At 34.2% G+C, this 72,089-nt stretch overlaps 1 long non-coding RNA gene across 1 annotated transcript; it reads right to left on the bottom strand.

The window, feature by feature from the left end:
* Window positions 1-41,428: 41,428 nt before the first annotated feature.
* LOC123802650 (uncharacterized) lies at window positions 41,429-48,268 on the bottom strand. Its single transcript, XR_006782599.2, has 3 exons — window positions 47,921-48,268; window positions 47,160-47,258; window positions 41,429-41,620 (listed from the first exon to the last, which is right to left on the bottom strand). It is a non-coding gene; the product is annotated as an uncharacterized LOC123802650 (long non-coding RNA).
* Between the last annotated feature and the right edge of the window lie 23,821 nt (window positions 48,269-72,089).

Here is a 72,089-nt window from a genome sequence, read left to right as displayed (position 1 = left end):
GCATGAACCTGAAGGGTTTTAGGCTAAATAAAATAAGCCAGACATTGAAAGACAAATACTGTCTGGTATCACTTTAACGTAGAACCAAAAAATAAATAAAGTCAAACTCCTAGACACAGTAAGTACAACGGTGGTTGCCACAGGCTGGGGGTGAGGGAAAGAGGGCAAGGCTGGTAATAACGTACAAGCTTTTGGTTCTAAGATGATACGGTCTGCGGGGCTCATGTACAACACGACTATAGTTGATGATACTGTATCATATAGTAGAAACTTGCTGAGAACTTACGTATTCTCACCCACCCCCCAAAAAGGGCAAATATGTGAAGTGACAGGTTAATTAACTTAATGATGGGACTCCTTTCACAATGTTCACAATGTGTACATATATTAAATCATCACATTGTACATCTTACATATTATCAAAATTTTGTCAATTATACCTCAATAGAGCTAAAATAAAAAGGGTAAATTCATGCTTCTAGAATCCAATTTACTGTATTATATTTTCCTACACATGGATCCTACTTCAAGTTTGAGGTTTATGGTATTACAAATTTACAATTATAATATTAATAAGCTACATTTTTTTAAGGAAATGTACACCTTTTCATGCTTTTTGACGCACTTGATATGCTATTCTGCGTCATGTCGTAACTCCAAACATACATAAGTTATCTTACAGGGCAATTTAGTAGAAATAATTAGCTCCATAAAATATAAAATAATATATTGTAACAGATCATTAGGACATACACTTTCTTGGTAAATTTAAATACAGTATGATTTTCTACCAGTTATGGCCCACTGCCATGTTGGTATTATCACATCCATCCACCCCCAACTATATTCAGATGATGGAGAGACTGCGAAATATATTTTCTACAGTCCTTTCCAATACACTCTGGAGTAGACTCTGCTTCACAGTCTACTACTGAGAAGAAGTTAGATACCATCTGGAGGACACTTGTTGCAGACTAACCTTGGATGACCACATTTTCTCAGACTTCACGTTCCATTCCTCTTCTCCAGTTTGAGACATGTAGTTAGCTCTGGGTTCATCACTAATCTCCTCAAGTTTTCTGATTTGGGAGTAATATCATTTCTTAACTTATGTTTTTCTAGCGCTTGACAAATTTGTAAGCACTTATTTCTCTTTCTGCTGGAAATATCTGGAATTATTTGTGCTTTCCTTATTGAACTCTGATAAACAGTGTTTTATTTATAATTTTTTAAGTATGTCCCATCTACAAATGAATTATGTACAGTAAAGTACTAGAGTCAGCATAAAGCGCTTTTAGACATGTTCTCTTCTATTTATTTTTCTAAGTGCTTGTTTTTAAATAATTACTAGCAACTCACTGGTTATGCGTTTATAAAATATTATCATTTTTGCAATTTGCTTGCTTTGGCTTTGATTTATATCTTCAGCACTCCATTTGAATAATACCTGTGAGGTAAAATCATAATTCTATTGTAACATTTAAAATGCTATTGATGTATTACTCATAAAATCCCATAGCAAACTATTTCATTATCAGTTAAAAAATATCATCGAATTTTCAATGCCTTATACAGGATTGATATCCATGTCAATAGTTTTGTTTTTTTAATTCTTTCTTGAAATTCTCCCCTTAACTGATTAATTTATCCTGATATTTCTGAGTCTGCTTCCTGTGGCACACAGAAATGTATATCCACCAAAGTTTTCTGAAAAATCCAATTTTATTTAAGTTCCCATAATGTCCTTCCCAATAAACTGACGAAAAATCAACCCTCCAAAATACTTTTGAGTTTCTCCTGACATCATGCAATTTCTGAAGATATTACTGAACAACACAGATATTAGAATGGAGTCAAAGATGCCTTCTTGCCGCCCACCACCATACATCACTTTAGTGCAACAAAGTTCTTGCTGCTGCTGCTGCTGCTGTTTTTATGTCCCTTTTGGTGGCAAATAACCTTCTACTATCATGGAGGTTATACAGTAGTGATTTTTTGTGTGTGTGGCATGTGGGTGGTTTTTGGAAAAGATATCTTGGCTCACCTTTAATGACACCACCTTAATCCTTTACTCTACACCTTGCTCTGGTGGTTTAGTCCTGGGGCCTCCATATCCCAATGGGCACCCTTTGACTTGGAGCTTTGCATTTGTGAGATTATTTTTGAAAATAAGTCAATAAAATTTGATATTTGATTGAATGCAGGCAAGGGGAGGAAAAGGAAGATTAAAGAATGTATTTCTGTTTTAGAAACATGGAATTTGATGCCATTTACTGAAGGAGTTCTGGTGGATGATAATCAGAGATGTGTGTATGAGGGGAAAAGGCAGGTGAGGAAGCCTCATATACTGATTCCCACTTTTTGAAAATTCTGTACTTATGGTAATTATGATATCAAATTGGAAAACTGACACAAAGATTTGAAAGATAATAGCCCTGGGCTATTTAAGTTCCATTACGTCTGCCTTTGATGAAATACAGCACTATTCCAGATAGCATACAGGAAAATGAAGTTATATTTTCTTCTCCAATATGCTTATAATCATTTTATATTTACCTCAAGGGCAGACTCATATAACCAGATGTGGGAATTAGGGCATAAATTTTTGCTTATAAAGAGAAAATAATCCCAATCCACTTTTCCCCTACCAGTCTCCTATTATAGAAGCTAAAAATGCCAGCTATTTGTCAACTCAGCCTCCCTCACAGCCAAGTATAGACATTTGACTGAATTCGGGTAAACAAGAATCAGGGGGCTTCTAAAACAAAATTTAACTTTCAGTCTTTAATAAATGGCACAAAGAAGATAACAGGAAACTGGAGAGCTTTCCCCCTATTTCTACCATCCATGACCTTGACTTTAACATCAGAAGATGAACCACTCACTTTATGTACATGGGGATAAGAACAAGAAAATGAAAAATCAACAGGCTAAGCTGAGCAGAGCAAAAGTTATCATATCATCGTCATCATCCCCATCATTATCTTTGAGCTAAATTCTCTATTATTTCATTGAGTATTGGATTCTATAAATCTGACCTCAAGAACCATAATGCATTTAACCAATGTTGGCTTGGTTTCCTCATTTAATATAGCTGAAGGAATTCCTAATATAAACAGAATCTGTCAACGGAAAATATTTTGTGATGAACTTAATTTCATATTACCATTGTATATATTTTAATTGAATAAAATTCTATAGCAAGATTCTCAATTTTCGATTATACACAGAACTGCCAAAATGTAATTTTATAGTAATAATATTTTGTAATCCTTTGACGTTGCTCATAATTTGATATGACATTAAAGTGACAGTTTTCTAATATGTGTTGACAGTAATTATTATCAGATTTGTGATCCATTTACATAATTGCTTCTTGTACAACCTAAGTAAATAAATAATGAATTCCTTGCTCTATAAAATATATCCAAGAATATACAATATAATAGATAAAACTTAAAAATACCTCAAAACTTACTACTCAAATTTTAGTATGTATAACATACTATATGTAGTATTATACATTATATGTATATGTATTGGTTTCTTACTAAAAATATATATTTCTGGGGGTGCCTGGTGGAGTATGACACTATTGATCTCAGGTTTGTGAGTTCAAGCCCCATGTTGGGCAGGGAGCCTACTGAAAAATGTATGTATTTCCAGATTACACTGGTTCGGTGAGTTTATGCTTTGCTAAATGATTCTTTTCTACCACATGTAAGGAATAAAAGAAAGCACCATGAATATAGAACTGTACTCAAATAAGAGCTAGCTGTATATTTACTTATTTATTTATTTAATGAGAAATTGAGCTAGGCTAAAGCCATGTACCTGCCATTCTCCAGAACTGTAACTTGCAGCAGGGGTGGACCTCTGTGGAACTCTGCCTGTGATTAACTGATATTTCATTCCAGGAGTTGGCCTCAGCTCAAGGGGCTATGCAGGGCTGATCCCTGTCTACTCTCCCCTGCCAACTCCTTCTCTTGGCGAAAACTAAAGCTCTGAAAAACTGGCAAATTATGAAACTTCTGTAGTCTCTAGAAAATAGAGGATTATGGGAGTAGAGGGCCAGGCTTAATCTTGTAACCAAGAGCTCAGTCCACATGTCAGTTGTTCCTGTGAGTGGATTTGCAATATCCCAAGCTTCACCACATCAGCACAAAGCAACAACTTCCAACCGTCACCACAGAAATGAGAGAAAGAGAGGTTCATAACAAAAGATAGGGCATTTCTAAAAAAAAACTTACTGGTACAAAATAGTTTGGGACTGTTTTTGTAATAAGTGATAATATGCGATTATTCTCCATTTCCTTAAGCGATTCCATTATTTTTTAAGTTTATTTATTTAGGTAATCTCAGCACCCAACACAGGGCTCAAACTCATGACCCCCAGATCAAGAGTCGTGTGGTTCCCCAACTTAGCCAGCCAGGTGCCCAAGATTCCATTATTTTTAATTGATTTTGCTGTTGGCATTTTCAATTCTGAGTGAAAACAAAAACAAAAAGAAAAATACCTCCATGCATTATAGAAGGTGAGATTAGTATAATAATTGCAAGCTCCTCCTTTAATGCCTTCCAGAGGCTACGCCCTGTAGAAAAGAATAACATGCGGGGGGCGGGGGGGGGGGGGGAAACAAAGAAAGAAAAATAACAGTAACATGAACTTCTAAAATGGGAAGAGTGTTGTTTCAAATAATGACCAAACCAATATACAATTTCATCCCTAACCTAAATCAGGACATTGCTTATATATATGTAGCTTTCCTGAGGTATTGGTCCTAAGAAGACCAGTCCATCTCAGCCGGTGAATCCTCCTTATATTTATTAATCATTTCATCTCTCCATTAGACAAAAGTACATTAGTTGAGTAAGGTTAAGTAAGTCTTCATTATAAAGAATATTTTCTGCTAACGTGCCATCCCCTTACCTCTTTCTTCATTCCCCAAATTTGCTTTTTCTAACAATTGCATTTCTAACACTTAACATTCTTACTTCCCCATTTTTAGAGCATGATGTGGTTTAAAACTTTAAATGAAAAAAGGTGGAATTATTTCCATTATCTGCTGAAGTACTTTTATCTCACTCTCAATCAAGTGCTATTCCTAAATACTCCGCTGACCTACCAGGATTTGAAATTCAATGTATAATAAATGGTAAAAAAAAAATGCTTAAACTTGGAAAAAAAAGTATACATATTATTTTTTATAAACTACACAGTTTATCTTTTAGCTTCTAAACTGCAGTTTTTTGTTGTTTTATTTTTTTATTACTATCCTTTTTTGCCTGGATATTTTTACATTCAGCTCAAAAATATATGGTGATAAAGTTCTATGGTGGATGTTGTAGGGACAAAGGTATCAATAAAACTTTAGACCTCTTACCCTCAATATGGTGTGTGTATGTGGTAGATAAGCATGATTTACATACAATTTCAATATTATTAATATTCTTTGTCTTATACTTAAACAGTTGATTGAGTAGTCTCAGATTTTTTAAATATATCTCTTTATAGTTTTTTATGTATCAAACAATTCATACAATTTCAAAGAGTAAAGAAAAAGAAGAGTGTAAATAAAACCATGTAGCAAGTAGGACAAGGTTGTGTGTTCTTATAATTATTGAGGGAAGCAAGCAGAAATGAGCACAGGCAGTCAAGTATAACTGACTATACTGTATAAATGTAAGTGTGCAGGGACAGAAGTAGTGTGTTGTAGACTAGACCACTCAATAGTAAGCGAAGAATTAAAAAAAATTAGTTTAGAAAGCAAAAGGTGAGCCACTTAAAGGTTGTAAGGAATGAAATGTGATTGAAATTTCACTTTGTTTCTGTGTCAAAACTAATATCCCTTGATATTATAATGAGAAAAATAATTTAATCTTTCCAAAGAACAAAAAAGATAATAGACTTTTCTCCTCACCAGCATAGGGTGCCTTTGGATCTTAAATATCATAATACAGAATGAAATTGAGTGCCACAGACACCCAACTGATCAAATTAATTACAGCCTTTTTACCAAACCCTACCACATGCTGCCTATCTACTTGGCTGGGATTAGCAGTTTCTTCCCCAGGCCCCACTAAAATTACTGAGTACAAACCAGATCACACCAGACTACAACAAAAACTCTTTTCTAGATCATCCGTCAACAATTTTCTACCACAAAATATCTCTTAAATAAAATTCTGTGTCCTCTAAACCACATTCTGCTTGTATGGTCAATCTTGGTATTAACTCTAGCACCCACTTCTTCCCAGATGTCTTTACTTTTATTTGGATAACATAAAATATCTGGATTACAGCAATGCCTCTTAACTTTTCTCTCCAACTCCCAATTTACACATGCCAATCTATTCTTCACATTATCATCACCAGATTGTCACTAAAAGACACCTGATAATGTCATTACCATCATCATTTTGTGCTATGCATTGTTTCATATTTTTATGTGTATTTACTCATTTTTCATTACAGTAAGATTTGTGTTAAGGACTGTTATGAAACTCATTTTCAAAATGAAGAAAGTGAGAAATATACACACATATAAATTATATATATGTATATACAAAAGTTATATGCATAAAGTGCATATATAGAAATTATACAAAAATATACATAATACATAAAATTTATATATATTCCATATGTGTTAATATTAAAGAAAATAAATAAAAATTTTAAAAATAGTAATAATTAAAACGTTTCCAACAAAAATATCCAGAACAGTGTTTTCTCTTTCAATTATCTGAAGTGAACCATGGCACAGATGAAAGCATCAAGAAGCCATTACCTCAATGCTTTTGAGCTTGAATATTGAACATGCCTACAGGGCAACTTCCCACATCTTTCACTTTATTATCGTTTGAATTGTTCTTCTTCAAAGATATCACATGATGCAAAATCTTGTATATAGGATAAGTAATTTATCAATTTAGGTATTATGAGAACTAGGTCAAACAATAAAATCATGTCTAATTACAATGGACTCTCATGGGCGCTCTTTCTCCCTCACTTCCTTCTCCTTCTCCTCCTTCCCTACCACATGTTTTAAAACATAAATGGGTTGACCACAAATAAGATGATAACAATTAAAGCAAATGATCTTTGGGCACTAAAAGACTTTTTATTTTTTTAATCTAGTATAGGAGGATAAACTCTAGAGCCTTTTGGACAATGTTCAAGTCCAAATTCCTCACAATTACCAGCTGTGTGACCATGATCAAGTTACTTAATATTTTTGAAGTTCACTTGCTCACTTGCTAAACTGGGATATTCCACAGAGACACTGCAAAGACTAAATGTTAGAAGAGTTTATAATGCTTGTTCATTTCATGCGGTCAAAGAATAATTTAGCTTCATTGAGATTAGAGACAGAGACCACCACATGCTCTCTGGGTAGGATTCATAGTTACACAGAAATGATCACTAGAAATCAATTCTTCACTGAGGAAAAAAGCTAAAGCTTGCATGGAGTTCTATTTTATTTTTTAAAAAGTTTCTTTGACAAGGCAAAAAAAAACCAGGGAGAGATATGACATTATAGTTATCAGAATAACTAGGCCACAATGTGACCCTGTTAAATTCAAAAGAATAAAGACATATTTTTTGAAAAAATAATTCTGAGTTATCCAGGTACTTTGAATCACTGAAGTGTCATCTCCCCTGTTTCTTGAAGATCTCAAGTCCAACACAAGATATAAATCTTCAGATGGTCTAGTGAAGTTGATATGACATTCAAACTCTACTTTAGAGCTATCTCATTGCTTTATTGTCTCTTGCAGCTTCTTGAATGTATACCTATGTTTCTCCTGATTTTAGCTTAGCCTCTTCCAAATACCTTCTTTAGCACTGACCTGGTCAACCCATTTACTCAGTTGGGTTATTTCCTAATGTCATCTGTTGTTATTTATTTTTTATATTTTTTTAAATTTATTTTTTATTATGTTATGTTAGTCATCATACAGTACATCATTAGTTTTTGATGTAGTGTTCCACGATTCATTGTTTGCGTGTAACACCCAGTGCTCCATGCAACACGTGCCCTCCTTAATACCCATCACTGGGCTAACCCATCTCCCTCCCTCCCGCCCTTGTAAAACCCTCAGTTTGTTTCCGGGGGTCCGTAGTCTCTCACGGTTCATCTCCCTTTCTGTTTCCCCCCCTTTCATTTTTCCCTTCCTTCTCCTAACGTCCTTCCTGATTTTCCTTATGTTCCACAAATAAGTGAAACCATGTAACTGTCTTTCTCTATTTTCAATGAGATATCAATAACTGATGGCATATTTCCAATCTATAAGGCTTAGAAACGCAATCATCACACTCGTGTTATTGTTTTTATTGCAGGGGAGTCTTAATTTGTCTTAGATTTACCCCATTTAGAAAACATGACTCCTCTGCACAGCAAAAGAAGTAATAAAAAAAAACATGGGCATACAATCTATTGAATGAGAGAAAATATCTGCAAACCACATATCTGAAAAGGAGTTAATATCCAAAATATGTGAGGAACTTATACAATTCAATGGAAAAAAAAAATCCCAAATGTTCTAATTAAAAAATGTGCAAAGAACCTGAATAGACATTTTTGAAAGATATTAAAATGGTCAACAGGTATTACAAAAAAGTGTATAACATCACTAATTATCAGGGAAATGCAAATCAAAACCACAAAGAGGTATTAACTAATACCTGTTGGAACAGCTATTAACAAAAAGATAAGAGATGACAAGTATCAGTGAAGATGTGGAGAAAAGGCAACTTTGGACATTGTCAGTGGGAATGTAAATCAGTGCAGTCACTATGCAGTCAGTATGGAGGTTCCTCAAAAAATTAGAAACTTTCATATGATCTAGCAATTCTACTTCTAGGTATATATCCAAAGAAAATGAAATCACTATGTTGAAGAGACATCTGACTCCCATGCTCACTACAGCATAATTTATAATAGTCAAGACATAAACAATCTAAGTGTCCATCAATGGATGAATGGATAATGAAAAAATGTGAATATGTGTGTGTATATATATATATATATATATATACACACCATACATACACACACACACACACACATACCACAATGGAATGTTATTCAATCATAAAAAAAGAAGGAAACCCTACATCTGTGACATGGATGGACCTTGAGGGCACTGTGCTAAGTGAAATAAGTCAGACAAGGACAAATATTGTTATGACCCCACTTAGGTGTGGAATCTTAAAAAAAAAAAAAAAACTCAGCTAAAGACAATAGATTAGTGATTGCCAGAGGAGGACAGGAGATGGGTAAAATGGGCAAAGGGGGTCAAAAGTTACAAACTTCCAATTATAGGATAAATAAGTTCTAGGGATATAATGTACAGCATGGTGACTATAGTTCACAATACTGTATTGTATATTTGGAAAGTTTCTAGGAGTGTAGATTTTAAAAGTCCTTATCACAAGAGAAAAAATACTTGTTACTACGTAAGATGATGATGTTAACTAAATTAAGTGGTAAATATTCCACAATGAAGACACACCTTAATAAGCTTATACTATGTTGTATGTCAATTATATCTCAATAAAACTTGGGGGAAAAAAACAAAGAAAAAATATTTCAAAAAAGAAAACATGACTTCATCAAAAGATTAGATCAATTCTGCCAGAATGTTTACTATTTTCTCAGTGTTGCAATCAGAGTGGATTTAATTTTTTATACCTCTCTTAATGTTCAATTAAGATGCATTAGTAGATCAAAACAAATATAGAGGAGTTAAGGAGACAGATGATACTTTTAAGATGTTTCTGGGTCTCATCAATCTTTTTTTCTTTCTTTTAAGAAAGCAAGTATAAATGATACAAATAGGAAAACAACACTTTGGTGACTCAGACCATTACCTCATTGATGAGAATGTCACCACAGTCAAGACAACAATTATGCTTTTTCAGTTGCAGAATGATGTTTTCTCACGTAATGCCTTTTAAATTGTCAGGGCTCCATGATGCATTTTGGAAATATTATCATTAATGGAAAAGAAAGTTTTCATATCAGAATAACACAGAGGTGAAGCATCTGATTTGTTTCTATGAAATTTTACTCATTACCAGACAAAGCGAGTCATTTTGAATTGGTGAAAAACCTCAATTGGTTATAAGATTTTCATCTTAAACATCATTTTCTAACTTCGCAATTCTTTAATCTGTAATCATTAGCGCATGAGTGCACTCAGTAGTGGGAAATTTGCTCACTCATAACGACATTGATTGACATGTGTCTCTATTCATAAATGTTTTTCTATAAACAGTTCAAAATATTTTATATAACAAGTATAAATAAATAATATATTTCAAAGTGGTAAAGTGTTTTCACCACACCTAAGATCAATTTAGGGAAAGCAAAAACTTTTCATTAGACCACTGGTAGCAGAGATGACCAGTCACCCACCTGACAGCCAGTCTTCCTTTCCTCTTTTCTAACAGAAGCCCTATATTATTGAGGATGACAATGAACTCAGTTAATGACTGTTTTCTAATATCCCTCACAGTTGCCACAGGCCATGTGACACAGTGACTAAGTTCAAGCCAGCGCTTATGGGACGGACTTTCATGAAGAATATAGGAATGGAGACAAATACTGCCATTTTACTCTCCTCATGTCTGTTATGCTTTATTTCTAATAAGCCCACATGATGGCAGGAACTCCAGCAACTTTCCTATATCCTGATTCTGTTAATAAATATTATGTGGTTACAGAAAGCATCAAATGGAAGAAAAGCCTGTCTTAATATCATCGGCATTAGAACAGCTCTACACTGCTGATAACCAGATTTTTTTTAAGTTAAATGAAAGTAAATCTTTATATGATTTACAACACTGAAATTTGGGATTTAAGATTTAAGAAACCAAATAAAATCTTCATGTATATATGTATATTTCAGAAGATGTTCAAACTGAGAAATCATAGTGTCCTTTATATGGACACACAAACCAATTCTCCCTAAAATTGAGACATTTAAAAAGTAATATTTACTCTTAATAAGATTACAGAGAGCAATAAATATAAGAAAAAGTAAGAATAAAGATGCTATAAAATTTCTGGTTTTCAGTAATAGTGAGTTAGGTTATTCAGAAAAAAAAACCCTCTATAATGAAAATGTAAAAATACTTAATGAAATGCTTATTCTTAATATTTTTCAACATATTAAGGAGATGAAAGATATTGAGAGAATCTTTAGCCAATAATGAAGGGAAAATGAACACAGAGAGTTAAACGAGGCATTTACTACTTTTGCTTTGAATGCACTTGGCATTTTGATAGCCTCATCTATGGAAGGGGATTAGAAAACAAAGGATAGGACCTTGGAAGGTATGGGAATATAATAAAGCACCCTCCTTCAAAACTGAGATGAAAACATAATGTCCTACAAACTCAGGGATGGACAGACCAGAAGCAAAACAGCTCTTTTGAGGAAATTTCCCCTGATATTCACATCAGCAGGATGGCCCGCGTTATCTCAAACTCTGAACTTAAATTCAAGTAATCCTAATTATCTTAGAGGAACAAAAGCAAACATTCTCTGAATAAAAGTAAATGCAAGCTGAGTCTTATATTACTTAAAAATTATATTTCAATTATAACAAATAGTACATTGCAAAGATAACCTGACATACTAGGATGTAAATTAAAATGAAAGAATATCATCATAAAAACAATGACAGGATTGTAAAACTTCTTATATCATTCAACACAGATTATAAAATAATTAGTATGCTTAAAAAATATTGAGTTTGAAATGTATATTGTGAATGAATAGGAAATTATCAATAGTGACAAAATATTTGGACTATCTCTAAAAATAAAACAATAACAAAAATTATAAACTGAATTTGTATGTTTAAAAGCAGATTAGACAAAGCTAAGAGAATATTAGTGAAGATAAAAAATTACTTGGAATGTACTAAGGAAAAACTAGATGGAAGATAAAGGAAAGAGCAAGAGTTACAAACAACAGAATGAATATATTCATTATAAGATTAACTGAAATCCCAAAATGAAATGAAAGATATTAATGAATGATTAGCAATATTTGGAGATACATTGGCTGATGTTTTTAAATTGATGTGAGAGACATCAATTCAAATTAATATAAAACAGGATAACTGTAAAACATAATGAAACTGTTAGATAGAAGCTAGATATAAGCAGTGGCAGGAACACCCTAAGGCAGAGGCCCAAGTCCTTGAAGGGGAATGATAGGGACCTGAGCTAGAGACAAAGCCATCAGAGTCAAGGCACCCAAAGATGTTACCAGTGAGAGAGTCTGCATTGTATGAATGGAGGTCTTGAACCTTGGATTCTCCGAGGAAAGATTTATGTGGTGATCCATGCTCAAATAAAGACAGTCAGAAGGAAAGTAGCAAGCACAAAGCAGTTTATTAAAGCAAAGGTACACTCTCAAGGTGGGAGAGTGGGTAAGTTTCAAAGTGGAGTTGGCCCTAGCTTGTTTTGGGATTGGATATTGGTTGTCTCTCTAGGCTGAAAGGAGCTGTGACATACAGTGGGGTGGTCTTTAATGGAGGCTACTTCCAATCATTTGGGGAACTCTTCCCACAAGTTGGGATGGGGAGTTATTGATCCTACATGGTTGTTTGTACCAGAACCATCCTGGCAGCCTTTCGGTGTGGGGGGAGAGTTATTTCCACAATGCAAATGCATTATAATGAGTCTGGGGTTACCCTGGAGCAGGGGTGGAAGGTGACAGCGCATGCTCCCACCATGCTCTTGACTGGGCTGCCCAAGGTCTTAGAAGCCACAAGGTCAGATGTTGTGTTCCCACACTTTTCACATGTAGGTTTTTGATCACTGTCCTTGCCTGCAGCTCGAGTCTCTATCGCTGCCCTTCAATAACCTGGGACTCCGCCTCAGGGCATTCCTCCCACAGGTCAAGTCTAGCTTCTACCTAACAAAACTGCAGAAAATCAAGGAGTAGCAGAAAATTCTAAAAGTACTTAGATGTGGGAGAAAAAACAGACTCCCTGAAAAGATTAGCAATTGTGTGTACAGCTAAATTATTAAGAGTAACAATGATTAAGAGTGTAAACTATTAATTTAAAAAAAAAATGGCTGCCAAGCTAGAACACTATATCCAGAGGAAAAAAAAAAAACCTTTAAAAATAAAGACATATTCAGACGACCAAATATGAGAAGAATAAGAATGAGAATTAAGCATGAAACAGGAGAGGAGAAAGAGGGAAAGGGAAAGGAGGGGAGGGAGGGAAAGGAAGGAAACATGGTAAAAAAAGAACAGGAGGAGAAGGAAGAAGAAAAGAACAAAAGAGAATTCATCATGAATACATATTTATTAAAGTATTGAAAGTAGAATTTAATTCAGGCAGAATTAAAATTATTTCAAATGTAAGGTCTGAGAAGCAAGGATTTTAGAAACAAGGAGAAAAGATAAATAACTATAAATTAACACTCACTGTATAAAACAATAATAATAATGTGTATACTTTAGGAAGGGTAACTAATTAAACTGCATTGAGATCCTTATATTCATATGGAGAGGTTTCATATTGAGGTTTTAATTAATTTTAGATTTAGAAAATACAATCAATAATATAATAATTCTATTGGTAACCACAGAAGAATTAAAAATGGATGTAATTTCAAATTATAATAGTTACAGGAAAACATGGAATGGAATAACAATACAAACACAGAGGAAGGCAAGAAAGGAAAAAAAAACATATAGAACAGTCAGAAAAAACAGAAGTCACATGACTGAATGATAAACTTAAATCCTAACATAAATATAATTGCATTAAGTGATTTAGTTAGAAGACAAGAATTGTCAAACTGAAATACTGAAGAATAAAATTACAGTCCATTATAAAACATGCATTACAAAAACCTTATAAGGATAGATAAAATAAAAAGGTATAGCTTGCAAACTCAATTAGAAACAAAAAATGCTGAGAAAGCTCTGTCGATATCCAAATAGATTACTAGAAATTGTTGCTTCTTCATGAAGACAGAAACAGAGACACAGAGACTATCTGATACCTATAAGGATAGAAAAGATTTCAAAAATATAATTAACAAATTTGACCTACAGGCCATGTAAATCACACTAATTTCAATAGAATAATTAAACGCTCTTTTCGAGCAAACTATTTACTTTAAGAATATTTAAGAAAGTTTCAAAACTTCTCAAATAACAAAACTAACATAAAGTAATTCTCTCATCCCAACGGAGATAAGCTAAAGGTCAGTAACAAAATAATAACTAGAAATATCTCTTACATTTGGTAATTAAAAAAAGATTTTCATAACACTTGATCAATAAATGAGAAACTAGAATATTTTAAATAATAATGCATATTAAATATATCATGCTGTATTAAATATGTACTAAATGCAGTTTAAGTACTTATACAAAATGTAAAAAGAACATCTGAAAATAGTGGAAAAACAGCAGCAGCAAAATGAGAATAAGAAAATCAAAGAATAATAATTAAAAGAAAAATAATTAAATACAAATATATTCAACGTACAAGATTAAGAAAGCTAGAAGCAGATTTTTTAAGCTAACAAAACGAGAAGACTAACCGAAAGAGGGAGAGAGAAACAACATCAGAAATCAGAAAGAAAATAATACCAATGGTATTACAGACAAGGAAAAAATGAGAGATTAAAATGAATCAAGCAAATAAATATGAAATGTTTATGAAAGTTTCCTAACCCTAGAAACTAATAAAATTTGTCAGGGGAGCCTGGGTGACTCAGTCGGTTAAGTGTCTGCCTTCAGCTTGGGTCATGACCTCAGGGTTCGGGAATTGAGCCCCATATCCATTCTCCGCTCAGGGAAGAGTCTGCTTCTCCCTCTCACTTTCCCTCTGTATTCTCCCTCCCTCCCTCCCTCTCTCTCTCTCTCAGATAAATAAATGAAATCTTAAAAAAATAAATAAAATTTGTCAGGATGAGCTTAAGCAAAAGTAGATAGTAGTCTTTTAATGAGTAAAGATGGTGCATAAACAGTAAAAACATCTCTCCAAGAAAAATGTTCAGGTCCGCATAAATTTACTACAGTGTTAGAAACCATTCGTGGAAAAAATAAACCCATACCTAAACTGGGAGAAGACAGTACCTACTGAGATGACAGAAATAAGTCTATTCAGCAATGTTAATAAACGTAAAGAACTTAAGAATGCGTCATGGGACAAAAATTGTCAGAATGGATTACAAAACTCCAGCTATATGGTGTAACAGGGACACTGCTAAGGTAGAAGGATCCAGAAAGGTTGAAAGTAAAGGCATTTATTAAAAATACACTTTGCAAGGATGTGTGGCTGGCTCAGTCCATAGAGTGTGCAACTCTTGATCTCAGGGTTTTGAGTTCAAGCCCCACATTGGGTGCAGAGATTACTTAAAAATAAAATCTTAAAGAAAAAGAAAAGATACACTTCACAAATACTAAACAATATAATGCTAATGTAACTGTAATGATTTCAGACAAAATATTCCTAAATCATTACTGGAGAACAGCAGGGTTACTAGAGAACTATAAAATGTTCAATTTACCAGGAACACACACATAGACACATACTCTAAGCAGGTATTTACTTCTAAACACCTAATAAAGTTGCGCAGATATGTGACAGCACAAGTACCATTTCCGCTGTAAAAACAGATTAAAAATATTTATCACTAAACGTGAAAGAATTCCAAAAGAAATAGAAAACTTCAGAATCTTGGTTGGAAATTTCAATATATATCTCTCAGTAAATAACAGATCAGGCAGCCAAAAAAACAACAAAGATAATTAACATGTGAAGAAAATATTTAACAAACTTGATTTGTTGAGCATGTGTAGAAAACTGTTCCCATAATGGAGGAAACATACTATTTTAATCACAAATGTAAAATTTATGCAAAGTGGTTAGATGCTATGCAACAATAAATTTCAAAAATTCTGTCTCATACATACTATATTGTCTGACCACAGTATAATTAAATTAGAAATTAACGACCTAAAAAAGCTAAACATACTCCATACTTTTGAAAATGTAAACTCAAACTCCTAAACAAATCATGTGTAAAAGAAGGAATATTAATTTGAGGTATTAAAAGCTGTGAGATTCAACAAAAGTGGTAAATGGATTGACATTAATAATTCTAAGTGCTTATATTAACAATGATAAATTGTTCAAAATAACAGCCAAGCATCCTATTTACGAATACAGGCAAAAAAACAAAAAAACAAAAACAAACAAACAAACAAACAAACAAAAAACCCAGAAAGTATAAGCAAAGAAAGAAGAACAGAAGCAAATTCAAGAAAAAATATACATGGTAAAGAAGGCTGAAGGAAAATGCAACCATTTTTGAAACCATGATAATATTGAAAAATCTCCAACAAGGTTGATCTTCAAGAAAAAAGAGAAGAAAAAAATTGAATATTAGGAAAAATATTGTTATTTAAGTGCTCATACTGCAAGAGATTATCTAATTCAGTTGAAATCTCAACTAAGAAATTCCTATGATATTAAAACAGTACCGAAATAAGAATGCTACTTAAATAATTATATAACCATTCAATAAAATGAACACATAATCAAATGAATGAATAATCAAAACTATTTCTGCAGTGTTAGGCCCAGAAAGCTTTAAAGGTGAATGGAAGCAAATATGCAAGGAACACCAATATTAACTCTTGAAGAGGATAGAAATGACGGTAAAACTGTGTATTTTATGAGGTTAGTATAACCTTGATACCAAACCAGAAATGCCCAGGAGGAAGAGTAAATTATAAATTAATCTCATATTATAACATATGTATTAGTTAAGAAACATACAAAACAACTGTAATAAAAAAGCCCAGAATGCAGTACGTCAAGATAGAATTTCATTATCCCTCATGTAACCATATAGCAGTGGAGGGAGGGTTAGTGGCTGCTTGGAGGCTCTTTCCTACAAGATGGTACAGGAATTCAGACTCCATCATCTCCTGGGTGTTGGTTTCATAAGTATGGATAAACCGGGCTTACTGGCACCACATCTGTATTCCTCATCTATATTCCTATTCCAGCTCACAGGAAAGGAAGCAGAGATAAAGTGTATATTAAGCTGCTTCCTTTTAAGAATGCGTCATGGAAAATGCACATATCATTTGGTTCAAATTCTTCTGATGATTTCTAACTTCAAAGCACACTGATATATACTATCTTCTAGATAAGTAGACAAATGAACAATTAAAACTACATCAGATTGGGCATAATGTGGGGAAAGCAGCACACTGAGTGGTTTCTGTATCTATTAGGAAGAAAGGAAGAAAGAATTCTGGGAGAACTCCAAGTATCAATCTCTGATAAAATATCAATATAAATCTCCTTAACAAAATGAGCCAACTAATCCAGCATATATAATAAGATTTTAGAAAACCATTTGAAAATTTTCCAGGTTGCAGTGTTATTTTACTATTAGAAAGCTGACTAATATAATTCACCATCTTTACAAATAAAAGAAAAAATGCCATAGAGTTATTTCAGTGTTAGCAAAAGAATTGCTTAACAAAATTCAATATCCACACAACATAATTAAAAAGAAAATCTTAGCAAAAAAAATATATATATATAAAAGGAGACCATCTTAGTACGTGGTGCAGCTTCTACACTACTGCTAATTGTTTATCATTAACTACTACAGTGATTTTGATTAGATTCAATACTTCATTTAAACTTTCCATAATCTATTATAAAAGATTAATAAATCATAGTTATTTTTTTTTACAAGTCCCACATTATGAACTGAAATGGGGAGGTGGCTATTTTTGTATTAACATTAATGTTCCTCATTGCTGATTAAACAAAATGTAAGACATCATTCAAGTACTAAATAGTTGTTTGCTGTGACCCTTGTGAACAGTAACACATTAGGGTTGTATTAAGAAAGATAGCAGCATCCATGGCTACTCCTCAGTCTTTAGTTTAAATCAATACAGAACATGATGATTTTGAGGATTCTGTTAAATACTTCCCTATCAGAGATTTTTATCTTGGCATAATTACTCATTGCAGGAATTTATCTCAAGTTTTATTCTTCTGATGGTATATCTAATTAAATATCTTCAACATCTGTAGTAAGCATGATACCACTCTATAAATGATTGATTAATAAATTCCAAGTAAGGACATTTTTCATAGAGTTCTAAAATTTGAGTTTTTCAACCTCCTACCTTTTATCACCATGCAGACACTCACTATTTAACCAGGGTAAAATCAAAAGTCAATCATGTTATGTTATGGCAAATTGCATGTTTTACAATTCAATGGTCATGCAGGATTTAAACAAGAGAAATCCTAAGATCCAAACACTGAGATCATGAAGCCAAGAGGAATAATAAACAGGATAATTAATAGATATAAGGAAATAAATAAATATTAATAAATACATAGAAACACACTTTATATCTACCCATTGTTTTTAATCTATTTTCAGCTCAGATATCAGTAAGAAAGTTTCTCTTCTTATCAGAGGATACAAAATATAGTATTTATCATGGGTAAAACAATGTAGATCAGAAAATCTTTATCTACCTTAGAGCAAGGACACAGACCAGGTATCAAAAAGACACAATCTAAAAGAGATAAAATTTACAGAGCAGTACCTAATACCTAAGAGGAGGCAATTTTACAAAGCATACTGGAAAGAAAGCAAAACCACCTTAATCAAATATGGATAGTGATCCTTTTACTTAGAAGACGAAATACTAGCAATCACAGAATACACAGAGAAATGTCTCTGTAATTTTCATAACACAGGAAAAAAATGAGATTGTGATAGACAAGCATGGGTTTAAAAACCTCATTGAATACATGATAGAAAATCATCATAACTTGGGCAATATAAGGAGAGGAGAATTTCCAAACTAATTAAAGCCTAACCTTGTGGCTAAGCTTCTCACCACTACCCTAAGAAGTAACCAAATGTATAAAATGAAATCTATTTCTAAAACTTTTACAGTCTGTTCAAATCAAATTTACCTCTACTTTATTCTCATTCTATGGTATGAGTTCTATCATCCGTAAAGGATGTCTTAATCATTCATGAAAAATCCCTTCATAGATTCTTGAAGAATATATTGTTTAAACTGGTGATGATTCAAAACTGGAAAACAATTAGATAAACAGAGCCTTTCACAGAATGTTTCTTTTATAAGACCTACTTTTATTGGGGTTTGATATGTCACATGTAATTTTGGTACATCAATGTGTCCTACTTATCTCCTTTTATATAAAGAGACTTCAGACATATTCCACCAATTCATTTTAAAATAATAGAAAAAATGAAAAAGCATGCCAACAATGTGAAACATAAAATGTTAAAATATAAAACAAGCACACAGAAGTACACAGCAAAAGCATCGTGTTAATAATTGTAGTCTTTTTCAAAACACCAGATACAACTGTTTTCTCATACAGTTGAAACACATATGTATTTGAATATTCTTTCCAAATCATGCGTTTTTAAGACTTGATGTGTTGACAATTTACATTTAAAAGATCACATTGATATTCTGGTGGCTGATGAATATCAAGGTGAAGCAGTAGACAAAATTCCTTCAACTACGTTTTTGAAAATATGAAGTACTTTCTTGTTGAGGATGAGAGGAAATCAGTATTTCCAAATTCTCTATTCCATTCTTTATATCTTTAGGAAGTTATGTTGATCACATTTTCTAGTTTTGTTTAATCTCCATAATCTATTTACAGGAAAACATCTAAAGCTGTTGAATGTTTATTTGATCAGGAGGTCGTGGTGGAGAATATGATAATCTACTTGAATTGGTGCCAGCCAAAGTAGATATTGTTTCTCATATTTGTTACTCTATTAATATTTGACTATGTAGACTCTATTTAAGGTGACATTTATAGCCAAAGGAAACATCAATGAGACATTTTATATCTCTCTTTAAATTCATCAATGTATCATTCCTGTTATAAATAATACGTTATAAGCATCGCACACACCAAGAGGTCAGTCTTCAATCCTTTCCTAATTTTTGGTCCTACAGGCTAACAGGTTTCTCTCATTTAAGTTCTTAAAGTTATTTGCTAACAATACCAGTGAGACTAAAAAAATATACCAACTTGTTTCCTCTCCTGATCTATATTAAGGAAACAAGAGCTTTTGAGTAAGGAGCATGGTCTTCTTGATAAATACATTTATTTAGTTATGAAAACACCTGTTCTTTAACAGAGCAACCATTAAATGAAATGTGGACCCCCTCCACTTTTTGAAAAACCTTAAAAAAACATAATTTGGATGGTAGATTAGTGAATGGAGAAAGAAACTAAATGCTACTAAGCTCATCAGTGTGATGTAGTAAGACAATCAGGAAATGATATATCCTTTCTGGGGCGCCTGGGTGGTTCAGTTAGTTAAGCATCTTGACTCTTGTTTCGGCTCAGGTCCTGATCTCAGGGTCAGGATGTCAGGGTCCTGAGATGGAGCCCCCTGTCGAACTCCGCAATGCTTGATATTTTCTCTCTCCCTCTCCCTCTGACCTTCCCCCAACTCATTCTCTCTCTCTCTCTCTAAAATAAATAAAATATTTTTAAAAATATTTTTTTAATTATTTCCTTTCTCTTGAATTTTCTGAAATTCGTAAAAGTTCAGAGACCTAAATTCTCATGTTCATATTCCTGTGTGAACTGCAGCAAATGAGAACAAGCGCATTTAGGGATTTGTGGTAGGGCTGTACCAAATAATTCTATTTCATGCTCATGGCCACAGCGCTTTGCAAAGTTTGATGTACACGTGAGGGTCTCGTAACGATGTACACAATGATGAGCTGATGCATGTCTTACATATGGCTCTCTGGAAAAAAGTGCACATGTGTTTACATAGAAAAATGTAATATGAATTACACTAATAAAAAGGATTATGAGAAATAATGTCATATTCCTTATAGTAAATTTCAATAACAAAATGATTTCCACAAGAAGTCTCTTAGATTTCTGATGAGCTCTTGCACTCTTAGCCAATCTATAGTTGCAGTTCATCCATGAAAAATGGATTTGCTATTCAATCCACAAATTTCGTCCCTAATGAAGTTATTGCCATTAAAACTGATATATGATCTACTGTAAATTTCTCACCATCATACAAATTATATTCGTTAAATCAAACCTCTTTCAGCTTCATTCTGAAGTATATAGAAACTTCAGTTATTTGTCAGTGATGTGTCAGCGATTCCTTCCTAAATCAGATAATCCATTTTACATCCTGGAAGATTATTTCCTCAATGGTCTGTGCTATTCATAACACAGGCTACAGATACAATACACTTGTAGGTTTGATCTATGCTATTAATGTATCCCCCCTCACATAAGTCAACACAAAAACAACAAAATAAATCAAGACTTGATTTGTCGTTTTTACCTATTTTCAGATGCAAATACTGCCATAATGACTGATTAAGCTACCAATGTGCTACCACTGAATGCACAGTTACACAGAGAGGCATGGTAGTTACAGCATCTCGACAACAGACACAACTTCAAGAGCACAGATAAAAGTAAATGTAAATACTCAAAAGTGGCTGGCTTTGAGAACGTTTTGTGTTATTAATATGATTTTAAGGCTTTATAATTTAATTTTAATAATGACTTACTGAATAATAAGCTTGCAAAATTCTGAAAAATATGCGTGATGAATGCTAAGCACCATTAATGTTAATAACATGGTTTAAAATAATGTAGCTTTTGGAATTGACTATTGGAATTTGTTGTTATTGGCAATAAATTCTGTAAAGCTCTGCTTTCAAAATATATCCCACATGTAACTGTACACACAACTTTTTCTGGACTATCAAGTGTATTGTGGTTAAAATGGGACACATAATCTGTTAAAAGATACACTCTTCAATAGAACACAGCAATAATCTCAGGAAAACATCTTTATAGCCATGCATACTGTATAGAGATATCAGAGCAAGATCTACCTTCTCCTAAAGGGAAAAAAATCAATATTCGAGATTTCAAAATCCTGCCCACCTTTTATTCAAACACAAAGGTAACAGGTAAATATATTTTTATATGACAACATTTGAAAGTATTGTTGTAATAAGCCTCTCCAGAAGGAAGAGGCTTCACTCACTAGCAAGTGAGTGAACAAAATTTTGTAATCCAAATATGACTGGGAGAGACTATAGTAAAAAAATGAGTAAGAAATACTGAAAAATAAATAACGGAAACCAGGAATTGCACTCCATACTCTCTTTCTCTTCTTAACAAAACAAAACAACAACAATAAAAACAAAACCTAAAAGCAACAGGGGGCAAGAAACAAAAAAAATATTTTAGGTATGGCAAAAAAAAAAAGGTCTGGAGAATTTAAAAGACAACAGATAAAACTCAAATATAAAATATTTGAATATATATATATTATATAAATGAATATATATAAAATATAAAATATACAGAAAGATTTCCCAAAGCAATAAAAACAGAGCAGAAGTAAATTCAGGATGAAGAGTAGAGAAGAACCCATAGCTAGCTACAGATATCAAAATCTAAGGCACATATATCAAAATTAACTGGCATCTGCAGGAGTACAAAGCAAAATCCGTTGCTTGCACCTGAGTGAAATGAATGTTTTCGCTCTAAAGACTACAGGATTCAGAGCTCAACATATAATATTTTAATCAAGCCATATTTTCAGAAAGTGATATGAGTCTTACAAGCTGGTTGAGGCTATAAGAGGTATTTTTATCGTGAATGTGCCACATATCTCTGAGCGCTTGGCTAGAGTTCTGAAGGTAAAACTGGACTCACACTCAAACCCCTTTGTCTTTAGAAAATTTCCTACATGACCCTCAAATGCTGCTATAGGCACCTACACATAAATATTCCATAAACAACTCTCCTGGAAAAAGGAAGCAGCACAGAACCTATAAAAATAACAAGAAAAAATATATATGCAAATGTTTGAGAGCAAAGGCAATCATCAGCAAAATAATTCCCTGAAGCCTCGGAAAATCATGCTTAAGTAATTATCCGTAACTATAAACACACCTACACACCTCACCCCATGCTCACATAGACGCACAGTTGCCTTCTACAAGCCAGGAAGAGAAAGCTCGCCAGAAATGGATTGGACAGCACCTTGATCATTAACTTCTAGGCTCCAGAACTGTGAGAAAATAAATTTATGCTGTCTAAGTCACCCAGTCTGTGGTGTTTTGTTATGGCAGCCCTCACAAACTAACATAAATAACTTTGTAAGTCTATGACACTATACGATGTCAAATGCTTAAGGTAGGGAGGCAACATAAATGAGTAATAGGGAGGCAACATAAATGAGTAAAAGGAAATATTAGGTTAATAAATAGGTATTGGGGCACGGTGTGAGGGCTATGATCGACTAGAGACACATGGTGCAACAGGGAAAACGTTCACAATTAAGATTAAACAAATTTTGCAACTGTATCAGTGTAGGTTCAGATGTTTCACAAAAAGAAATCCAGGTATTTATGTGAAATCCCATGACTTTTAAATTTAGGCAACTAATTTAGATTTTTGTTTTCTTTAATACTGAAAGCTGAAAAATAGCTTAATGTGGGAAGAGTCAACTCATAAACATGTCTGACATTTTTATAATGATGTGCATCAAGTTCAATGCATTCAAATGTAGCCAAATCGACGAGGCTTTAAAAGTGACAATAAAGACAACCAACAAAATAATGCGTTTGCAAGAAAACATAAAAGCAAATGTTCTCATTGAAACTTCACCCTCACTCCTGTTTGGCATGTTACATCATAACATAAAACAATGAGAGAAAAAGTAATTCTATTTTTTCCTTTTATACCCGTGCTCCTTTATATTCTACTTTTCAGAGTTTAGATCAAGACCACAAAAGGAAAACCAACTAAAGCAAAAAAAAAAAAAAAAAAATTCATTAATCTCCTTTTAATGACATATTAGAAGCTAATGTTCTCAATAATACATTTTACAAATAAATATATTTAGTTTTATATTATTATTATTTTTTTTAATTTTATTTATTTATTTGACAGAGAGACAGCCAGCGAGAGAGGGAACACAAGCAGGGGGAGTGGGAGAGGAAGAAGCAGGCTCATAGCAGAGGAGCCTGATATGGGGCTCGATCCCACAACGCCGGGATCACGCCCTGAGCCGAAGGCAGACACCCAACCGCTATGCCACCCAGGCACCCCAGTTTTATATTATTATTATTCATTACCCTAGAGACTGGGTGAAAAAAGTAAATGGGATAAATGGGAGAGCCATGAACATATACTGCAGAGATTTAAGAGAAAGAGCTAATAAATATATTCATCCTTTTCATGTTATTTATTACAACTTTTAAAAATGCATACAAATGTAAGTACTATGAAAATATTGAAAATTTTACATATTCTTATATACCACATATTTACTGATGTGCAACATATATATTCACAAATCCTAAATGCACAGCACAAATAATTTTCACAAAATTAATGCAACAATGAAACGTCCCAGATCAAGAAATAGTTCATTAAGGGTACTGAAGTGCCCCCTGTTTCAGTCACTATCCCAGAGGGACTTCTAAGACCCTCTGGCCACTGAATTGAAATCACTCAGCACCTGCTCTGTTGTGTCTGGTTCTTTGTGCTCACACCAGTGGTGGTGTAGAATCTGTGATTAATTCCCACTTTTTTCAAATTTCGGAGATTAAAATAGTGCACCCATTCTGTGCTTTTTAGAATATCTCCATTAGAGATGTTTGAAAAACAAGGGAGTTATGATTTCACCACTACCTTTAAGTTAACCTAACAGGTTGCACAAAACAAGAGTCAGATGCAGCATCTGGGTTAGATTTAATTACTTTGGAAATTCATGAGCCCTAATTTTCACAGTTTATGGTATAATTTTCAGTTTAGTTTATATTTCCTAATATTATTTTACTCAATTTAGAATAAAGAATATTATTTATAGGAGCTCCTCCCTCAAGGAAAGTGCAACCATATTAAAAAATGACTAGAGTTTTGTTGTTCGGCTTTTGGTGGGGTTTTTTGTTTGTTTTGTTTTTGCTTTTGCAGCACTCATCTTTTTTTTTTTTATTATTTCTTCCTAAATTTTCTATCATGCCTGAAGAGGCAATGTCGGGGCAGATTCTGAACTTTATTACCCAAAGTTCAAGATCTGGATGTTCATGCCTCAATCTCTTCACCAGTAACGAAAGTAACACCTATATTAGAAAGTTGCTGAGAAATCAAAGGAGATGATATATGGCAAATATTTTTAAAAGAATAAAATAATATGCCATGGACATCAGTTACAATGAGCATAAACTATCACAAGTGAATGTTGAGAATTAACAAAGATATAAAAAATGCCTCAGATATTATTGATAAATCTTAGAACAGTGTCGTGGAAGTACTAATATGAAGAAGAGCTTGGAAGTAGCTATGATGAGATAGTACGTATTATCTGTGTAGAAATGAAAGCATTTTTGCAAGTCCCAGTCTTTCCAAAGCTATCAGTTTTGATTCCACAGAGAGAAAATTACCATTACAGGTGGCAAAACAGCGATCACAGATGAATTCTGGAGAAATAAGGATTCTTTTTTTATGCAGATATCCTCTGCAATAAAGAATGAGGTAAACAACTTACATAAGTTATGTGAAAGCGGATTGGTTTCTAAATAGAATTTTCCAAATTCTTCTCTAGATGTCAGCAGCTGCTATTTGAAGATGAGTGACTACTTTCAATATGCAGCAGCGAAAATGAGTCTCTCAAACTAAAACTCAAATTTCTTTTCTCATCATCATCGAACAAAGTGGACACTGAAATTAATGTTACCCAACTCTGCACTGAAGAAGTACAAGAGTTCAAATCTCTACCCTAAAATCGTTTCTTCTATTTTGTGTTCTTCCCATAAGATGGGAATATTACTGATTAAAACTCAACAAGCCGAGCCATGAGATTCAGCAGTCACCATCAAGTCTACCTGTTTTCCAAAGGGAGATGCTAAATCCCAACCGGCTAGAGGCTATACACACTGGGGTTCATACTTTTAGGTCACCGAGCAATTCTCTGACCCCAATTTTCAGGAATACAACTTGTGTTTTGTTCAGATTTCACCAAAGGTCCAACAACATTATGATTCTAATCTATCCACGTCACTTTTCATTTTTTTCTAAAAAATTCCTTTTTGGATTTTGGCTTACATTTAACTCTAAAACTTTCTTGTATCATTTTTGGTATAGAGATTACATTAAAAAAAACTGGAACATTTAAATATCAAAATATGTGTTGTATAAAATGTTCACATTCTCTTTGCTATTCTTACCAGTATTCAATAAAACATTATTTAAGGAGAAATTCTGTTAAAAATAATAATGAGAAGGATCTCTATTACAGTCGTTCAAAGCTCATATTCTATCAATTATAGATTTAAAGTAGCCAAGAAAAGCAAATACGTGCTTTGAAATTTACAGTTACTTCTTCCTGGATCAAATGTTAAAAAACAAAATAGCAGGCGCTTGAGTTTTCATTGCCAGATAGCTTTTCTTATTTATCAGTGTACTTGTTTTACTGATATTTTTCAGCTCTACACAGCTCAGAAATTTATCATGCATTAAAATTGTTCTTAGTGTATTTTTAACATTAAATATGAGATCTTTTCAAAGTATTTTATTTTTATTGTCATTTATTTCAGAAGTCTGTATTTTATTATTAATAATTACTAATTTTAAAGTGACTAGTCCTCTTATTTCTACATTCATCAAAAACGCATTGTTCCCAATTGTTCTCAGCCTTTGTTCTGGGCTGAATCGTGTTCCCCCGAGTTCCCACGTGAAAGTTTTAACCACGCATGTCTCCAAATGGGACTGCACCTGCAGATGAAGCCTTGAACGACGCCATGAAGGCAAAGCCAAGCCATGTGAGTACACCCCGAACCAGTCTGACCAACGTCCTCGTGAAGACGCGATGGGGACACACAACACGGACCTCGGGACACCAGGACGACACGGGGAGCAGGCAGGAATCCGCAAACCGCCGAGAGAGACCGCAAAAGCAAGCAAGCCTCCAGGAGAGCAAGACGGCGGAGTCAGGAAGCTCCACCGAGAAACAGACCCAACAACAGCACAAGATCCCAAAAGCCTTTAGGAGACCCCAGAAGCTGGTGAAGAGGTCACAGCACCGCGGGCAGGCGCAGAACCAAGAAAACCCCTGTTGAAACAGATGAAGGGGGAAAAAAGCTGTTGCGTTTTACCGAAAAGGACCCTTACCTTGAGGTGGCACAGCTCAGCGCAGGTGGAGAAAACATGCAACTTGAGGCTTGTCCCGCAGGAGCGGAAGGAAGAATGGAACCAGGCCGAACTTTCCAGGTTTTCTGAGGCGGACTCTCCAGACCTAGAGCGCGGGCAGAAGCGGGCCGTTTACCTCAGAGGCCGCAGCCAGCGCGAGCGGGGGTTGGTAGCAGGCCCGGATGCTGCAGTACTGCAGACAGACACCAGAGGGAGGAAGAGAGTACGCGCTCCTGAAAGAGCAACCTTGATCCTCTAAGTGGAAAACTATGAGCATAAGCCTACAGAAAGCACGTACCCCCACCCCCCGAACGGCGTAGGAAGCCCCTGAAACCTCTATCTAAGCTGATTGGTAAAGATCGTCCCCTATAGGAAACCAGTCTGTAAAGGCTGGGGAAGGGTGGATTTTTTTTTTTTCAAATGACCAATCCCAGAAAAAATAAGTCATGTGAAAAAAGAGCAAAATGTGAACAAATAAAAAGAAAAAAAAATAGATCTCCAGAAACTGACCCCAAATAAGGAGATCTATTAATTAACCTTCAAAAGACTTAAAATAACTGTTTCAAAGAAACCTTGAAAGGAGAGTCAATAACAAAAGAAAAACTGTAAAATTCACATACATGTGGAAATTAAACAATATGCTCTTGAGTAATCAAAGGGTCTAAAAAAATTGCAAAGGAAATTAGAAAAGATTTTGAGACAAATGAAAACAAAACTACAACAACCAAAACTTAGGATGCAGTGGAAGCAAGAGTAAGAGAGAAGTTTATAATGGTGAACAGCTGAATTACAAAAAGAAAGATCTCAAAACAACTACCTTACTTCACACCTACAGGACGTGGAGAAAAAGAAAAAAAAAAAACAACTGTGTGCAAAGTTAGCAGAAGGAGGAAAATAAAGATTAGAAGAAAAAAAATCAACAAACTAAGAGTTTTTTGAAAGGATCAACAAACTTGACAAAGCCTTAACTATATAATAAAGCAAAAAGAAGACTTAAATAGAAAAATCTGAAGTGAAAGAAGAGATATTACAACTGTTGCTACAGAAATAAAAAGGATTCTAAGACACTATGCCAACAAATTGGATAACCTAGAAGAAATGGATAAATTCATAGAAACGTGCAGCCCAGCCTACCAAGGCTGATTCATGAAGAAAAAAAGAAAAATTCTGAACAGACATATAATTATACAGGAGATTACATCAGAAATCAAAACCTCCCAACAAAGAAAATACCCAAGACCAGGTGGCTTCACTGGAGAATTCTACCAAATATTTTAAGAATTAACACCAATCCTTCTCAGACTTGTCTGAAAGTTTGAAAAGGTGGGAATACTTCCAAATTCATTTATGAGGTCAGCATTATCCTAATATCAAAACCAGACAAAGATACTATAAGAAAAAAAAAATTATAGACCAATATCACTGATGAATATTGATGCAAAAATCCTCAACAAAATATTAGCAAACCAATTCAACAGTACATTAAATGGACTATACACCATGACCAAGTGGGATTTATTTCTAGAATGCAAGGAGGTTTCAATATATGAAAACCAATGTGATGTATCACGTTAACAGACTGAGGAGCCCCCCACCGCCCCAAAAAAGCACATGGTAATCTCTATGCAGAAAAAAAGCATTTGACAAAACTCAAAACTCTTTCAGTAAAAGTCAACAAACAAGAAATAGAAGGAAATGACTTCAACATAATGAAAGCCATTTTTGAAAAGCCTTGCTGACACCTTGATTTCAAACTTCTGTCCTCCAGAACTGTGAGAGAATAAATTTCTATTGTTTTAAGCCACCCATTTTGTGGTACTTTGTTATAACAGCTCAAGAAACTGATATATTTGGTTATATATTTTTCCATATTATATGACATCCTGTTCGATTTCTACTTTTCTCATATCATTAATTTTATCCTTGCAAACTATGCAACTATAAAACTGTATTGTATAAATGTGTGTGTGTGTGTATTTTTAAACATGTTTCATTTTAGATTTAGGTGTCAGGAGCAAGAACACTGATTTGCTTCTCATTCCCTTATTCATTCACATATAAAAATCATAAAAGTTCACAAATTGAATTATCATTGACTTTATATGGGCTATTAAACAGATTTTGGATGCTTGAACAGCTAAAGCAATAAGGGATATTATAGGCAAAGTATTACATGATGTAAAAAATGTAACAGTTCTGATGCAACAATAAGCAAGAACTCTCTTAAAATTGCAATTACTTGTAATTCTCCTACCAGACTCTGAAAGAACTTTCCATCAAAGTTGAAAGCAATTCATATATAGTTTTAGTATCTGCGTGAACTTTTTTTTTCCCTTTAAGGGTTGCGCATGAAACCTTTGGGCCTTTCCAACTTTTTGTCTTTAGATGTTTCCCTTTAAGCTGTATCTCTAACCCCAAATAGCTTCTGTACTTTCTCATAAGCCATTTCTTACTCTGTAGGGAGCTGATATAGAAGGTCTGACCTTGGTTCTAAAGAAAATTGAAAGAAGAAAAAGGGGTGGAAACGAAGTAAAGCAATAGGAAGACTTGTAGTATTCAAGGTCAGAGAAAATCAGAATACAAGCAATTCTAGAGAGGAGTTAGGCCTACGGTGCTTTGTACCTATTTAAAATGCCATCTGTTATTATACACTCAATATATGTCAAGCACATATACATACATGGAGAGAAGTATTTTCACTCATGCTCTTGAATAGCTATGCATGTGTACATGTAAATATGTATGTACTTACTCCTTGGAAAATTTAAAATTTCCATTTCTAACAATGACTATGGGACAAAATACACACACATACTACCACAGATAAATATTTTTAAATGAAAATTGAAGGTTTTAAAGTTACTTGTTTACTATATACTAATATAAGTTAAGTGAATATATTTCTGCAATAATGGAGAAAATTCATATTTATTTTTCTGAAATGAAATTTCCTACGATGCAATAAAGACTATACAATGCAGTCATACTAAACACATTTTGAGATAGTCATGCTTTTATTTACTATGAAATGAAAGGATATATAGTACCACAGTTTTCTTAAAATTATCTAAGAAGTAATTTGTATCTTTTAATTCCCTATATTAGAATATAATTATTGGTATTTGTGTCTGAGAGATTCAAACATAAACTTACAGTCAAGAGTATCAAAATGCCATAGGCAATGTTATAACTGATTTCCCTCAGTTAATAAAATGGGTCAGAAGATGAGTTGACAATACTTCATACCTAAAACAGGGGCAATATAATATGAGCTGAGAGATATGGTTATATTTTGGTGTCTTGCATTTACACACACACTTATATATTTCCAAAAACTGCTATAAATCTGATGAATTCAGTATTTTAGGCATCACAGTTATTTCATGTGGAACTCTAATAAAACTCTCCAATATTGTTATACAGAATGGAAATGTCACAGGGTATTGAAAAAAACAAGCAACAACTCATCCTGCAATGATATTTCTTTCTAAAACTTAAAAAAAAAGAAAAGATAAGAAAAAAAATCACATTTTAAATGCAACATTATTTTGTTGCATATGTTAAGTCACCAAATTTTATCAAACTGTACTACACATTATTTTATAAGTAAAATCACTACGTTTATTCCTGCATTGTGTAATAGAGACAATCCCTAAAAATAAGCATGTCTTAATATTAACTCCTTTTCAGCTAAAAGTACTCTAAAGATGACCGTAACAATAACTAAAGCATAGATGATATTTTGGAGTTTATAACATACTTTAAAAAACATTATCCAATTTCATTTTCATATTTCAAGCAGTCTGCTACATTGCCTGAAATGACAGAATTTTTTCTTTTTTTTATAAGATTTTATTTATTTATTTATTTATTATTTATTTATTTATTTAGAGCTCCTGTGCACGTGAGTGGGGGTGGTAGGGAAGGGGCAGGGGGAGAGGGAGAGAGAGAATCTCAAGCGGACTCCACATTGAGCGTGGAGCCCAATATGGGGATTAATCTCACTATCGTGAGATCATGACCTGAGCCGAAATCAAGAATCAGACACTTAACCAGCGGAGACACCCAGGTCCCCCCAGAATCATCATTTCTTAAGCATTATTGTGTGCCCCATAATGTTAATGTAAATGGACGCTAGGGACCAAACATGAATGAGATTCAGTTCTCACCCTCAGAAACGTTCAAATTCTGGGAGAACAAAGAAATCAGTATTTTACATGTGGAAAACATACATAATAAAATGTGGAATTAATGATAGAAGGTTGTATGGGGTGGTATGGGAAGATTACCATAGGCACTTAGTCCCATGTAGAGATCATCTACCTGAGAAAAATGTCCCTAATGTTAAAGCTATCCAAATGAATGAGTAAGGAAGTTTATTTTAAATGAGAGGACAGCATAAATAAAGGTTCAAATTTGTAATATAGTGAAGTACGTAGAGCAAACCATAACCAGACTAGAGACCTAAAAGCTAAGGGACAAAGCATGGGGTGACTTGAGATAATGTGGGTATGGTCTATCATATACATGATAGACCTTTCATGTCCTGCAGAAGAGATTGATCCTTATCCTACAGACGAGACAGTGAGCTACTGAAGAGATTTCAGAAGAGACATGATTAATTTTTTTTTTATTAAAAGATTTTATTTATTTGACAGAGACCGCCAGCAGGAGAGGGAACACAGGCAGGGGGAGTGGGAGAGGAAGAAGCAGGCTCCCAGCGGAGGAGCCTGATGTGGGGCTCGATCCCAGAACTCTGGGATCACGCCCTGAGCCGAAGGCAGACGCTTAACGACTGCGCCACCCAGGTGCCCCTGATTAAATTTATTTCTTGAGGTAATTTAGCCTGCAGGTAATGTAGGAGATAGATTTGAGATACAAAACCTTGAAGCAGAAAGGTGACATGAGATGTTATTTTAACAATCTTAGAGAGGAAAAGGAGAGTTTAGCTAGGCAGTGCTATAAGAATACAGAATGAGAACACCGCTAAGGAGCAGGTTTGAGAGATAAGGTCATGAGTTATATTTGTATTTCCTGAGCTTGACATATGTAGGATCAAATATATTCAAAAGTCAAGGATATATGATGCAATTTTATTCAAAATTTTGTCTCTTTACTATGTAGTTAGTCCTGGGTCCCATCCCAATCTTTTTTTTTTTCCTTTGTTTTTGTGGATATATGTCAAGCTCTTAGGTGTAAGTTAAGAAAAGAAAACTAAGTCATACAATTGGAAAACGCAACGATTTTGCATAGTTCACGGAATCATAAGAGGTGCTGAAGGATTAGTGTCACCACCATGCCATTGAATGTGCACCATCCTTGAGTACATGCTCGACAGTTGGCACACCACTACCTTCTTCGCCCACAATTTCATCTAACAGCAACTACTACTTACCTTTCAAGTCAGTGCCCTGCATAATCCTTTTCATTCATTCTCTGACTCTTTCTCTCCTCAATCACTTTAGTAAATACCTAACTAGTTTCCTGACTTCCAGTCTGTGACACCCACAACTCATCCTGTACAGTGCTGGCAGAAATATATTTAAAAATCTCTTTCCAGGGGCACCTGGTTGGCTCAGTCTGTTGGGTGTCTGCCTTAGATTCAGGTCATGATCTCCAGGTCCTGGGATTGAGCCCCAAGTCGGGATCCTTACTCAGCAGGGGTCTGCGTCTCCTTTCCCCTGCTCATGCTCTCTCTCTCTCCCCCTCTCAGATAAATAAAATCTTTTTAAAAAATTCAAAATTTCCAAAAATACAAAAGTTTTTATAGATAAGCAACTTTATCAAGTAATATGGAAGATCTATTTATATGATAGGAGCTTTATTATAGTCTCAAAGGACATAAAATGCTGGCACAATTAGAAAGGAGTGGTCATGGATTTAAAGATTGAATTTTACAAAATATCAATTCACTCTAACTTCATCTGAACATTTAATGAAACTCCTGTACAAATATAAACACTTGAGGGAGAGTACTGACCAACTAAAGGAAAATTTTAAATGGAAAATTTTTAAAAACAACAAGAAAAGATAGGTAAATTTGACGAGGTTACAATGATAAATTTATGTAGTAATATTAACTTCCCCAAATATTGTGAAATTCATAACTTTTAACCCAAAGAGAGATTCTCTCAAAAAAGAGGGGGCTCTTGAGATTTTAAGAAGGGGACGAACAACTCAGTAGGAGAACCCATGCAGAAGCTGCATGCTGGACACGCCCCTCTGTAGCAGTTCTCCAGAACGGTGATTCTTCTCCACTTGTTTGCACCACTAACCTCAGAGTTACGATATTTTAATACAGTCATGAAACTGCAATAAACTGGATGACCTCATGTATTTTTGAGACCTAATATTTATGCAATATGACATAGAAACATAGCACTTGAAATGTAAAAGGACAATCATTTGACTTAGGGATTGAGAAAGTGGAGAAAGTAACAGCATAGAAACATCTCTTTAAATAAATATAAACCGCTCTCATACATATCTATCAGCAACAAACATCTTTCCTGCCAGCAGCTGCTCTCAAAAATCTTTGTATCTTCCTCCAAAATTTTCATTAAATTCAACCTCTATGGCTGTTTTATATCATCTTGCCTCCATTTTTCATTTATGCCTCTGACTAAATCTCTTTTCTCTACACTCCTCTCCTTCTGTTTGACGATGTGAAATGGTGAAATACCTACCTGATAAGATGAGACAGGTGAACGACGTAGGCACTGTGACATAGCATTAGGCTGGCATTGACCTTCTGATGATAGGTCCAAGGGAGCATCATCTGCTTCTGGACTGCAGTTAACTGCAGGTAACTGAAAACCACAGAGAATGAAACCACAGGTACGGGAGGGACTATGGATACAAAACTGGCCTCCAGCAGGACCTGAACACATGCATGAGCTGCACAAGCACGTGATTCCTGCAGCTGTGATCTCTACTGCAGCTGGATTGCCTCTTTTGTCTCAATGATGGCCAATGGCTTCATATGCATTTCCCTGTGACCAAATGACTTGAGAAAGTCATTTATGTCTTGTTCACATGTAGTTCTATTACAGGCCTTATCATGGCTGGCATTAAATGACAGTGGTGAAAGGAAATTATCCCAGGGAGCTGAACTTTAAATAGTTCACCGGATCATTAATTCCTCCAGGAGAAAGATGGCAAAAGATACAGATCCACATTGTTTCATAGGCATGGATAGGATTTTGGTGAATGGAAAGACTCAGAAGATGGTTTGAAAATTGGTGATGAGGAGGTATATTTAAATGCATGTCATATAAATGTTTATCCAAGATCAAACTCAACCTCTTCTTCAGCTTTATTTTAAGGCATTGTTTATTTTGCAGCATCCAGAACTGTTCAACAGGGTTTTCTTTTGTTTTTGAAGTATGCCCCAGGGGAAAGGATTTAAACATTTAAGGTTTTAATGAATTGTATTGGGTGTAAATAAGTTACAGGTCTTGGCACTACCTATATCCCTTTATAAAGGTGAATAGGTGCAATGGTGGTATAAAGTTTTGTACTACAGAAAATTAATCACCTTGACCACTGTAGAAATATGACTGATGCACGTGTCAATGGGAATAAAAAACGTGTAAAATTTGTGGTGTTTGGGATTTCTTCTTCCAGGCACAATGCATAACACATGAGTATATAACATATACATATTAACAACTGTGACCTTTTATTCTTTACAGAAAAGAAACAAAGTGAGCCCTACTATTTCCCTGCTTTTGTGCCTCTGAGCACTTTTAGGACTATGCTAACACATTACAGAGACAGAGGCCAGAGTTCAAGCAAGCTGAGGTACTGGAATTTGCGAATAAGAGAACAGTAGAGGAGGAAGCTTTGCAGATAAAAAGCTCAGAAATCTGCACAGGAATCACCTTCAATCTTTGCAGACTACTAAACTGTGCATACATATTGTGAAACTCCATAGGGTGAGGCAAAGAGCAAGTACAGATTTTATAAACATCAATGACCTTTAGTTTGATAGAAAAGATAGGGAAAGATGTCCATTTTTTGATTCTTAGTCCGCTTCTTTCCCCAGCCACCCCATCCTTTCCCAGGGTTTATAAAGGTAGTGGCTATAGTGGCTTGGGTGGAGGTTCTCTACGGGCTAAATCTCTAGCTACAACCCCTGCTGCATCAGCAGAGATCAACATGATTGCTGGACAGGACACCATCCCCCAGAAAGATCAATCAGACATTGGGTAGCAGGTTAGGTAATTTCCATCAGGGGAGTGGCAGAGCTTTGTGGAGTTCAAAGTACCTCTCCCTGGAGTAGATACTTAGTCTCTATATTGGTTTTCCTTTCCTGACCGCAATGCTTCTACAGAAACAACCATTGCAGATGTACAGAATGTCTTTTCACCATTACGCTTTCTTCTGAAGAAATTCACAGCAGAACAAATGAAACATGGCAGAGTGCTCATCCTTTGGGAATTCAAGGTGGTGTAAGATTCAGTCTGAGTCCACATCCTCATCAGTTTCTGAAATCATGAGAAGACTGATGTCCCACCAGAAGACAGTGAGGCAGAGAGAGTGAATTCTCCCTTGCTCAGCCTGTTTATTCAATTAAAGCCTTCAACAGATTAGAAGAAGCCCAACCACACTGCAGAGGGCAATCTGCTTTACTCATACTAAATCAAATGTTAATCTCATCCAGAAACGCATTCACAGACAGACCCTGAATAATATTTAACCAAATATCTGAGTACCCCACGGCCCAGTCAAGTTGATACGTAAAATTAACCACCATACCGTCCTACTGAAGAAAATGGCCTGATATGATAGTGGGATGACCTCTGGAAAATTGAATTTTAGCACAGACAGGATGGCAACACCACACCTTCCTGGACTACTGTGCTATCTTCCAGGTTGTGAGTGCTAAATTAAAGATCAATAGAAAATGCTATTTCTTGCAGTCACAATTCATAGGTCTGGGAATATAAAGGTTGAAATGGAAATAATTCTGCTTACTATTACCTCTAGAAATCTAAGAGTGAATTTTTGTTTTTTATTTTAATATTTTATTTTATTTTATTTTATTTTATTTTATTTTATTTTATTTTATTTTATTTTATTTTTTTACTTTCCACAACCACAATTTTAGGCTAGAGGCTTTAATTCTCTAGAAAGGAGTACTTCCAACAGAGGACATGGATATATTTCCATTAAACTAGAAGTCGAGTCTATCATCTGTCTACGTGGAGATCGTCAAGCCAGCAAATCATCAAGCGAATAAGAGAGCTTCTGTGCTTGTTATGTTGATTGATCCTGATTGCTGCTATATGACAGGACTAAAGAGAAGTGTGTAAAGAATACAGGAAACTCCTTGGAGCACTGCTTAATACACCAAAGCCATGTGATAAAAATCAAGATACAAGTAGAATTCCCCAATACACTCAATACAAGAAAGACTGCAATAGACCAGATACTTTAGAATACACTTGAGTCACCCCACCACACAAGGAACAAAGACCAGTCAAGTTACTTTCTAAAGACAAAGGGAATATGAAACGGGTAATGGAAGAAGGAAGTTATAAATACTAGCTTCAACCATGTTACACAGTATGGAAATAATGATGTAAAAAGTTATAGGTACGTTTTCCTGTTTTGATACATATATACTTGTATATGTGTATTAAATTATTTTCTCATTTTATGCTACTCTACCATAATCCTTCCAAATTATAGAAAATATGCTAAAATATATTAGTTTCAAGCAACTTCAAGCAATATCTTGAACCTACAAAAAGCCCAGTACTGGGAAATTATTCATTACTAATTTGAGGCTTGGATGTCTCATCTTTTTGTCTCATAAGTTTGTTTCTAAAACAAATACCTTACTCTGTTCTATATTTTGCATGTTCCCTGTGATGTAGAAATAGGCATAATACATTCAGAGTTTTAAGAAATACATTTTGAAAAATGATGTATTAATAGCAACAGAATAATTTTAATGTATAAACATATATACATAAAACTTTATTAAATTTGAAAATAGCTGATTTTGACATTTGTATCATCATTTCAATGATAGCAAAGGGAGTTTGGGGTCCTGTAAATAATACTCTTTCTAGATTTGAGCAGGTTTATGGTAGAAAGTCTGTCATAGTGTGTTTAGAAGGAATCTAGAAAAGATACATCAGGATTAAAATAAAATACAGATAAGCAGGTCCAGAAGAGTTCATCCCGTAGATGACAGAGCAGACATTGCCCAGTAGAGAAAGACTCTAGAACTACTCATTACTATAAAATTTAGTAGGCAATTGGTATCAGAGATGACTGGCAGTGGTAGCAAAATCTTCCTGTCTAGGGTGGAATTCAGTAAAATAATTCCTAAGGACAACTTCTGCTGCTGCCATCTTGAAATCACGGAACCACTACTTACGTCTGGTACTTATTTACATGGGTAGTCCATGATTCCAGTTATGAAACTGGGACTCAAATTCAAATCAAAAAGTGACTCCATACTTAAAAAACAATAACCATAACTCTTGCTATTTATGCTATTTGGTAGGAACTTCACTGATACATGATTCACCCAAATCAAAAAAATAAATTAAAAAATAAATTAATTTTATAAAAATAAACAAATTTAAAATTTAAAAAAAATTTTTTAAATTACAAACTCATTTACACTTATTATAAACACAGGTTCGTAATCACTGGTTTCGTACTCTGCACTATGCATGAAGTTTCAATTTCCAATTAAGTGGATTGATTTGCAGCTATTGAAAAAATCAGGAGTCACAAAAGTAGGATACTTAAGGAAGAAGAATGTAGCAGTCAGGAAACAATCCTCATGAAAATAATAACAATAATAATAATAATAAGTATTTCCTTCTGTTTTCTGAATAGAATATATTCACCCTAATTTAGATGACACAGGAGATATTGCCCAGCCACTCATTATTCTAAAATTTAGATTTACTTTGCTTTTAAATGATAACATTGAGTTTTCAGAATGTAGTGTGATTTAAAAGCAATAATTCTAGCTCCATTAGATACTGATATTATGCAAAACACATTAGTTCTCTAATTGTGAACTACTACTCTTATGATAATTTATAGTACTAATACATATTAATTTTTTACTTAAGTGACTTTATTTTTAAGTTTTATTTAAATTCCAGTTAGTTAACATACAGTGTAACATTAGCTTCAGGTGCATAATGTAATGATTAAACATTTCCATACAACACCCGGTGCTCATCACAACAAGTGCACTCATTATTTAAGTGACTTTTTGATGCTATTATATAAATAACCTAATTCAGAGATAAGTATTAAGAAAAAGACACTAAACCCTCTACCTTTTCTCACCTCAGTGTCTATCACTTCTTCCTATTAAGGTGAGGTATTTTGTGCATCTTAATAAAATTATGAAACTCTTAATATGATCTCTCAGGGATAAAGCCTTATTACATGTATCTTCTAAATACGAAATCTTTGGTTTGACATTTTCTTTGCAGAAAGATTTTGTCCAAGGCATAATTTCTCAGGATATGCAAGTCACAACAATAATTTTTTAGTTAGATAAACCAGCAAAGATATGGTAAGATAAATTTGCAGTTATAATGTTCTATTTTCTGCTGTTCTCTGAATGAGAGCAATTTATACCATAGGACAGTGTACATAATTATGTTAAATGTGAAACATTAATTAAATCTTATTTTTTGAAAAGCAGTAGAATGGGTGCAGTTGGTTAAGCACCTGACTCTTGGTTTTGGCTCAGGTGATGATCTCAGGGTCATGGGACCAGCCCCTCATTGAGCTCTGCGCTCAGTGCAGTCTGCCTGAGATTCTCTTTCCCTCTCCCTCTATCCCTCCTGCTCCTGCTCTGTCTCTCTCCCAAAATAAAAACAAATAAATCTTGGGGCGCCTGGCTGGCTCACACAGTTAAGCGGCTGCCTTCAGGTCAGGATCCTAGGGTGCTGGGATGGAGTCCCGCTTCTCCCTCTGCCTATCCCTCTGCCTGCCGCTCCCCTGCTCGTACACTTTCTCTCTCTCTGTCAAATAAATAAAATCTTTAAAAAAAAAAAAATCTTCAAAAAAAAAAAAAGAAAGAAGCAGTTAAATGTACAGGGTCTTTATTGCTAGGCACAGGTTATCTTAGAATCTTAGACTATAAACTATATTTATTTCCAATGACTACTTGACAATTATTATTGAGGAAAATGAAAGTTGAAAAAAAAAAGTAGATTATCTGCCAATAGATGACTTCGTGTGCTACGGAGAAGTTTATTTAATCTCAGTGACAATTTTCCTGAGAATGGAGGTCAAGTTATTTCTACTACAAGGTGGGTACTATAGAGTGACTGACAGCTTGGCATATAATCAGCAGCAAGACATTTTCTCAGCTATAGTGTTTCAGATATTGAGAAGCCAAGACCTTTGGAGACTCTGTTGCTGGAAATCACATGTGTTCATCTAGGAAGACTCTGAAAATTACTGGCCCAAGAAATTTCTCTACATCTACTATTTGGGCCCATATGACATTCCAGTAATGTATTAATCACTTCTGTTATTAATGACCATGGGTATTTCATGCCACTGCTCTGTTTTCTTATTCTGTTAAATAACAATGTCTATAATACCTACATTATAGCTAACCCAGAATTCAAGTGAAATTGTATACCAAATATCACAAACTGTTAAATAAATCATGTAGAATTCAGATTTTAAAAGTTTAGAAAATCCTGGGAAAATGGCTACCCATTCGATTCATTTATAAGGGGGCTGCCTCACTAGGCTTACCAATGTAGTTTAATCTTAAAGGCAATGAGCCAGTCATGGTGATTTAGATGAATAAGGAAAAAAACTTCAAGTAATTTCATTAATTTTATCCTGGAAACATCTATTATGTTTCACCTACATTATTATTGTACTTTCCAAATCTTTGTTAATTTTGAATACATAAACTTCATAAGACAGTTTAAGGTCTATAATTTTTTAATGAGAACAAATACGAAGATTTTATAAATCTTATAGAAATCTTATATATATAAATCTTATGAAATATATATATATAAATCTTATATATATACGCACACACATATTTTAACAGTGTTTGGGATCCTTAATTTAAGGCATAAAATCAACAGTTTTAAATTTTTTATTCTGTATTATTTGTTTCTGGAATTTTTCCCTTCAGTAAGTAAACAGATAGTATTGGTCTAAAACCTTCACTATTTATGTTCTTATTAAGAGCATAAATGTTCTTATATAGCCTGTTCTTATTTTTAAGCCTATGCTCATAGTTGTGTGATGATTGTGTCTCTCTACTTTTCTTACTCATTTTTCTTCTAGACAAGAACAATTAGTTGATTTTGTCCTGTCCTTTTAACAGAGTATGTCTTTCATTAGCATTATTCTGTTTTGTTCTTGTTTTTCAAGTTTCACCTTTGGAACTCCAATATTTAAAACAAAGATAGTAATTTAGTTTGTTGTCTACCTCAGGCCTAATTTTGAGTTCTGCCAGAGTTACTCTGATTAACACTTTGCAAGTCTCATAGAATTCTGGTCTTAATTGATCCTATGTTTAAGTTGGAGAGCACAGCCATAATTGGACATGCATTGTCATGGATCAATAGACACATTCCTATTATTCTGTGCAGAAAGTATATTTTCTTAAAAAAATACACTGAAACAATTTTTGAGTTAAATTAGAGTACAATACTTAGCCAAATAAAAAAAGGAAATTGGTAATTTCATTGACTTATTATTAATTATTTAAAAAGTATCTTTGCATATGAGGAAAATCTGAATCTAAATATTGTTGAGTATTTAAAGAGTCTATACATCTAAAAGTATACTGTTTGAAGCTGTTTATATTAAATCACAATTAAGCACTTGGAAAACATTTCTAATTTAAAAACTTATCTCAGGTAAAATAAAAATGGTAAAGAGCTTACATGTATTTCTAACATAACCCACCACTATTACATATCTAAACATTTAGGAAAATAACATAGTAGAGAAAGATACTAGCAAATTGTTTATTTTGGTTTCTTCATCTTCAAAGTAACTACATCCTATAATTGGTCACCTGAATTGGGATGTTATCACCTTCAAAGATACAATAAAAGACAAAATAATACAAACAACTGTAAAATTGTGCTAAGTAAAAATTTCATAACTTTATTTTCAGGTTGCAAATCTAGTGCAGTTACTTACTTCTTATAATGCAGATTTTATAGCCAATTAACATTGAATAGATAATAAAACAGAATTTAATTTCAACTTGTGAATGATATCTTTGATATCCTGATATATCAGAACTCACAGGTGTATCATGGAATCCGTAAAGATAACCTAAAGAAAATACAGAATAACAGATATATGAAGTTGTAAAAATTTCAAATATTTACGAAATTCTAAAATTATTTGAAATGTATATTTTACATTATATATTTTAATTACATTATTTTTATACCTTTTTTCTAATGTCTATGAATTTTCTACTATGTAGCACGCAACAGAAAACATTATGCTATATATATACATATACAATGTATAATTAAGCGATATATATATATCAACATGTAGGAGTTTGTGCAATTTTAATACCTTTGAAAACATTTAAATATTTAATTTTTATTTTTTTTTTTAAGGTTTTATTTATTTATTTGACAGAGATAGAAACAGCCAGTGAGAGAGGGAACACAAGCAGGGGGAGTGGGAGAGGAAGAAGCAGGCTCACAGCGGAAGAGCCTGATGTGGGGCTCGATCCCACAACGCCGGGATCACGCCCTGAGCCGAAGGCAGACGCTTAACCGCTGTGCCACCCAGGCGCCCCTAAATATTTAATTTTTAAATTAATTATTTTGGTGTTTCCATACACTTGCCCCCCCAGCAAAAAAACTGCACTAATGCTGCAAATAGGAAATGACTCTATACTGTGCATGGAAAACCAATCTTAGTAAAGTGAGCGAAAATATTTAATGTGTGTGATGGGGTTCAAGACAGATTATCTCAAAATATGGCACCTTGGCATACTGGATTTTTCAGGCTTACATTTTTTCCATGACTTTCCACTTTTTATCAAACCTAGCATAAAAACTTTTTGGTTCATTGGGGCGCCTGGGTGGCACAGTGGTTAAGCACCTGCCTTTGGCTCAGGGTGTGATCCCGGCGGTATGGGATCGAGCCCCACATCAGGCTCCTCCACTATGAGCCTGCTTCTTCCTCTCCCACTCCCCCTGTTTGTGTTCCCTCTCTCGCTGGCTGTCTCTGTCAAATAAATAATAAATAAAATCTTTAAAAAAAAAAAACAAAACTTTTTGGTTCAACCTCTTCTTCATTTCCTAATGAGGGCTCCCATGTCACATAAAACCTAATATAAAGTGAATTTGTGTGCCTTTCTCTTGTTAATCCGTCCTTTGTTACATGGGCCCTCTCCAAGAACTACCTAAAATAGGTAAGGGATATTTTCTCTCTTGCTAGCTGGAATAATGAAATGATCCTGAAAACCAAATACAATTACAAATAGTTTGAGTTATTTTTAACAGTGCCCCTGAAATTGTTCTCATTGGTTCACAAAGCGTGTATTTATAAGTCTGGCCTTGGAATTCCATGTTTTAACGGAGGCGCAGATGGCATTTAATCATGGTTATTCTGACATTCAACACAACTATAATATGAGGAGTAAATTTAGAATTCAATTAAGAAAAAAATAGAAGATTATTTTCTGTTATTGTTTTAGTCTCCCTAAGAATCAATTTTACTGAATTTCTTTGGCTTGGCGCCATCAGCCTACTTTACCAGAAAGAAACCTATAAGTGTATTTTTGAACCTCCTATAACAATTCAATTCAAATTGTTTATTATATTACAGAAGTGTTCACTACATGAATTCTTGGGACAAATTCCTCTCTCATCTTAGGACGAGGTATATGATTCTTCTATGGAACATCTGGTTTGTTTTTATCTTAAGTGCACTATAAATAAACCAAGTGATAATGTTCTACTGTTTCATTGGCTGCTGAAAGCTTCGTGCTAAACATGTTACACTCTTTAAGCAAGTAAGTGTATTGGAATGAATAGCATGTATTTAATATTCTAATATCCCTCCTAGTTTTACCTTACTTCCCTTCCCCCCTTGACTTAACTGAAAAATATTTATTCATTATAAAAATATCATTTTTGCAAATAGTCTTAAACACTGTGCTGTGAATTCAGTAGGGTATTATACGCGCAGCCTTACAGCCAAAGGTTTGAGAATCAGAGAGAAGAGCAATGCAGATTTTAGTCTAATTTTAACCATCTTTTGTTCATAACCAGCTGAGTTTTAAAAGACAATGGGTGTTGATAGCCCTCAAGAAAAGGAGTTTAATTGAATAGTTGGTTTCAAATGGCTGTTTTTATATTACAACTTGGGCATTTAAAAAAATCTGCCAGCAGCAAAGCAAGAGCAGCTTGGTACAAACACAATGTCGTATTTTTTGTTTGTTTATTTTAATTTAGTATAATATTCCTCATAAAGCCTTCACCACATGTGTATCTGGCATATGGACTAGAGGATTTATCTGTGCTTCAGGCCAAAAGAAAAAGAGGAGGAAGACTGCTGTGAAGTTTAGTACAAACAGAAATAATGAAAGTGAAGATGTGAAACAAGGTTAAAATGCAAGATAGAGATAATAGCGTCAGATATTTTGAAGTTTTATGGGCTTCGGAGGCCTTCAGGTTTTGAGAAGTGTTGCTTAAACTCTCAAATATGTCCTGGGGTTTCTCCTATGTAAAGATATAAAGCATCTTGCACAATGCTAGACACACAGTATTTAATAAATTTCGTTCTTATCCCTCCCTCCCTCCCTCCCTTTTTTGTTCCTACTCATGATTCACAACAGTGAATCTCTAAAGGTATTCTTCAGAAATTCATTAAAATTACCAATGCCTTCCCCTATTTGCAGGCAAATTGAGACCAAATCTATCTTGGTGGAGTCTAGGAACCTGCAATTTTAGAGCTTTTCATGTGATTCTATCCCTATTCTATCCAGTCATTATTTCTGAAATGGCCTTACAAAGCGTCTGGAAAAGTGTTTAACATTCTATATGATTTGAGTCTGAATCCATTGAATGAACCTGGGAATCTGAGTATATCAGAATATTTAGCCTAGGATAGAGTTCAGGAAGAACTACAGTCATTTGCGTAGAGGATGCTTCAATGATTCACTGGCTATTTTGAGCTGATCTGAGAATGGGCTTTCTTAGGGAGAGTGTAGGCTTTTTCCTACTATTTCTTCTCCTTCCAGCCCTCCACACCTATAGTTTTCCTAAACCAATTTGTGATATGAATGTCAGAAATGATTTTTGGTTGTCAGATTAAATATTTTCTTTTCACTCTTTCAGAATCACTTGGCGTAGTCGATCACTTTCCTTTTTGCAAGGATTTCTCTACTTTCGCTTCTGGCGAAACCAGACTCCTCTAGTTTTCTTCGTACTTCACTGGCTATTTCTTTTGAGTCAGCGTTGCTGGAATGTTCTTATTTTCCTGACCACCCAAACATTGGATGCCCCGGGGATCAGTGAGCTCTCTGATTGCTTCTCTTTCTTATTTTAATTCACTTCTTAGCAGATCTCATCCAGCTACATGATCTTACATACTGTATCCATTCTGATGACCCTCAAATTGATATTTTTAGCCATGTCATTTCAGTCGCATTTCAGAGTCACTGTTTTCTATCTCCTCTTGAATGTCTCATAGGTAACTCACCTAATATGTCCAAAACCAAAATCATGGTCTCCTCTCCCAAATTTGCTTCTTCTATTTTTTTATTGATTAGTAATTGCCCTGACCAATGTTTTCAGATCTAAAAAACTGGAAGCCATCCCGGACTCCTTTCTTTCACAGTCCATATGCAAAACATCATCAAACCCTGTCATAGTTATTTCAAAATTAATTGCAGAATTGGACTCCCACTTTTGTATCCACCATTCTCACTGCCTGGAACACTCCTCCCACGTGTATCTACATGATTGCTCATTCACTTCTTTTGTATCTCTGCTCAGAAATCACTTTCTCAAAGAGGCCTTCCTTGATTCCCATATCATGCTGTATCTCCTTATGCTGCTTAAAACATCTTGATAGCACTTATCTAGGAGTTTTGTTATGTAAGTATGCTTGTTTATTTATTTTGCTTATATTTTTGACCTACTCAATAGAATGTAGGATCCATAAAATCAGAGAATTTGTCTGCCTGTTCCTTATTTTATGCCCAACATTGAGAACAGTTCTTGGCATATGGTAGGCGTTTAATAACTATTTTATTTGTTGAGAGACTGTATATCAGAATGACATCTATTTTGTGATTCTTCCATGGTTGAAATAATCCATTTATTAAGAGTTATGCTGTTTCTGGGATTCTCTAGCTTGAGAGATGCCACATTGACATCTCATAGCACAATCTCCCCAGTGCTGTGTGGAGCAGGCAGCTCTGACAACATGTGTTGACATTTCTCAAGTTTATTAAACTTTCAATTTAATTTTTCCATTGCTTGGCTTTCTTTATATTTGCTTTCCCTTCCTATTTTTAAAGTTATTGAACTTATTTTATTTTTATGGATTTTAGAAATGTCTTTAATGAAGAAATATCATTTACATGTGTGTGTGTGTGTGTGTGTGTGTGTGTGTGTACTTGTAGCTCCTGGGGCTAATGCCGCAGATGGCTATGCCCAAGAGTTTGAAATAGAATGTAATAGTTCATTTTGCAAGAAATTATTTACAAGGATGCATTACTGCTCACTTTATCTATTAGAGAGGTCACAACTTTACTGGTTTAAAAAATCTAATTTTCTATTTCTAAAGCTCTTAAATTCAGGGTACATTTAACTTTGCAACAAACCTGAGGCTTTATGAGACATTTTTCTGTTCTTTATTCTGCTGATGGGTATAGACTGTCAAACACTGTTGTAATTTAAAGTGATATTTATTTTTAGTAATATAAGCTCATGCTGAGAATATTCAAATGCCTTCCTCTGAATGTAATTAACATGGCAAGTTAGATTTAAAATAACAATAATAAAATAGAAGTCATGAAACCAAATAATCAAAAAACTCTCCAACACTGTCTGAATTAGCATTTTTCAATGGTCGAGTCTCTTGCAATACAAGCAATATTATTTTAGCTGTTCATATTTTAAGATTATTATACAAAGGAGGGTTAGAATAATCATGTTTTACTCCTCTGTCTAATAATGTACAAACACTTCCTTGGCTGCAGTGAGAGGATTTTCCTGATAGAATCCTACATTAGCAGAGCTATGACAAAAATCCAGCCAAGGAATTGGTTTCACATCAATTCTGTTTTCTTTCATGAGATTAGAGGAATAAAAGACGAGAGGTCAATTTTCTTTCCAACTCTTCACTAGGAAATCCATTCCCTGGAATGCCTCATGCCACAATTAATATTTCAATGCCATCATTCTTTCAATGGAAAGCAAACTTAGCAGTCAAAACTTCTGGTTCTCACCCCCCCCCTTCATCTATGGTCATGTCCTAACTCCTGCATGCTACTATCCAACACATAGTTTAGTTCAGATAATTGTTGTACCACGAAACTTCATCAAAGTGTAATAAATAACGGAGAACTATTGGGATTAATAATTATTTTGCTTATATTTAAAGAGTGAAACCAGCATAATGAACATATTAAAAAAGAAAGAGGATAGTATCTTTTTGACATCATTTCTATTTCTGATATATAAGCCTAGTGTCTAAATTCTAATTTTACTGACCCAGCAAAATGACATCTCAAGTCTATTTTTAATTATCACCTTTGTTTCTCTATGTCTCTGGAAATTCGTAGAATGATTTAGAGATGCAAGTGACTCAGAGATCACTTTTTTAAACTTACCTGTTTTACAGATGCTGGCATGGTGGTATTATGGTTAACCATTCATGCATGAGAGTAGTCTCAGACATCAAGGTAGAATCAGACTGATAAATGGCCATCCTGTGAGAAAAAGGAACTTGTTATATTCCAGGAAAGTTTATTCCATCAATGAGCAACCCTATTTATCAAAAAGGTCTACGGTAAATTCAAGTATGTCTTTAGTTTCAACTTCTTTATCCTACTCTTATCCAGGGGGACAGAATATTTTCTATTACCATTCCTACTTGCAAGATGATCCTTGAACATTTACAGGCCTTTCTTATGTCTCTTCTCATTATTCTCTTCTCCAAAGTACACACACCCAGGCTTTCAAGTACTTTGCATATGATAATCTTACATGATTTAGGTCCCATCATTTTTTCATATTTTCCCAAAACCAAAGCACCTAAAAGTGAACACAGGACTCTGACTTACAATTAATAAACATCAAGTCTTAATCTGAGTCAAGGTGCTTGGATGTGTGATGCTCAGTCTTTCCTAGTTTCAACATTAATGGTATCCGTTGTGATTTTCCATCCTCTTTTCTCTTCCTTCCTCCCTCCTTCCTTTCCTGTTCTCCCTCCCTCTGTCTCTCTGTCAGATTATAGATTCTGGAATTCTGACTTAGTTAAAGAACTGTGAAGAGTCTAAGATTTTGCTGTATCCACAACTAGCGCATCAGCCCAGCACAATCAGAAACGAAGGACTTTACGATTCAGAGCAAAGCACAATAGCAAGCGTACCAGCGTGTGTTCTGTGTATTAGACAAACTTCTGCAGATCATCAAGACTCAACTCTAGACTGCATTGGGTAGCAGCTGACATCTCTGCTCGGGTTTTTAGGCTCTCCGGTTGTGGTTTTTCTCCTTACCCTCCTTGGAATCTTGTCTGAAGTCCTGGGGTCGAAGAACTTAAGGGAATTTATATGAATACTTTTTGGCATATCTGTTTGGCTCTCTGATAGCTAAATGTGTCTTTCATTTTGCTTTTTTAGCGTCCCATATTTCTCAGGCCAATTAGACTTTAACTTTCTGTTCGTGATCTGCCCTACAGGAACTGAGAAGTGCCCTCACGGAAAAGCTGTACAAATAAAGATCTCACCCGATCTAAATCTTTTAGTTCAAAAGTCAAATTCTCTCTTTTGTCTGCCTGCCTTTGGTTACTCTTTGATACTTTTAAACAGGATTTTTTAATATTTCTCTAAGAGTTCGTAATGTTTTCTTCAGGAAGGTTAATTTGCTACAAGTTACTCTGCCATTACTGAAACCAGCTTTGTAATTTTTAGCTGTGTGATTGTGGGGAAGTTTTTTTTTTTTTTTTTTTATGTGCTTTTTTCACCTTTAAATTAGGGATGTTAAAAATATATACTACATAAGCATGTTATGAAAATCAATTGTGAACGTTAATGTAAAGCACTGAAAAGCAAGATCAGTACATTGTCAGCACACACAAATACCCCTATGTTTACTGTAGGAACATCCTTCACAAAAGCTCTCAGGACTAATACTATTCAGTTAGTAATAAAAAGAAGAACTACTTTTATTGATTTTGGAGTCTCTTTCTTGATTGCAAACTTTTTAAAATTCTACTCTATTTTCATACAATAAAGCAAATTATTCAATTTCTGCCACTAAAATGTTTTTTTTTAAGATTTTATTTATTTATTTGAGAGAGAAAGAGGGAGAGGGAGAGGGAGAGGGAAAGAGGATTCAAAGAGGACTCCGCACCGAGCACAGAGCCTGATGCGGGGCTCCATCCCATCACCAGGAGATCATGACTGAAGCTGAAACCAAGAGTTGGACGCTTACCCGACTGAACCACTCAGGCACCCCTAAACTTTTTTTTGAAGAAATAAATAAAAGAATTACCACACAGTAGCTATTATACTATTTTTCAAAGTTAGGCATGTTATATTTGCATCTGTTAAGCAGATATTCACAGATCAGTCTGCCATAATTTGAGATGAAATACATGAAGTACCCCATGAAATATTCCACATACACCCTTTGGCTCTGTCTCAGTGAAACTTCCATTAAAAAATAATGAAGTAAATAATAACTAAATAAAAATCATTTTGTCAACACTTGATACCGGTCTTAGATACATACATATACACAGAAACACATAGCCCCAAAAACTCACAATTAGCCTTTATTGCGGTGTTATTTGAAAGTCTCTGATTCTGGAATTGTAGAAAACACTAACTGGGAATGAATAAATTGCTCCGTCTAGTCTTACTATAAAAAAAAGTTTCTTCTTTTTTAACTCATTTTCTCAATATCCTCCATCTCTTTTCCAGCCATGTTCAGTCCGACGAAGATGTTCGTGGCCAACATAACCAGAACTGAAGCAGACACTGAAATGATGTGGCCTCGAGCCTGAGAATGCCAGGGAAACCACCAAAAACTAGAAGAAGCAAGGAAAGGACTCTCCCCGGAGTGAGTGTGACCCTGCCAACACCTTAATTTCGGACGTGCAGCCTCCAGAACTCAGAAAATACATTTCTGTTGTTTTAAGCCACCAAGTTTGTGGTAATTTGTTGACAGCCTCAGAAAACAAACCCACACCTCCATTAGCACATTGGTTTCTGAAATGTAAGAGCTATACCCTCTTTACCAGTTTCTTTTCTGCAACTCAATGTAGGTCTAAGTATGTAATATACTTTAATTAAAATGTATAGTTTCTTTATTAAAACATTGCTTTTCTATAGTGGTATTGTGGTAATTTATAATTCATCTTATAACATATAGCATTTAAAACAACATCATTTCTAGTAATACAAACATACACTGCACATCACGGCTGACAATATCTTCCCTGGGCTGTGCATTATTTATTACTCATTTTGAAACTGTATAAATGCCGCTGTAGCACCGTTTGTATCATTTATACTATGTCATGGTGAGCAAAAGTTCTCAATATTGGTTTTTCTTGAATTTGTCATGATCGTCTGTGAGGATCAACCAGTTATTAATATAAATCTTTAACAGATGAAGAATGTTAATGCAATGGACTTTTCTTAAGAAATATTTAAATATTTTATCCAACCATTATTGGCCTTGAGAATTCCCTTTTCTGATTTTCAGGCTTCAGAAAAGGAAAGAACAAACTGAAATAATATATATTTGTTCATTACTACTGAAAGCAGACTTAAGTTGTGGAATAATATTTTGCTGAACGTGGGTAGTTTTTTACCTGCCAAGTTTTTGTTTTTTAATCACCTTACCTTTACAATGTTTTACACAATGTGACAACTCTTAACTTTCAAAATCTTTCCTAAACATACATCTTTTAACAATCTCTTGAGTATCTCCCTAGCTATAATCTCATTTGAGCCACACATGGAACTGTAAATGATAGGTAAAACTGACTGTATAGAGAGTTAGAGACTCCTGAATTTCAAACACTGATATATTCATTATATTTCTGAAGCTTGCACAATTGATAGTTTTTTCCAATTATCTAAACCACTATCACCTATCATATCATATATAGTATTTTTAAAAGTTATAGAAGTCAGAGTTTTTTAAATATAAATTGCATTATTTTCCTGCCTAGAAAAATGTAAGAAATATTATTTATTAAGTTATTAACTAATATCTATTTTAAGAATATTTATAGTAATAAGCTCATACATTATAAAAACGTGCTAGCCAGTTAAATTTAAGGGCAATAGCTGAAATTCAACTAAGTCTCATGACTTTGTTTCATAAGCAATGTGATCATTGTATCTTATTGATTTATTTTGTTTTGTTGCCTTTCTATTTTTACATCAGACTATTAAAAAATGTGCTTTGTTGGAAAACTAGCATATTTAAAAACTGTAATTTCTTACACAAAATCAGAAAGTCTAAACTATAAACACTTCACAAAACAAATTTTTGCAGGTAATATATATTTCTTTTGAATTTGGAGGTGTTCTTCCTGAAGCACTTGCCAAGATGGATTTTTAACTCCTGTTAAAAATCTGCAGACCCTTAACTTCCTCCACTAGAGAATTTATCATTTTGTACTGATATGTGTTAGTTCACACTACATGACCTAACTAAATGCTATTTTAATACTTAAACACTTATATGAGACTTACAGTATGCAAGGTTGTGTTCTAAGTTCTTTTAATGTATCAATCCACTGAATCTCCCTCAAAATTCTATCAAGTGGACACTTTATCAATAACAATTTTATGCATAAGGCACAGAGTTTAAGAAATGTATCCAGATGTGTAATTAAAAACTCAGGAAATCTTGCTTCAGAAAATGTGCTAATTATGGGGCACCTGGGTGGCACAGCGGTTAAGCGTCTGCCTTCGGCTCAGGGCGTGATCCCCTGCATTATGGGATCGAGCCCCACATCAGGCTCCTCCGCTATGAACCTGCTTCTTCCTCTCCCACTCCCCCTGCTTGTGTTCCCTCTCTCACTGGCTGTCTCTCTCTCTGTCAAATAAATAAATAAAATCTTAAAAAAAAAAAGAAGATGTGCTAATTAATCTTCTACCTTACTTCTCCACAAAAATAAAACTATTAACAAAAAACACCAAGAAAAAACACCAAGGGAAAACATAACAAATTGATTTAAAATTAAAAAACAAAACAAAAACATATCAAAAATATTATCTTGAGAAGAATATAATGCAATAATTCTCACTGACCTTCCTGATGTATAATAATCATTACTTCTGAAAATGTCTTCTCCAGGGATGCTTTCCTGTACTGTGCTTTCCTTCAGACTATTCTTCAGACATTTCCTCCGCCACCAGTTTCTATAAGTCTAAATCTTATCTTATCCCATGGCAATCTTACCAATCGGTAATCTTACCATGATTGGTAAGATTGAGGAGTGTTACTCACTTCACGTATAGCTTAACCATGAATTTTTCCTTTGTCTAAAACACGTCTGCTGAATTAAGATTCAAAATAAGATGCAACACTACAGATGGTCTGGAATTCCATTTTCTAGGGGATAGGGGAAATCTTAGTAACCAGTGAAATTACCAACATATATGTATTACTGTTAATTTTTTGCATACTATGTAAAATCGATGATTTGCAATTTTTCAGATTGTGTAAATGTAAACTATAGGAGATATTTTAAAAAGACATGACGAGTTTAGAGTATTTTTAAGAGCATATTAATATAATTAATTTGGGGTTATTTGCTATTATTTTTTCATGTAGGTCAGTAAAAACAACACATTTTTTAAAATATTAATAAACAACAAAATCTTTTTAAAAATTTATTTTGAAAGTTGCGTGCACTTTGGAAATAAACCTGGAAAGAATCTTGGCAAATCCTAGGGTGTCAATAAAAAAAAAAAAAGTAGAACAATAATAAAGGGTTTAGCAAAAGTGATAGGCTGATAATTTGACTTTTAAATTTTTCTTATTCACAGAAAACCCAGTTGAAACTTTCCTGGGGGGAGTGTGTGGTCCAAAATGACGGTGTAGGAAAATCCTGAACTTACCTCCTCCCACAGACACGCCAAATATACAGTTGCATATGGAATTACTCCCTCAGGAAAAGACCCGAAAACCAGCTGGGCATCTCTTCCACAACAAAGAATAAAAGGACCACATCAAGATGCGGAGGGAAGGCAGAGATGTTGTCTGCCAATCCCCTGGTCTCCAGAAAAATCCCACCTATGTGTGGCAATCCACAGTTGGCAGGGATGTCATAAAGCCGAAGCTCCTCCCCAAGAAGTGAGGACTCATGTCCCATATCAGGCACCTCAACCCTTGGTACCTGCAGCAAAGAGACGAGCCCCCAAAATATCCAGTTTTGAAAAACAACAGGGCTTATATCCAGGGGACTCAGGGGTCTATAGGAAACTGAAATTATGCTCATATGCACACTCACTCAATCTGGGGCCTAGAGGGTATCGTGGTAAATGAGAAGTCAGACAAAGAAAGACAAATATCATATGATTTCACTTGTATGTGGAATCTAAAAAACAAAACAAACAAAGAAACAAAACAAAACTCATAGACGTAGAGGACAGAAGGGCAGTTGCTAGAAAGGAGCAGGGTTGTGGAGTGGGTGAAACAGGTGAAGGGAGCAAGAAATACCAACTTCCAACTATAAAATTAATAAGCCATTAGGATACAATGTACAGCATGGCGACTGTAGTCAATAATACTGTAGTGTATACTTGGAAGTGCCAGACAGTAAATCCTAATAGTTCTCATCACAAGAAAAAATTTTGTAACTTTATGTAGTAACAGATGTTAACTAGATTATTGTAGGTAATTATTTCATAATGTATACAAATATTGAATTATTATGTTGTACACATGAAACTAATATAATGTTATATGTCAATTATATCTCAATAAAAATAAATCAATAAGATAAAAGTGCAAGCCAAAGCAAACAACAACAAAACTCTCACACCTTTCACAAAAATGATTTTTATTTACTTTAAATCAATGAAAACTACATGTAACCCCAGTTTAGAGCTGGTCTCCCAATGAAGAGATTTTCTCCCCCAGAGTATTACATTCATATATTCCTTTGCCTCCTAATTAAGTTGCACAGAGTATCAGCAGCAACTATTAGCTGCTGTGGCCCCCAGACTTCGTATCTGTCCATGCTGCAGATCTGTAATATAACTTTAAAAATATGGAAATAATACATAGATGATGATCAGCAATCTCAAGTTACTTAGTAAGTCATTTAAATTGCTTTAAAATGTCTGATTTGCGGCTTTTTTTTCCTTTTTTTTTTGCATTGAATTTGCAACTTAGCAGTATGAGAATGTTTCCATTTGGTCATCAGCTGAGCTAAAGCACAGATAATTTGTACAGATTCCAGAGATGATAATTAAGGTTATTACAGTGATAACCCCCAGCATATTTGTAGACTTCCTAGGCAGCACTAATAACCAGCTCATCATCTCTTAATTAAAATGGTAGTCATTTTGTTTTCTAAAAATAAAATTGGATCCCATTTTATTGTCAGTGGAATGATATTTTTACTATAGTAAACATTTTATTTTAGTTTTCATTTGACATTAGAACATTTTCTCTTATGTGATCCGTATTATCAAACTAAATATAAAATTATATCATAATGTTTATAATAACCAGTAAAATATCATAATATATTTATAAGGAGGCAGCTGGCTTTTTAAATATAATCATGACTTATAATTTTATGTGTTCTTCATAACAAAGAGTACAAACATGACTCTCTTGCAAATTTTAAAGAAGTAAATGGATTATAAAACAATATAAGTGAATCTATGTAATAACCACAATTCCATTGTTTATAATTATAGTTTTTCTTTCTCAATATTATCATTTCTAAGTTGACAAATTAAATTTCTAAAATTTAGGAACTACCTTAAGACCAGTAGATGCTTAACCAGTTTCATAGGTGAGAGAGAGACTGCTGGACCGCGATTCCTAAGCCCAAGACTTTGAGTATAAGAGAGAGCAGATTAGGGGTATTCTCTGAACTACAAAGTAGAGTTTCATTTTTAAAAAATAGAGGATTTTACAAATGATAAATGTTTTGCTTGCTTGACAAAATTTCTTGAAGACTGGAGCAGTTTCATATTGTGCTTCATCAAATCCTCAGTCCCATTCAAACCAAATGTGCAATTGCAATCATTCCTCATTTTCTCTTTGACAATTGAAGGGGTAAAGTTTGAAATACTCTATTTCAGAAAACTAACCACCATTAAAATTACTCTTATTAGCATTTTCATTTTAAGGCCACAATATTCTTTTTTGTTTCATTTTTATATTCAAAATATTTGAATAGAAAATAAACGGTAAGGAAAATGGCAATTTAGGACGAGTAATAATATTCTTTCAATTTCATATCCTATAGTTCTCAGAGTTATTTGAAATGGGATTAGCGCAGCTCCGCTTTCTTCCACTATATGACTTCAATTGTTACATTAATTTCCTGCTTGTTTCTTTTAACTACAAATTAAGGACTTGAGTTAAATGTTGTTATGGCAATAGTATATTTGCATTTTGGTTTATGTTTTCGATATTTTATATTTTAACGAATCATTAATATAAGCAAGAAGTATCAGGCTGCATGGGCAGTACCAAAAGTCTGAACAAAAGAGATGTAATGGTTTCTCTCTCTCTCTCTCTTCTCCTTTTATATGGGCAGAAGTAATAGGCTGAGGTGGTAGAGCTGCAGAAAAGGAGCCCCAATATGTGTGTGTGTGTGTGTGTGTGTGTGTGTGTGTGTGTATGGGTATACACACATAAACACATACATACAACATACACTGCATATATGGTAACAGGTATTGACATAGGAGCCCCATTACAGTGATTCACATATGCTAAAATGAGGTGAACTTAACCACGTGAATATTTGGGGGACTAGAACTTCAGAACAAGACTCTGAGTGAGGAATTATCTTGGCTGTTATATGAAATAAAAAGAAGTCAGAGTAGCTGGAACAGAGTGAGCAAGTTTGAGGATGGGGAGAAGGTAGAGATGTTAGGAAGGCCCAGATGAGACAGGAGTAAGTAAACCATGTTGTAAGGGAGATCTGTTTGCTTCCACTGCAATAAGCAAACATATATATTAAAAAAAAAAAAGCCCAAAAAACCTTTTTTGGAAAGCTTTGAGAAGGGCAGTGGTGAAAAAAAAATTGTCTTACTGAGGTTCACTATGGCTCCTGGAGATCGGGAGAGGCAAGAGTGAAAGCAGATTGATAATCACAAAGCTGTTGTAAAAGTCCAGGGTGAGACCATGGCTTCTTTGACGATGGTGACACTTGAGTTTGAGAAATGTAGGCAGTGATTAAGGTGCACTGAATAAAGAGGAAGGAACACCGGTAATTTTATTTCTGATAGCAAAATGTTATATTTCTAGCTAGGTTTCTTATAATTTTTTTCCTAAATCAGATTATACTCCCAGTCAGAGATGGGACTGAAAGATCATTATCCTACTATATTAAAATTTTGCTCCACACATGAACTCCACAACAGATAGTCTATCAAATACATTAACACATCCTATCACTGTATATCAGAAGTACTGACAGAAGTACTCAAACTTATAGTTCTTAGGATCTTTCTTATATTATTAAAAAATATTGACAATCCCAGAGAGATTTTTCTTTCTTATGTGTACTATATCTGTGTTTGACACGTTAGAAATTAAAATGGGGAACTTAAAAATATTTATTAATTTATTTCAAAATAAAAATAAGCTCATTATATGTTATCCCCAGACCAAAATAATTAGAGAAGAGTCATATTGTTCTACATTTTTGCAAATTTCTTAAAGAGTAGACTACTATAATATAACTGAATTCTTATACTTTTTTGCATTCAGGCAGCTGTAGTATGTGGCTTTGGTTGAAGTACATGAAGAAAATCCAGCCTCACAAGAAACATGGGGATGTCTATGTTTGATACCACACCAAACTTTGACAGACAGTATACTGTTTCTTTCAGATTACTTGCATATGGATGAGCACTGGGTGTTATACGCAACCGATGAATTACTGAACTCTGCATCTGAAACTAATGATGCACTATATGTTGGCTAATTGAATTTAAATAAAAAAAGATTACTTGCATATGGAATCTGGAACAATATCAATTAACTTTTGTACTTTCTTATATTATAATCTATTGATCTATCTTCCTCTGTGACTGCATGTCTATATATTTGTGATGTTACAACATTAAGGTCATTAGGGAAATACTCGTTCATTGAGGTATGAAGAAATATCAAATACTGATATGTGTCTTTATGTAATACCAAATAATACATTTGTTAATATTACCACCAGTTTTATCAATAAAAACTTCATTGGTAGGCTGTGAAGTTTTCAGTGATAACGTTTTTGAAATTCTTTTTTTTTCTTAATTTAAATTTAAGTTAGTTAACATAGAGGGTAATATTGGTTTCAGGAATAGAATTTAGTGATTCATCACTTACATATAACACCCAGTACTCATCACAAGTGCCCTCCTTAATGCCCATCACCCATTTAGCCTATGTTCCCACCCATCTCCCCTCCAGTAACCCTCAATTTGTTCTCTACATTTAAGAGTCTCTTACGGTTTGCTTCCCTCTCTTTTTTATCTTATTTCATTTTTCCTTCCCTTTCCTTATGTTCATCTGTTTTCTTTCTTAAATTCCACATATGTGTGAAATCATATGCTATTTGTTTTTCTCTTACTGACTTATTCCACTTAGCATAATACACTCTAGCTCCAACTACATCATTGCAAATGGCAACAGTTCATTCTTTTTGATGGCCGAGTAATATTCCATTGTATATATATACCACTTCTTCTTTATCCATTCATCAGTCAATGGACATTTGGGCTCTTTCCATAATTTGGCTATTCTTGATAACACTGTTATAAACATTGGGGTGCATGTGCCCTTTCAATTGAGCATTTTTGTATCCTTTAGGTAAATACCTAGTAGTGAAATTGCTGGGTCATAAGGTACTTCTATTTCTAACTGTTTTGAGGAACATTCATACTGTTTTCCAGAGTGGCTGTACCAGTTTGCAGTCCCACCAACAATGCAAGAGAGTTCCCCTTTCTCCGCATCCTCACCAACAACTGTTGTTTCCCGAGTTGTTAATTTTAGCTGTTCTGACAATCATGAGGTGGCATCTAATTGCAGTTTTTATTTGTATTTCCCTGATGATGAGTGATGTTAGGCATTTTTTCATGTGTCTGTTAGCCTTTTGTATTCTTCAAAATTCTAATATTTGGTTAAAAGAAAATTTTATCATTCACAACAAATATCATCATTTGTTTTTCTGGAAAAGACAAGTCCATTTCTTTACTTTTCAAGGCAATGTCTATAAAATAGGCAAGTCCGATAACTGTAGTGTATCTAGAAGAAGTTCTTTCTAATGAAATGGTTTCCACAAAAGAAAAAAACCAAAAACTTAATTCAGCTTGCAATGGAAACAATATCCACCCCCCATCACACAGGTGCTCTTCTAAGCAACAACCACTACACTTAGATAGGCAGCAGAAGTACTTTACAAATAATTTTCATTTCCTTGCATAGAAAATTGAAAAACATGTACTCTAAGATCGAAATTCAATCAAATCAATAATTTGCACTGCATCATCTAGGACATTAAGGGAAGCCTTTATTCCTTTACCGTAAATTCACAGTGGTAAAAATATAATGAATACTAGTGCAGTTTAGCGCCACTGCTTTAATTCATGGATGAGAGCAAAGTGCATCCAGGTACATACTACTAGGGCTGACTGAATTGAATGCATAAATATTTAAGTTTAATCAACTTTTCAGCCTTTAGATATTTCTTTAAGACCACAGACTACTCAGCGAGCCATCCTTTACTTATGCCTTTACGTTGACACCCTAATAGGAGGGGAAATATCAAAAGACATAGTTGACTAATAAAATCTTTTTCTCAAGCTGTGGAAGTAATTTCTTACCTCTCTTGTCATTTTCTGATTCCAAAACCACAATCTACTATACATTTCCATAATTGAGATGACAAATTTAGCAATTTTATGGGCTGAATTTTGTCCTCCCTTCCAAATGCATATGGTGATTCCCTAGCCTTTAGTACCTCAGAATGTGACTAGGGTCTTTAAAAAAAGGAAATTAAGTTAAAATGAGGTCTTTAGGGTTGGTCCCTAATTCAGTACAGCTGGCGTGCTTCTGAGGGGAAGAGATTAGAATACAGACACTCACAGAAGGAAGGCCCACATGAGAACATTGGAAGATGGACATCTACAAACAAAAATAGAGGACTGATAAGAAACCAACTTTGATGACTCCTCAATATCAGATTTCTAGCCTCCAAAACATTGAACAAAAAAAAATTCTGTTACGGCTTTGTTATTGCAGCTCTTGCAAACAAATCAAATACATTTGAAAAGTAACTGCGTCTAAAGCCAAGTCAGGAGTGTTATATTTAGTTGATAAAATTTATACTTGAAACGTCTATTTTGGGGCGCCTGGGTGGCTCAGATGTTTAAACGTCTGTTCAGCTCAGGTCATGATCTCTGGATCCTGGGATCTAGTCCCACATCGGGCTCCCTGCTCAGAGGGGAGGCTGCCTCTCCCTTTCCCTCTGCCTCTCCCCCTACTCATGCTCTTTCTCTCTCTCTCCATATCTCTCTGTCTCAAATGAATACACAAAATCTTAAAAAAAAAAAAAAAAAAACTTCTAGTTTCATTGGCTCAGGGTGTAAATATATCCACAATCAATTTACACACACACGAAATTCCAACGTAAATCCTCTTAAGAGCTCATATTTTTTAAGGGGGAAATACAATGCAGATGCCAAGTTTTGGTTCCATTGTTTTGGAAAACGCAAATTTTAAGCAATTACAAGGGCAAAGAAATGTAGTCTAGTTCTTTGCCCCAAAAGAAGAAAAATATGGAGAATCTAATCATTCTCTGTTCCAGTTCTTGATAGTTGCTAATGGTCTCAAACTGTGTTTTACACACGTGAACGCAGTTAATCCTCGAAACACATCTATAAGCACTATTATTATTCCATTTTATTAAAAAGGAATATGAGAGTCAGAAAGATTTTATAATTGCTCAAATCACAGAAATTATAAAATGCTGAGGCTTGAAAACATTTTTCTAATGTCACAGCCAAGATCTCACACATTACAATTCTGAAAGATGACAAATAGCATAAATGATAATTAATCAAAGCAACAGAGTGACATTAGTTATTCATAAGATTTTCATTTCTTTAAAATTTTTTCTTACAGTTTTAACATTTCCTTTCAAAAAATTAAGAAGTCAGAGAAAATTAAAAATAACAGGACAATGAATATTTACTTTTATGATGGATATAGGTTTACCAAGTGTTAATATTTTACTATGTCTACTTTACCATTCTCTTTCTCTTTTTCCCTCCTTGAAAATTATAACTAATTCTCAAATATTTATCAGAGCTTATATATCATCACTTTAAATCTAAAAACTTAGAACATATCTTCTAGCAATAAATAATGTAAAATAAACCCACAATATACACATTTTTCTAATAATGGCGTCTATTCACACTAAAAAATTTAATGTTGAAAACATACCAGGTATTAAGCAATACATTATCCATATACAAATTTTCCTTACTCCAAAAAATGTCTTTAAAGTGCCTTTTTTTTAAAGAACTATGAACCATTCAAGCAAAGTGTTATAAATTTTATAATGTCATAATGGTTTTTTTTGTCTCTTTAATTAAGAAATATTCTCCCATTTTTTACTGATATTATTAAACGTTCACACCAGGTTTTGTTTTGGGATTTGTTTTGCTTTGTTTTGTTTTGTTTTCAGAATTTCTTCCAATTTGACTTTAACACAGTCTTTCCCTCACGGCTAAATTCGGGGGAAAATTTTTGATCAGCAGTCAGTAAATTTACATAGGTGTGTCCTTCTCAGGAGTCACATAATATCAGGGGCTCTATTTTTATGTTGTTAAATTTGATCAACTAAGGTGATAAACTGGCTGCCTTTATTTGCATACATTTCCTTTCCTTCTTCTTCATGCAGTTTTGCTTGCAACTGTCATTTTTCTTTTTTTCCTTCAAGGGTCTGTATTGTGGCAAGTTGGTATTGTGTATTGTATTCTGACACTTTCACTGTTTGAATATCTTATTCCACCCCCCGCCCCCGCCAAATACTTTTCACCAAATGATTTCAGTATTTGTTGGTGATTTTTGTCTAAATCCATAACTACAGAGAAAATGTTAAGTGATGTTCTGGTTCTCTCCTTTCTGATTTTATTAGCTGACATTATCCTATAAAAGGGGTTTGTGTTTGATTTTCAGTGTAGTTTCTTTTTATTATTTTTTATTATTCACCGGGTCACTACTACCATGTTTGATGCTAAAAGTAATTTCGAATCTGCCAATGGAAAAAACTTTTGATATGGTAACATCAGGTTTTTTGTGTTTTCTTTTGAGGGTGGTTGGAGGAGTAAATGTACATTTATTCAACATGCAGTATATGCTAATTTCTTTGCATGTACGTTCAATTCTCCCAATTCAATAGCTACATGGAATATGTAATATTATTGATGAAAAACAACAACAAAAACAAAAAAAAAATGCCCGGAGAGATAAATAGACTTAGACAAGGTTACACAGAAATTTGGCCCTGGATCAATATGGCTTTTTTCCATTTTACCACAAACTCCAGCTCATACTGTTTTTACCAAAGCCTGAAGCTATTTGTGGAAATCCTTGTTGTCAATATTGTTAAGTTCTACGTGAGTGATTCAAGGATTACTCATACGTAGAGAAGTAAAGAAAAAAGCGGTTTTCTGTTTCACATGTAATTACCAAGAACAGTCTTTACAAAACAGACCTGTGCACTGGTAGATGGAGAAATGTGGCTCCTGCAGCATTCCTTCTCTCCCTTCTACACAAAAACACAATTATACTCTAGATCTTCTGTGTCTCATAGCTCTGATGCTTTTTCATCTTTTTAAAAGTATTTTGCTTTTCTCTGAGAGCTGGGGTTTTATTTCCTATTTATTTTCTTTCACTTCACTGATCTTCTTTTCTGTACCATATAATCTTCCTATAGACTCATTTATTGATATTTTAATTCCAGTTATTATATTTTTCCATTCTAATTTTATTCAGACTCACATTCTGTGGAAGAACTCAACATCTTCATTTGTATTCCCTCTATCCTTTTATTCTCTTGAAAACCCCAATCATACTTATATTAAAATCTTTGTTCTGTTAACTTCAGTATGTGGACCATCTATATGTCTATTTCTAGTGTGTATTTGTCTGGTTGCACACGTGTGTGTAGTGGTCTTGGTTGTTTATTACATTGACCTTTGCATGGCTGATTATTTACAATTAAATGCTATGCATTTTTACTAAAATAAATGTATAGGTTCGGGATGATGTTACTTTCATTTTCCTCTAACAGCTGACTCTTCCCTTTATTATGACGTGGGCTGTCATTATAATTAGGTGTGAACTGGTAGAAGGTGAGATGTTCTCCTAGGCTCCTTCCCCAGGCAAATCTTAAAATCTAATTCTAGTCTTCTTAGGTCTGTGAGACTGCCAAAAATTAAAATCTGCTTTTCAAAGACTTTCTGATTGGCTCCTTCCTTGACTGCAATGTACCATTCCAGCATTTGGCAAATGTCCTGAGAGGGCATTAGCACAAGTTCAGGCTTATTTCTCACCCCATTCTTTTCGCTGCAAACCAGCAAGTTTCTAATTTTTTTCTCTGCAGACCCACAAGACTGCCAAAATTCAGGTGATTTCATTTCTTTTTAGTAAGGGTCTCTACGTCAGTTCTTTGTCCCTATTCTCAATCTCTCTGTGTCCTGGAGCAACAACAGTCCTCCTGGAAAAGCATGGGTAAAATACTAGCTTGTTTCTCTGTGGTTCCCTCCCTCTTCTTTTGAGACTTTCCTGCCCCACTTTGGTTGGAGTGACCTTAGCAGATCTCAAGTCCTATCAGTTTTTGAGCATATCCTGGCTTTCGGATACCAGGTGTTTCAGGTACATTTTGTATTTTCCTATCCTAGTACTAGAATTATTAACGTTTATAAGGACCACTGTTTGCTTACTGCTACTGGTGTCTCATTGCTTTTTGGCCATTTCAGTTGGTAGAGCAATGAATTTCACACACACACAGCCAAATACGTGTGAATATATATAAATATATAAAAATATATATTGACGTATGTATACACATATATTCGTAATTTCACATTGATACCTACAATTCCAATCCATTACCACAGAGCTTTTCCTTTCTCCCGCATTCCATGTTTGCAAATTCCCTCCTTTCACAATAAAAATCTTACTTTCTAACATTCTATTTTATTTTCAGAGTTTAAGGAACAGTAAACAGTATTTCCTGGGAATGCACTAGTATTTTTACTCTAAAGGCTAGAGGCTTTATGAGCAATATAAGCCATTTGAAGTTTATTTCTCAATGCTTTTAAAACGTATTCATTTAAAAACTCTAATGCCCACTGAGCTCAGCATCAAAGCCAGATAAAGGCAATATGGAACAGAGTTTGCGTTTAGAGTCTCTATAGGAAACTCACTTACTAGATGATGCAAATATATCTTCAGGGGAGTACCATAAATGCGAATTTGCGAGGATGATGTTAAAATATGGCTGGTAATCCTTCCTGAAAGCACAAAATCTTTCCGCTATAAAAATATAATAACATTTACTCAAATATTTATTCAAAGAATCACAGGGCTACCCTGAGAGGCTGTCAAGTTCATTTTCTGACCTTCAGGCAAGACCACATTTAAGCTACCTTAGATGATGAAAATGTCTTTCCTTGCAAAGGGCTTCCTTCCTTGGGTGGCCCACATTTACACTTAACATTTTTAACTGTGAGCGAATCCTTCATTATATATAGCTTATACTCTCCACGATGCAGTTTAATCCACTTTCTTTTCTTCCATTCTAAGTAATGACAGAAAAATCGCTGGTTATTATCTATTGAATAATATCACTTTATAGACTTGAAATCTTGTTATATGACTCAGCCTCATTTCTTTCTTTTTTCCATTTTTTTTTTTTAGTTCGAATTTCGTTCCATGGCTTTATTTGCTTTAGTTTATCTATTTATAAGCCTTACTATTCTGCTATAATCTATTTAAATTATGCTTAACTTTTGACTATTTCAAAGGCCAGTCTCAAACAGAGCAATGTAGTCAAAATGTGGCTGACTCTGACTACAATGTAAGGAGACCATAAACCTCTCATCTGTTATATGTTTTAAAAGTGACTGAATCATTGTTTTATTTTATACCTTAGACATCAAAGATTTTTCTTTTCTGTTCAGTGATATATAGCTATTTGAGCCAATTCTCATAGAAAGCCATATTATTTAATGCAGAAGCACCAGGAATTCTATAATGGTCCTGATATTATACCTCCACCAGCCATCCCTCAACCACTGAGGAATGATAAGATGGCAATGACAACTTCTGTTTATTGAGTGCTAACATGTTCCAGCCCCTATGCTAAGCACATTGTAAGAATCACCTAATTTAATTATTATACCAATATTACAATAAATTTTAACATTTCAATTAAATGCAGGGGACTGAAACTTAGTTAAATGGATAACACAAGGAATAGAATTATTACTTGAGCACAGAGCAATCTGACTTTGAAATGTGTGCTTTTAGCAACATAAACTTCCTCAGAATTTAACTTGCTTTCTAACACTTCAGAAATGACCTTACTGTTATGATCTGATGCTATTTAGAACAGTCCTAAGGGGACCAGGGGAGGCTTTGTTAAGCCCCATTACAATGTCACAGTAATCTTTACCCAAGTATGACTTGGAAGCAGTTACACAACTGCTAATGGTAATTTTCAAACTATCAGTTACTAAGCTAGTAATTGACTCAACAAATTCTTTTATGTAACAGAAGTAACATGGGAAGTTTTATTAGTGCAAGACATTAGAATGAAAATGGAGAGAGGACAGAATCAATTGAGGACAGAGGAACTTTGTTGGAAGGCTCTAAGAGGGTCAGTTTCAGTTTGGGAGAAGTAGGGTATCTTGAGTTTCTTAGTCAATGATATCCAGTTGTAGGAGGACAGTGATTTCAAAATGAAACTATGAATCTGAAGTGTGATATAATCCTAGCCTCAAGTTGGATAATTGCCGTTGTGAGCCTGACGTAATAGCTGGTATACAGTACAACAGATCATAGATACCAAAAAAAAAGAAAGAAAGAAAGAAAAGAAAAGAAAAGAAAAGAAAAGAAAAGAAAAGAAAAGAAACGAAAAGAAAAGAAAGAAATCATCTGGTTGAGGGTCTAGAATCAGTGTAGGTCAAATAAGAGCTAAAACTGAGAGAGGCTACAGGGGCAGTTGGTGGTAAACTTAATCCAAGTAGTGCTGCAAGCATAGGGCAGAGAAATTGGAACAAACACATTATCCCCCACCGGTCACCTACCACCATAGTTCGTAGGTTACTGATTAAACACAGAAGACTGAGGATTGTGATTTCTCAGGAAGAATCTGCGGAGCAGATAATATATATTTTATATAATTACACTACACTTCCATTATTTCTGTGATCCATTTCTTTTCCATTACAGAGAAAAAAGATCCTTCTACTTTTAGTTGAGCAATTTCACTTTTTGATGTTTTCTCATGAAAATTTAGGTTACTTCTGTTGGCAAAATACATAGTTTATTTTAAAAGGAAATAAAGTCGATAAAATGAAATCACAAGGGTTTTTTTTTCTAGAATTAAAACCACAAATTTGTACTTTTAGTACATTGGGGTCATGGATTTAATCTTACATAATTTAAATAATTTTATTTGAACTCAGAGTCATGATTTTAACAATGATAATAATACTGATTAAATACAGCTTATCACAGTCCATGAATTTTTTTAAAGTTCAATTGATAGTTAATAATAAAAGTTGTATTTTCTATTTATGCCCTTGTTTTGGTCCTCTTTAAGCTTTCATCTCTGCACATGCCCCTCTTGGTGTACTATTCAGCTGAAAAGGAAATTAATACACAACTGCTCATCCCAAGGTCCTGAGAAAACAACAGCAACAAATATTCATTGAGAGGTTACAGTGTCCCCAGTACTGTGCTAAGGATACACAAGTTTTAACTTTTGGTCTCCCTTGCACATTAGACACATTTTAAATTATTTTTATAGTAGTGAGATACAAAACCAGTAAAAAGAACCCAGGACCCAAATCCAGATCTGTCAGCAGCCGGCAGTTAAGGGATTAGTGAAGTAGGGTGAACAATAAATGCGATAAGTGTTTTATCAGACCTGGTGGGAAAGTGTAACCAAGAATAGGCATTGCTATTTGTACAAACATCTTTATTTGAAATAAATAAGCTGTGTGCCTCATAGATTATGTGTAACTTAAATATTTCACTTCATGTAGTGATGTTCAATATCTTGTTTACTGACTCCGGGTTTTTTAAAGGAAAGAATAGGTTATAAGGTTTGGAGCAACTATTAATTTAAAAACTCCTCAGGAAGGTCTAGCTGCACCAGTACAAAACATGCTCAGCTTTAATACTTGCTGTAAAGAAAGGCATATAATTCGCTGCGAGTGAAAATGTCTTTCCTAATTGATGGGACAATTCTGAATGTTCAATCATTTTCACTTGCACATCTCAAGATGTGAGGAAAGTTTTATTAGTACCAAACCATATTTCTGCTGGCTGTACCTTTATAACTGAGAAATCATTGCTTCTACTGCCCAGGGTGAGATTGAATCTTTTGAGCAGTTTTCCTATAAACAATGACATCAGCAGAGGCTGTATTGTCAGTTCTTGTAGAAATGGCATATTTGTCTAATAGACTATAGTGAGAGCATTTCACATTCCATTCCTTTTATTGACAATATGTTATTACCATTGATCATTTCTTTTGGAAAAAAACAAAATTCACTGTCAGAACAAAAGAAAACTCAAAGCATGATTAAAAATGAAAGTGACTAGACTTTTAAATCAAATATGTGCTAATTAAGTACTTATTTTAAGAGTTTGGCAGCTCATTCAAGGAGGCCTTTAAAACTGGCCCAAAAGTTTTACTAATTCTTTTTGAAAAATTAATTTTAAAGAGAATTTAGTTATCTTTACCATAGGAAAGCATTATCCTTTAGAAGTATTTGGTTTTGTTTGTTTGTTTTTGTTTTTTGAAGCATCTAGCTTTTTAAAAAAAAAATACTAACTTTTGGTTCTGAATGTGTAATTTATCTTGTAGTTCAAAAGGTAAATTTGGGGAAAAAGTGTATAATTATAATGCTGTAACTGGTAAACTAAGTGTATATCCTCTCAAAATAACTGTTTTGAAGAATATGGTACTTATTTTGAAATCATTGTTGTAGACTGATTCTTTACATTTATTTACCGTAATAGTAATTAATAATTTCTATCTTATTAAGTATAAAACAGAATCCTCACTGGAAAAATTGTGAGGCTAAAATAGCTAATAAGTTTATGTTCAAGTTTTATGCTTCTGGAAGAAATTGCATAATAAATTCTTTTTGTAAAAGATACTCAACTGTAGTTTGAAATCAATTTCAGCTTATCTCTAAAATGTGTGCCAAATATTTATTTTGTGTTAAATGGATTCATTTTAATTTCACCAGTAAAATGAATACATCTTCCAAAATGAAGCACTTATTAAAATTCCACACAACCAGCATCATCCTTAGAATGAAACTATTTTTTTGCACCTTTGCATCATGTAGTTACTTAAACTGCTTACAGAATTAATGTCAGGCTTCTCTCCAATTACTTCTATGCTCTCTTTTGCTCTTCTTGGAACTTTAAAAAAAGGAACCATGTTTTTAAAAGCTACTTGCTTGGGCTTTAATTTTTTGATGATGGAAAAATAAAGCATGCTGCGTGCATTAAAAGTAGCTGAATTTCATTATAGAAAATGAAATTAGTAAGTGAGCCAGAATGAGGGAGACGAGCATATATAAACTTGTTGGCATATTAATATTTAAAAAGTGGATACACTCATGCTACTGCAGTTGAGGTTTTCAATTGAAATATTGAGGTGGTAAGTGTGAATTAACGTATGTTATAAAATAGATTGTCTCTAAACTTAAACAGCAATAGGAAAGAAAATTTCAATAGAAGTAAAATAGCCAATGAATCTAAAATCTCTCGTTTCAACTTCAGGCATACACTAGATCTAAAGAAGTAAATTCTGTTAACATTAACAGATTCATTGGTAATGTAAATGGAATATTTCTCTATAATAAAAACTAAGATGAAAAATATTCCATCTGGTGTTTTGGCCATTTTACTTGCCAATGCAATCAAGTAGAATTACTACTAATGATGAATGAAAACCAGTTAATGTCATGGCCAATGTACTCAGAATCACGTGTTTGCTTGTCTTTACAGATGTAAGAAACTATGGTACTTTAACGTATTTCCACGCCCCTACTGGTTAAAAACTGGGATTCGTCAACTTGAAGTTTCTTAAATGTGCTACATGTGAATGCTTAATTAGAGACTGGACAGTTCATTTTAAATACATGAAGCAGGGGGCGCCTGGGTGACACAGCGGTTAAGCGTCTGCCTTCGGCTCAGGGCGTGATCCTGGCGTTATGGGATCGAGCCCCACATCGGGCTCCTCTGCTATGAGCCTGCTTCTTCCTCTCCCACTCCTCCTGCTTGTGTTCCCTCTCTCGCTGGCTTGTCTATCTCTGTCAAATAAATAAAATCTAAATAAATAAATAAATAAATAAATAAATAAATACATGAAGCAGAAATGAGATGTCCTGTCTTCCTCTTGCAAAGGAGAGCTACCACTAGTCCTTTACCTACAAAGGACTGGTCAGGTTCCAATCATTCCAGCTCAAGAATAGGTCTACACCAATCTTATTGCTGACCCCTGCACTCATGGAAGGGAAATCCATCAGTGACAGCACTCTGTCCCAGTATGTCCAGATCTCATTCAGCACACAATGTTACATTTATTTGTCATGTCTCCATTGGCTCTGTTTAGCTATGACAGGTTCTCAGTCTTATGTGCAATTCCTTTTTCCTTTAGTCTAACAGACTCATTTCTCTGTCACCTCTTAAATAAGGTGGTTTCATATATTTGTAATAAAGTTAGTTTATTTGCCACAGTCTGCATTTTCTCTTAGGATCCCCTGACCATCTAAAAACGTTTTTTAAATTTTCAGATATTAAAGTTCACTATAGGGGTGCCTGTGTGGCACAGTGGATTAAGTATCAGACTCTGGGTTTCAGCTCAGGTTGTGATCTCAGGGTCATGAGATTAACCCCGAGTGGGGCTCCACTCTTAGTGCAGACTCTGCTTGAGATTCTTCTCCCTCTCTCTGCCTCTCCCGCTTGGGCTCTCTCTCTCTCTCTTAAATAAATAGGTAAATAAATCTTTAAAATAAGATAAAGTTTGCTATAGGTTTGTAAAGTTCTGTAGGTTTGGACAAATGCATAACTTCAGATATTCTCTACTATAATATCACACAAAGTAGTTTCACCAACGTAAAAATCCCCTGTGCTGCATTTATTCTTTCTGCTTCCTCTCCTCTGAACTTCTGGCAACCACCAATCTTTTTCCTGTTTATATCATTTTTCCTTTTCCGGGTGTCCCATGTAATTGGAATTGCACAGTATGTAGACTTTCAGACTGGCATTTTTTTGTTAGCAATATGCACTTAAGCTTCCTCCACATCTTTTTGTGGCTTGATAGCTCATTTTTTAAAATCACTAAATAATATTCTATTGTATGGATGTACTGGTTTCTTCATCCATTCACCTATTTAAGAATATTTTGTTGCTCCAGTTTGGGGCAATTATGAATAAAGTTGTTATAAACATTTTTATGCAGGTTTTTGTGTGAACATCAATTTGGTAGAATTCACTAGTGAAAATGTCTGGGCCTGGCCCTTTCTTTGTTGGAAGGTTATCAATTACTGATTCAATGTTTAATATAAATATAGGCTTATTCAGTAAATCAGTTCTCCTTGTGTGAGTTTTTATAGTTCAAGTCTTCCAAAATATTGGTCCATTTCATCTAAGTTATTTAATCTGAGGTCATAGATTTCCTTGGGGTATATCTTTATTATCCTTTTGATAGCCATGGTATCAGTAATGACAGACCCTCTTTAACTTCTGCTATTGACATTGTATTTTGTTTTCCTTAATTTGCTTGGGTAGCATTTATTGATTTTATTTCAAAAACCAGCTTTTTGGGTTTCATTATTTTCTTTATTGTTTCCCATTTTCAATTTATTTGATTTCTGCTCTAACTTTCATTGTTACTCTTCAGGAGAGAAGATGACTTACCTTAGACTTAAATTTATCTTCTTTATCTAATTTGTAAAGGTGTAAGCTTCACTCACTTATTTTATACCTTCCTTATGTTCCAATATAGGCATTTAATGTTCTAAATTTCCATCTAAGCACTGCTTTTGCTTTATCCCACAAATTTTGATCAGTTGTATTTCCATTTTTATTTCAAAATATTTTACAATTTCTTTAGACATTACTTCACTGATCATTGTGTTTAGAAGTGTTTTGTTTTTGTTTTAATTTCAGAAGTGTGTTGTTTAATCTCAAAATATTTGGGGATTTCCCAGCTAAATATTTGGGGATTTCCCAGCTATCTTTCTGTTATTGATTTATTTTTTTCCAACTAAAAATGTGTTATTTTTTATCAGTATTTTCACTTTAATTATCCCTCTACATATACAGCTGGCCCTTGAACAACATGAATTTGAACTGCAAGTGTCCACTTATACACAGGTTTCTTTTGACAAATATAGTACTCTAAATGTATTTTCTCTTCCTTCTTTTCTTTTTTTTTTTAAAGATTTTATTTACTTGACAGAGGGAGAAAAAGCACAACAGTGGGTGAGGCCAGGAGAGGGAGAAGCAGTCCCCCTGCTCAGCAGGGAGCCCGATGCAGGGCTGGATTCCAAGATCCAGGGATCATGACCTGAGCCGAAAACAGACGCTTAACCAACTGAGCCACTCAGGCACCCCTCTTCCTTATTTTCTTAATAACATTTTCTTTTCTTTAGCTTACTTTATTTTAATAATACAGTATATAATACATTTAAATGCAAAATATGTGTTAATCAACTCTTTCTGTTACCAGTAAGGATTCTGGGCTATTAGCAGTTAAGTTTTCAGGGAGTCCAAAGTTATACTTGAATTTTTGACTGCACAAGAGGCTGACATCAAGCTCCTGCATTGTTCAAGGGTCAATTGAATTAATTATCAAGCACGTAAGGGAAATTTTTAATTTCCATTTCTTCATGTGACTGCTAAATTTCCCTATTGCTTATGGTTCTCCATATTTCCTCCCCCTTCCTTATCTCCCACCCCAGTTTTTCCCTCCTGCTTCAAGAGTACGTAAGTTTAGCTATAGGAAGTACTAGGAATACTGTGCTTCTGACAGATTTCCTAGAATAAAAATGGCAGTATTTGCAACGCCTCAAACAGGATGTAAATCATGGTTAAAATCCTTTACCAAAGTATAGAAAAGTTTATTTCAGACTCCTATATAAGTCCCCCTTTATGTGATCCTTTTTCTTTCAACTTTAATTCTTTTTTTGTCGGAATTCTGTAACTTTATATTAGTTAAGGTATGTTTTATGATCCAGAATGTGGTGTATCTTGGTGAATGTTTGATGTGAGCTTGAAAAGCATGTGTATTCACTGTTGTAGGATGGAGTATTCTATTAATGTCAATTAGATCAAGTTGATTGGTAGTTCTATTAAGGTCAACTATATCCTTATTGATTTTCTTCTTGCTTGAACTATTGCAAAGAAGAGTGTTAAAGTCTCCTACTGTAATAGTGGATTCGTTTATCCTTGCAAGTCTATCAGTTTGGCCTCAACTATTTTGACACTGTTAGGGTCATGCATAATTAGGATTGTTATATCTTACATAATTGACCCTTTGTCATTATGTCTCTTTTATCTATTTAATTAATGACAAAACATCACAGTAGTTTGAGGTGTACAACACAGTGATTTGTATGTCTCCTTTATACATGATAAGTTTTCCTATTCTGAAGTGTTCTCTGTTTGAAATAATAGAGCTACTTAAGCTCTCTTTCAATTAGTGTAAGCATAATACATCTTTTCCTATCACTTTCCTTTTGATCTAATTTTTTTATGTTTAAAATGGTTTTCACATATGAAACATATTGTTGGGTTGGGTCTTCTTCTTTTCTTCTTCTTTCTTCTTTCTTCTTCTTCTTCTTCTTCTTCTTCTTCTTCTTCTTCTTCTTCTTCTTCTTCTTCTTCTTCTTCTTCTTCTTCTTCTCCTCCTCCTCCTCCTCCTCCTTCTCCTTCTCCTTTTCCTTCTCCTTCTTCTTCTTCTTTTTTTTTTTAATTCACAGAATTAGAGGAGGGTGAACCATAAACTGCAAGTACAGAGAAATACTTGGAGATATTTTGTCGCAAAGGAGAAC

Source organism: Ursus americanus, chromosome 20 (assembly GCF_024610735.1).
Source record: "Ursus americanus isolate L20-20 chromosome 20, mUrsAme1.1.p, whole genome shotgun sequence".
Taxonomy (NCBI): domain Eukaryota; kingdom Metazoa; phylum Chordata; class Mammalia; order Carnivora; family Ursidae; genus Ursus; species Ursus americanus.
The sequence above is the reverse complement of the archived record's forward strand: the minus strand, read 5'-3'. Positions and strand labels throughout refer to the sequence as shown.